The sequence below is a fragment of the Macrosteles quadrilineatus genome, unplaced genomic scaffold (assembly GCF_028750875.1).
Source record: "Macrosteles quadrilineatus isolate MER2022 unplaced genomic scaffold, UCM_ALF_1.0 Scaffold_2__2_contigs__length_208266976, whole genome shotgun sequence".
Classification (NCBI taxonomy): Eukaryota; Metazoa; Arthropoda; class Insecta; order Hemiptera; family Cicadellidae; genus Macrosteles; species Macrosteles quadrilineatus.
In genome coordinates, this window is record NW_026542595.1 from 187,199,266 (window position 1) to 187,270,658 (window position 71,393).

General features: G+C 35.2%; 7 protein-coding genes and 1 long non-coding RNA gene across 9 annotated transcripts; 3 read left to right on the plus strand and 5 right to left on the minus strand.

Moving 5' to 3' along the window:
* Positions 1-1,283: 1,283 nt before the first annotated feature.
* LOC128985402 (uncharacterized) lies at positions 1,284-6,458 on the minus strand. The gene is made up of 3 exons (XR_008490016.1): positions 6,333-6,458; positions 3,335-3,506; positions 1,284-1,382 (listed from the first exon to the last, which is right to left on the minus strand). It is a non-coding gene; the product is annotated as an uncharacterized LOC128985402 (long non-coding RNA).
* A 240-nt stretch (positions 6,459-6,698) lies between these two features.
* Positions 6,699-32,515, plus strand: LOC128985398 (splicing factor U2af 38 kDa subunit-like). The gene is made up of 9 exons (XM_054404857.1): positions 6,699-6,873; positions 10,386-10,473; positions 11,654-11,720; positions 13,866-13,948; positions 26,966-27,037; positions 28,330-28,463; positions 29,571-29,672; positions 30,601-30,713; positions 32,330-32,515. Exons 1-8 carry the CDS (start codon positions 6,830-6,832, stop codon positions 30,710-30,712), a joined length of 702 nt encoding a protein of 233 aa, XP_054260832.1. The 5' UTR covers positions 6,699-6,829; the 3' UTR covers position 30,713; positions 32,330-32,515.
* LOC128985401 (dynein light chain 1, cytoplasmic-like) lies at positions 27,366-28,696 on the minus strand. Its single transcript, XM_054404861.1, has 2 exons — positions 28,632-28,696; positions 27,366-27,759 (listed from the first exon to the last, which is right to left on the minus strand). The coding sequence occupies exon 2, from the start codon at positions 27,709-27,711 to the stop codon at positions 27,436-27,438; it is 276 nt and encodes a 91-aa protein (XP_054260836.1). The 5' UTR covers positions 27,712-27,759; positions 28,632-28,696; the 3' UTR covers positions 27,366-27,435.
* Positions 32,516-32,963: 448 nt separating the features above from the next.
* LOC128985394 (facilitated trehalose transporter Tret1-like) lies at positions 32,964-40,876 on the plus strand. Of its 2 annotated transcripts, XM_054404851.1 has the most exons (3): positions 34,360-34,400; positions 35,225-35,726; positions 39,283-40,876. In XM_054404851.1, exons 2-3 carry the CDS (start codon positions 35,687-35,689, stop codon positions 40,641-40,643), a joined length of 1,401 nt encoding a protein of 466 aa, XP_054260826.1. In that variant the 5' UTR covers positions 34,360-34,400; positions 35,225-35,686; the 3' UTR covers positions 40,644-40,876. The 2 variants fall into 2 exon arrangements, with proteins under 2 accessions (XP_054260827.1, XP_054260826.1); XM_054404852.1 differs by lacking the exons at positions 34,360-34,400; positions 35,225-35,726 and adding an exon at positions 32,964-33,030.
* A 1,304-nt stretch (positions 40,877-42,180) lies between these two features.
* Positions 42,181-45,425, minus strand: LOC128985400 (uncharacterized). Its single transcript, XM_054404860.1, has 3 exons — positions 45,252-45,425; positions 44,710-44,822; positions 42,181-42,363 (listed from the first exon to the last, which is right to left on the minus strand). The coding sequence occupies exons 1-3, from the start codon at positions 45,410-45,412 to the stop codon at positions 42,224-42,226; spliced, it is 414 nt and encodes a 137-aa protein (XP_054260835.1). The 5' UTR covers positions 45,413-45,425; the 3' UTR covers positions 42,181-42,223.
* Positions 45,426-45,443: 18 nt separating this feature from the next.
* On the minus strand, positions 45,444-51,170 carry LOC128985220 (sodium channel protein Nach-like). The gene is made up of 9 exons (XM_054404608.1): positions 50,983-51,170; positions 50,167-50,323; positions 49,571-49,713; positions 48,969-49,104; positions 47,657-47,821; positions 47,238-47,349; positions 46,651-46,704; positions 45,634-45,717; positions 45,444-45,571 (listed from the first exon to the last, which is right to left on the minus strand). The coding sequence occupies exons 1-9, from the start codon at positions 51,168-51,170 to the stop codon at positions 45,444-45,446; spliced, it is 1,167 nt and encodes a 388-aa protein (XP_054260583.1).
* A 1,023-nt stretch (positions 51,171-52,193) lies between these two features.
* On the minus strand, positions 52,194-60,125 carry LOC128985399 (alpha-crystallin A chain-like). Its single transcript, XM_054404859.1, has 2 exons — positions 59,998-60,125; positions 52,194-52,977 (listed from the first exon to the last, which is right to left on the minus strand). Exon 2 carries the CDS (start codon positions 52,975-52,977, stop codon positions 52,411-52,413), a length of 567 nt encoding a protein of 188 aa, XP_054260834.1. The 5' UTR covers positions 59,998-60,125; the 3' UTR covers positions 52,194-52,410.
* LOC128985221 (piggyBac transposable element-derived protein 4-like) lies at positions 54,501-60,080 on the plus strand. Its single transcript, XM_054404609.1, has 3 exons — positions 54,501-56,383; positions 56,695-56,901; positions 60,017-60,080. The coding sequence occupies exons 1-3, from the start codon at positions 54,501-54,503 to the stop codon at positions 60,078-60,080; spliced, it is 2,154 nt and encodes a 717-aa protein (XP_054260584.1).
* Positions 60,126-71,393: the final 11,268 nt, after the last annotated feature.

Here is a 71,393-nt window from a genome sequence, read left to right on the forward strand (position 1 = left end):
GAAAATATAGGAAATAAGGTCAACGATATTTGGTATCAAATTAAACTTACCAAATTCAAAATAAGAGTTTTTGGAATTTTTTACATACTTCAACCTTGTTTGAATAATCTTTATGTTAGTCTGGAATTTTCAGATTTTATTTTAGTTCCTTTATACATTTAAACAGACCAATGCATCTGCAACTACACATGCAACTTAACGATTGCAATACAAAAACACCAATAAATAATAACAATGGTATATAAAAAGCGAGTCATGTGGACCCTCAAGTCGCTTACATAAATCTACAAGCTGCCTTGACTGAACTCCAGTATTGGCTTAAAAAGTGGAGGATAAAAGTCAACGAAAACAAGTCCAAACATATTGTTTTTACTCTGAGAACAGGGTACAATCCTCCAGTAACCATTAATAATGTAGCCTTAACGGAGGCAGACAGTGTAAAATATTTAGGTCTATTTCTTGACAAAAAATTAAATTGGAAATCTCATATCTGGTGCAAGAGACAGAAAATGGAATTAAAACTTCGTAAACTCAATTGGCTACTAGGTACAAATTCAAAATTATCATTGGCTAACAAAATTTTACTGTATAAAGTTATGATCAAACCAATTTGGACATACGGAATTCAACTTTGGGGGACCTCGAGCAAATCCAACATCGAAATTCTTGAACGATTTCAGGCTAAGGCACTGAGAAGAATTATTGGCGCACCCTGGTTCATATCCAACTCTACAATTAGGAATGACTTCAAAATTAAATCAGTGAAAGAAGAAATTACAGACCTTAGCAAAAATTATCAAGAAAAATTAGAACATCATCCGAACAGTCTTGCTGTTAATCTGCTGGACAATAGTCAGTGCATTACCAGGTTAAAAAGTGTTGTGCATGTGCTGGACCTAAGCTACAGATTTCTGTAAATGTTTAAATGACTGACCCAATTTTTGGCAAGACTTGTTGATGAACAGGTGCTTGCTTCCTGACATTGTTTTGATATATGTTTTACTTATTGTTCTCATATTTGAAGTTTGAACAGATTGTAAAATAAATTCTGATAAAAAAATATATAAAAAGCTGTTGTGTTTACTATTTTATATTTTTGAAAGTGCATATTATGCAAATATTGACTACATCAGAACTTATGTTTAGAATCAAAGTAAGAAATAATTAAAAGAAGTATAAAAAAAATTATTACAGCTGGAAATAGTGGCATTGTAAATGATCATTCAATTTTAATAGTTTATGTAGAACATTTATTTTAAAACATATAAAGTAAATCATAAACAGTGGTAATTTATCACAACAGTCCTTACTATCACACCTCACACTAATAACAAAACATTTTTAAGTCTTCAATCAGTTCACCAGCACCTCAATCAATGACTCTGTAACAAAAAAACTCTGTTTTAGGTTTTTTAGGATTTTTTGAGAGGATAGCAGGCTTACCTGAATGGGAAAGAGTCCAAACTGGCACAGGAAACACAAAACAAAACTTTACACTATATACACAAAACATTAGAATATTTCACTGTCACTGACAGCATTTTCAACTAAGGAAGAGATAGTTACATTTAATAAACATGGGCAACACATTCAATGTGAAGCCTACAGCGTAGTTCACACTAGTAAACATATTGTATGTGGTACTATGGGGTTGACATGAAGTTTTAGCTGTTATTTTTTTATTCGTGTCACTATAACATAGTAAAATGTACAGTTCAATAGACTCCCTCTTATCCAGACTCTCGGGACCGAGGTCAGTCCGGATAATGGGTTTTCTCGTTAAACTGACGTCCCACAAACTCATTAAAACTGACCGTTTAAATGCATACTGTATATACAGTATTTGACTAAAATGTAGTAGAGCATAATCACTGTTCTCATATCCTTAACACAAGACTGATAAAAATTGCCCGGTTAAAGGCCTATTTTGCTTGGAGCGATTGCAGCGATAGTCGCGTGGCGATAGTAGCCGGGCACTGCTCTGACGGAGTTTGCGTTGTCCTGTTTTGCTTGGAGCGACTATCGCAAGAGTCGCTAGCTACAGTCGTGGACCACTGCCCCGGGGACCAGTCTGAGCGATAATCGCGCCGCGACTGATGCGCAGAACCTCAAAACAGTGCAGTTCACTCAGTAGGCACATAATAGGGGTTAAATTAACCATAATTTACTTTTTTGTTCACATTAATTTTTCTATTCATGTGCTGTTACGATTCTACTGTTTTGGTTATATTCCATTACACATTAATTTCATTTTCTAAATTAAATTTTAGTAGAAACAGGCGACTTGTTTAAATTTGTTAAGGTAATTTACGTCTATTCAAATTTATTAAATATAAAATGCTTGACTGATCCAAGTTGTTATGTGTTATTTACGTAGTGTGGGCGTTAATACTGTGTCAGTTTTTGTATGAATACTTTTTTTAAAATTTAGACTCCAGGTTTTATTTTCCGACATTCATGTACTCTTATTGATATCACTATTTTTTTATTTATATAAATATATTTTTTCAATGATATCACTACAGTTTTCTATTTATGTCCTATCTAGTGACCTCTAGTGATACGTATCCGTCCCTAATCCTACGTATCACTATGTATTTTCAATCGATCGTCCATTGATACTTCCACTAGGGTCGAGTGGAGCCTCGTCTCCTAAATCCTCACCGAGGAGACGCTTTAATGACTTACAATTCGCACTCATGACTTCACCATTGTGAGTGCTGATATTTAAATATCTATGAAAAATCGCTGTGCGACCGAAAATCAATCGCTCTAAGCAAAACGCCCGCCTTGTCAGCTATAGTAGCTGAGCGAAAATCGCTGTGCGACTATCGCTACAGTCGCTCCAAGCAAAATAGGCCTTAAGAGATGCAATTTCCACCGAGTGTTGTCTGGTTTAACCGATGTCAGGTTAAAAGGTGTCCGAATAAGAGGGAGTCTACTGTACCTTATCATGGCTATTAAACATAGTAATAATGTTCCCTAATATGCAGCAAGGACAATCAATTTTACTTAGCCTAAATACAAAGCGAAGATGACTGATTCTGAAAATTACATTGCACTGCAACAGCAATGTTATGGGGTAAAGTTCTGCAGAGAAACTTTAATGTATTATACTATCCTATCAAATTTTCAGTTTCTATAAATTAATAGGCCTACTGACAATAGCTTCAAATTTATATAAAATATATTGATTAAGGAATAGGCCTGCTTATTAATCTGTTAGCCTATGGGTCTTTTTAAAAAGAGGACCACCCGCCAATCTTTTACAGACCATTGCGGCGTTTAGGTTATGTTAGCTTATAGGCCTACCACATAGAAAAAAACCACGCACCTGTATGAGTCGTGCATGCAGGACAGCAGGAGAGTCAGAGTGGTGGGGAAAGACACCTCGCCCCAACGACTCATCCCCATTACTGCTCCAGGCCCTTCCCCACCATCACCCTTCACCCCTACATGCGCGAGACAGCCATGGTTCTGCGCAGGTTCTTTTGAAAGTGGTAGGCCTATAGTTTATAAACAAACAAGGTATCATCATAGATAAAACATACTCCCTTAGTTGATTTCTCATCCTTATGGAACAGCTGAAGACAATTTTATTGTTAGTTCATGTACGGTTTATGTAGAGGTCGTGTTTTGTTTACAATTTGTTTCCCGTTATTACAGCCATTTAAAACCTCGTTTAACCAAATAATACGATCTAATCATAAACAATAACTTGTCCCCTAGTTATATAACCAAACAGTTAAGCACAAATCAAGAAATTAATCCTAAAATAATTGAAACAAAGTTTCATCGACACTAGCGCCTTTGTGCCACGTACATGAACTAGACACGAAAAACGTGCTTCAAAATTTACAATGGGATGAGAAGTCTACTTGTGTTGGTTAGTCTATGGTATCATTAACAAAACGTTTAGCTTTTTTCTATAAGCTAAGTTACTCATGAAAAGACACGACTAGGTATAATTTGGCGCTTTTGACAATCAGTTTTGATAGAAAACTGTACAACACTAACCCAACCCAATGATGATGCTATTGGAACAATTTGTATTTATTTAGGTGTTACCTGGTTTTTATTAACATAAACTAAACCAAACTGAACTAACCTTGTTTAAATACCCATAAAATATAGAGTAATATAAATAAGTACTTGAATAATATAAAGTACTATTTGTATAACAAACTGATATTTCACCCAATATATATTGAAGGTACTGATATTGCAGGTTCTCAAAAGGACTTTACTGCAGTTCTTAATAGCCTACATTGTTTATAGTAAAACATTCTAGCATAAAATAGAGACTGTAAATGTATTGTTATTTGTTTCATCAAAATTACCCCAACTAAAGAATAAATTGTAGGCCTAGTTATTTTGATCTTTATAATAATATGACCATAACAACCTGTATAATGATTTTTACATCACTAAGTAGAGGACAGATTGTTTATTCCTAAAAGTAGGTAACGGGACAACAGTTTTTGGCCGCTACAAATAACTAGCCTACAATTTAATCGTTTATAAAACTTAACATATATTTTCCTGTCGTTGGAGTTTCAAATAGCATGTTTCTCATGGCCATGTTACTCTAAATAATTTCAAACAAACCGCTATTTAAATTAAACAAACGATGTTTTAATATTCTGACTATTACAACAGCGCGAGGAAATGCCTCTTTCAAAAGGTTACAGCAGTCTTATTAAGTTAGAGACTATATGTGTGTATGAGTAGCAAGTATAATCATAGACAAAAAGAATTATATACAGACTACCAGCCGTGCTGCGGTTGCCATGGTTACCATAGGTTCCGGCGCACACCGCTGTAGTTTAAGTAGCGCGTACGCCGTAACTACCGTGGTGCTCCAAGCGGTGTGCGCCAGAACCTATGGTAACCGCAGCACAGCTGACGGTCTATATTTAATTCTTTTTGTCTATGGTATAATGTAAAGAATGGGTACTTTCCTGTTAAAGGGAACATTTAATTATAGATAGGCTACAGTAATTTCTTTTCGAATATCAAAATTTTATTTTTCTGTCCGTTAAACAGCCACTCCCCATTCCTTTTCTGTTATTAAACGGAATTTTGAAACGGTAACATAGCCTATACAGCAAGTTTGGTTAGTTATGTTATAACTTAGGTTAGATTAGCTTAGTTCGATTTTATAATCCAATAAAGTAGGCTATTAAATGTTTACCTAAACAAGGTTCGACCTACTTCTAAATTAGTAGATAATTTAAATGTGTTTGAAGATAACAGAAGGAATAAGTAATGAATCTTGAAGTAAAACAAAAATATTGATAAGCTTATATCGAAAAGAAATCATCGATAAGTTAATAATGAATGTTCCCTTTAACAGGAAACTGCCAAAGAGTGAGAGACCCAATATAATATAGTAACCTAATAGGGTACTATAGTGTAGGCCTGTCTATCGATAGCGGAACCTAGCCTTGCCCTACGCCAGGGTAATGCAAAGCCTAGCCAAGGCCTAAGTTATTTAAATGTTAGTTAGTTAGCCTACACATTAAATTGGCTTAAGGACCATAGTCTATGTCATAAACTTTTTTCCAAACAGTTAATGGTTTACAGGCTATAGGTTTAAATGTGTCAACCTAAAGATTAGGCCTTTATGCAACTCACCCAAGGGTTTCTAATATGAAAGTTACACCGCTTGGTAACTTATTTTGTAAGTGCCTTTTACCACACAGCCTAGACAGTTCTTATATAATTTTAAGATTCGTCCTTTTGCAATGTTTATGGGAAATGTCGGTAGTCCTAACCATGTCCTAACTGTGTGACCCTACAGGGGTACAACAGTTTCTTAACTGGGCTACGCTAATATCGATTGGAACTATCGAATTGAAATACTGATCAATAATCGATAGGCTGCACTTTACTTGACGTCCTACACTCATTCGATTGGTTTTTTCGATTCGATATTTTCATTCGATTCTTTCATTCGATATATCGTTTGGTTAGTTAGGTTAGGTTAACCTTACCAAACTAACCAAACGATATATCGAATGAAGCAATCGATTAATCGATATATCGATCGATATTTACAATCGAATGAGTGTAGGACGTCAAGTAAAGTGCAGCCAATCGATATTTTAAAATATAATGTCTATTAAAAATTAATCTAAAAAACCTAACCTAACTAACCAAACTTGTTGATGGTGAAAAAATCGCAGTTTACTAATCGATAGTTTCAATCGATATTAGTGTAGCCCAGTTAAGAAACTGTATCCTTGTTTTATTTGGACAACACTTGGAACAAAACACAACAAACACTTTTAAAGATTAGGCCTACAGTATAAAAACTAACTTTAACTTACAAGGGTGCACGGGGATGGCACGGTAGAACGCATAACAATAAACACTCTTTATACACTTAAATCCGACTTAAAAACATACAATACTTCTATAAAACCTCAAATTATAAAAAAAAAAACACACCTTAAAGACTTTGAACACTACAATCGCTGGGGCACGGCAGGGGCAGGGGCAGACAGATAACAGAACGACATAACAGTAAACAACTCTTTTGCTTCAATTGTGTGAGAGTCGTTCATTTGAGATCAGCTCAATTTTACGGTTTGCGCATGCGCAGTAGGCTAGTCCAATTCCTGCCCTGAAACGCTCGCTTCGGATCGACTTCGTGTTTGTGTTTCCAATCCAATTTATACTTCTTCTTTTCGCCGGTCGCCATTTATTTGGGAATAACACCGAAGTGAAGTGTATTAGTGTATCTCAGGACAGACCAATTCAATTTATTTATTTATGCCTGCAGGCTACATTCATCATTGTTGATTGATTTGACTTTATTTGCCAAATGGCTGAGTACTTGGCATCTATTTTCGGAACAGAAAAAGACAAGTAAGTTACCTTATAACCTTCTTTATTTTCATGGTTATGATAACGTTAGGCCTAGGCCTATTGTTTTAGGCTTCTTAACACGTTCACTGCTACCATAGCCTAGACAAAAATAATTAAATATAGACCGTCAGCTGTGCTGCGATTACCATAGGTTCTGGCGCACACCACTTGAAGCGCTCGGCAATGTTTTGTTAGTTCCTGTGATCGGCAAAGTGTTCGAAACCATAATAAAATTGCAATTAATGAAGTTTTTTGAATACCATGGCCTAATATCTGATTGGCAATTTGGGTTTCGAACGGGTAGATGTGCCACGGATGCGGTAAGGCGCTTGGTGCAGCATGTGCTAACTTAAATTCTTATGAAAACGCCTCTCTTACTCAGGCAACTCTAGTTGACCTAAGTAAAGCGTTTGATTGTGTTCCCCTTCCCCATGGTTAACTTTTGAATAAACTTGAGTACCACGGTACCCGTGGCACAGAACTCAATCTTTTTAAGTCTTACTTAGCCTATCAGACCGCAGGCAGCAGGTTGATGTTGCGGGTGTATTGTCAAATGAGATTGAGGTTTTTTGCGGAGTGCCCCAGGGCTCGGTGTTAGGCCCTGTTCTTTTCCTTATAATGATTAATGATTTGGAAAAATGTATGACCTGTAGGCTACCTCTGTGATTTATGCGGATGACTCCACTTTCTTAAATAGTCAAGGTAGGCCTAGTGAACTCATGGTGCTGTCCAAACTTTCCCTCAATGAAGCTAGGAACTGGTTCAGTGTCAATGGGTTTTTTATGAATCCTGAAAAGACTCGAACTATTGTTTTTAGGTTAGGTCGCACACACTGAGGAAGAAAATAATTTTTCGTCAAGTGTAAATTTATTAGGCATAGATTTGAATAGTGACTTAAGCTGGTCAACCCATTTAGCCTATATAACTTAAGTAAGAAATTGTAAAGAGTTTTATTTTTAATTAGATGTCTAAGATATTTTGTTCCTCCTTTGTATGTTAGATCTGCGTATTTTGCTTTTTATAAAAATCTGTTAAAGTATGGTCTGTTACTGTGGGGTAACTCCACCCACATTCTAATAATTTTAAAGCTTCAAAAAAAGGCTGTAAGACTGTTGACCAATTCAGGGTTAAGGGACCATTGTAAACCTCTTTTTAAAGCAACAGGTATCCTGACAACTGTAAATTTGTATATAATATAGTGCGTTCAGACCGCCGTGGCACCTGAGGGATTAGGAGGCCCCAAGGGTTTCCATGGGGTGTCCAAATCCGTCAGGTGCCACGGCTGTTTGAACGGAGTATAGAGTGTGTTATTTTTGTAATCACTTTCAAACAACTTTTTTTCAAACACTTTGTTTAAGTACGGTACGTCACTTTTTGTTTCTGTATATAGTTCTGTGTTTTTCAAAAGATTTTTGTAACATCTGTTATTTAATGACCAATCAAAATTTATCTTAGGCCTACACACGGGCGCTTCCAGTGGTCTGCGCCAGAACCTATGGTTACCATGGTAACCGCATCACGGCTGACTGTCTATATTTAATTATTTTTGTCTATGCTGCTACGTTCCGGAACGTCAAAGGGGCCACGGCGCCAGGAGCTAGGAACGTTCCGGAACGTCGCTATTCATTGTTGTTTAACGTTACCATGGATCAGCCAGCTCGTCACGAGCGTCCTATATTTCTTTGCAGCTCGTGGGGACGTACTTTTCTGACAATAAAAAAATAGTTTCCCAAAATCGCCACCAGGGTCGTTTAGAACAGGGCTTTGTCCCACCTCTTTCCTGCTAGATAGTGACACTACTTTACCGACTGCAACCTGGGTAGTGCTGCTATCTATCAAAATCACTTAGTACTGTAGTATGTCCAAAGCCAGTTTTATTGCAGAACATTGCCATCCAGTATAACTACTGTTGTTTTTACTGTAATTCAGTGTATCGGCTGCAATGTTAAGCAGCGGCAAGCGTTAGTTCAGCTCCTGGCACCCTCCCGGCATTTAGCGGTCAGCAGCAAACGTTTTAAAAAACTAATCACCACTATTCTTGATGATTAGGCTTAGCTGTTCTGGAAGTGAAGCAAATAAGCCTAAAACAACTAAACTAGGCTATAATGGCATAGGTAGCAGAACTTGGAAATGTGCATGACCAGGCTAAGGTTTGGGATTCCTTAATTAATTCAATTAGGAACTCCTTGGATACAGGACACATAACTTATTCCTTGGACAAGAGTACACATTATAGCAACGTATAGGCTACCAACTCCTCAAAGCTAGGCTACATACAAGGGGAAATAAGTTTCAAGGATTAGGCTATTTAGGGAGAAAATCCCTGACGGTTACGCTTTAGTTTCTAGGGCCTACGCCCCACATTTACTATTATACATTAACTACTTACCAGCTGATAAAATGAAACTGTTCTAAACTAACCTAACCTAACCAAACAGCGCTGTATTAGTAAATGTGGGGTGTAAACTGTCCCCTGTCAAAAATTCCCACTCCCAAAGCCACAAGTTAAACTTGCAACTAGCCAGTCTTCTGAGAAACTGCTATCAAGTTAGATAAATTTTATAGGGCCTAAACTATTTCTTTTAAGCGCCGAAAATTACCGATTTTTAGCAATTTAAACCGATTCTTCAGAGTGAAAAAGGCATTTTCCCCCTAAAGTGCCAGAGGAGTGCTTAAAATAGCCCAGGTTTTGTTAATAATGTTGTAGAATAAATGTAATTAAGTAGTACATTATAAGTTCAGTATTAGCAAAAAACTGTTTTTATAACTTAGATTAATACAATTGAATTTCTGCCGAATTTTAGGAACATTTAAAATCAATCCGAGTAATTAGGACTGCAAATCGCAACCCTTAACAAAGTTTAAAAAATCATTCAGGTACGGTATTTATTTAGAATTCAAATCATTGCCATAAGTTATTAATATCACCCACTCCTGCTTTGCTATAACTTCAATGTGAAAATTCTAGCCCATTATACCACCTTCTTTGAAAGACATCTCTTCTAATCAAATCCACATCAGATCCAGGAAGCTTAAAAAGGCACTTGAGGTAATTTCTTGCGGGTAAAGGCTATGTACTAGGCCTACAATGTCCGTGCATTTCTCGCAAACATTTCTTACGATATATTGTACTCAGGTTACGGAACTGTAGGCCTATCCAATTTCTTTTTCCTTTAGGAAGACCTGTGAATGTTTATACAGTATTAAGATTTGCATGCAATGCTGCCTTCAATTTTACCAAGTGTTTTTTCTTATTTTCAGACTTAATTGGTCATTTTACTTCAAGATCGGAGCAAAGGTAAAGGCTAAACTGAACTAGGCCTATAATGTCCGCGCATTTCTCGCAAAAATTTCTTACGATAATAGGCCTATATTGTACTCAGATTGCGGAACTGTAGGCCTATCCAATTTCTTTTTCCTTTAGTAGGAAGACCTGTGAATGTTTATACAGTAGGGAAGATTTGCATGCAATGCTGCCTTCAATTTTACTAAGTGTTTTTTCTTATTTTCAGAGTCAATTGTTCATTTTACTTCAAGATCGGAGCATGTCGCCATGGTGACAGATGCTCTCGGATACACAACAAGCCGACCTTCAGTCAGGTTAGAATTAAGCATTTTTAGTAGGCCTAGGGCTACTCTTATAGTCTTCAATTTGATGCAACCACGATAGTGTTACGTGCCCAGCGTTCAACTTTTATTTTATTTATTTATAAACGGTTGCACCATTTTTACAAGAAAAATACAAAGAAGAAAAACTTAATCTTAATGAAGTATAATTGCTACTTTTTAGAAATGCTCTATCTACTTAAGTTAGTCTACTACCACGTCTTTTCATTAGCTATTCTTTTACTACTGTCAACATTTACTAATGGGTGGCCATTGAGCACCTCAGTGTGCGTAAATGCATTTTTACCTCCTCCCCATAAAAAAAAAAAAAAAAAAAAAAAAACTACTGTCAACATTTAATAATTCTTCTGCAGTCACATTTCTAAGCGTCTTTGTTATTTTTGTTAGTGTTGTTTTTTTTCGTTATTAAGCTATTTTCGGTTAACATTTTTTAAATATAGCCTAATAAATAAGTTAGGTTTGTGTATGAAACCAACTTGGGAATAATTTGCCTTCCTCATTTAACACACTCAAAAGTTCTCAACAATCCTAATCAGAATAGAGCCATTTTGATGTGATTTAGTTAGGTAGTATATTTGGTGATCTTTATGATAAAATATTTATGATATATTTCAAGACTAAGTGAAGGAAAGAATAGCCTGTTCTTGGATGAGATTAGAGATCATTGAAGTTTGGATACAATAGCTATTTTAAATGGGTATTTTTGTCATATTGCTATAGTCCTCGCCACCCTAAGTTGAGGCAGCCAAAGGCCGCACTAGATATACGCCGTGCGGCCTTGGGCTGCCTCAACTTAGGGTGGCGAGGACTATATGCTATTGACTGTCAGCTATTAGTTAGATGCTTTCCGATTTCTGAATTGTATTGCAGTGATACTGTCAAATTTAATTTAGGCTATAACATTGCGGAAGGAAGGATCCAAATAGTTGATTCTTCTCTTTGCAAAACATAAAAATATCTATTGCACAATTCTCTGAATGTGAAACAAATATTTGTTAAAGCTTGAATTTTTCATTTTAGTATTTATCTTCCTCATCTTAGTTTAAAACAACTTTGATTGATGGTGTAGGCTACTCAAAATATCTGATAATAATTAACAATTATTAACAGTTTAGGCTAATAACAAATTATTGTCCTTTGCTTCTTTTTACAGACAGTTTTGCTTCAGAATTTGTATGTGAACCCTCAAAACTCAGCAAAATCTGCAGATGGATCTCATTGTAAGTTGGTTGATGCTCTATTTATTCTTGTTTCAATATGTTTACATTAATTACCATAGTTACAATAGTTTACATACTGCATTATTAGTTTGCGATTAAGCAATTGTCTCGTCCAGTAACCTAATACATCAGACCTTGCGTCAAATCCGGTAGTTCTGATTTCATGCTTCATGATGTTGGCCCAATGAATAATCCAAGTTTGAGACCTTGGGCGCCGAACGCAACCTTGTCAAAAATCAGTGAAATTTCCAACTTTACTTTAGTTTTTGGCAATTGTAACCCTGAAGGACTAATTTTTTTAATGAATACTGGGTTTGAAGTGGGCTAAATTCCCTACACTTTGATACAAAAACCGTATCTGCAGACTTAATATTTACCTGATGCAGTCTTTCAAACATTATTAATACTGGTATTTTCAAACTTTGCAATTTTTAGCAATATTTTATTAATTTTCACCCTGCGTCTTCGGGAAATGCCCTTCTATAATATTCTAGGGGATTTTAAAGAGGTTTGAGGGGCCCAAAGATCACCCCCCTCCTCCTCTAAATATTTTACATTTCTTATTTTCACCTCCGGTTATATTTATCACCTTTGAGACACAAAGAACTCCAGCTATTTGGTCTCCACAGAGAAAACAGTATTCTCTGAAATTTAACTGCTCTGTTACTGATCTTGTAACCCTTGATGCTGCAACATTTGAATCTCCACTGCAAATAGCTGCTTGGATCAACTTCAAATTGTTGCATTTCATCTAATAAGCACTGTGCACATATATCTCACTTCAGTAAATGCTTATTTTCTCGGTTTTTAAGAGAAACGGTGCAATGCAGGTTTTTACACCTATCTTTCCTTTAACAGCACTTCAGCTTCACTTAAAGTTTCCTTACAAATAAAACACAAACCCGCTCTGGGACTGGGACCAGTCTGTAGATATTTATTTAGAAAACAATTATAAAAACATTAATTAATAAACAACGATGAATTAACTAGGCTATATGGTTATTCGACAGCTTTACAGTACCATCGTCAATCTATTTTAAAGTGATACAATCAAATTTTATGCAAATGGTTAAGGCCATTAACCAAATAAAATTATAGGCATATGGCACATCAAAATGAAGCTCAGATTGTGTAGATTTGCCGAAAAGTATTGGTATGAACAAATTCTCTTAGGGCTCTGCCCCACAGGCCGGTTTCCATAGGGGACTAATCTTTCATTTACTTCCTCAGTATATGGGGCCAAAAATGTACATCAAATTACACGCTGAGATTACAAACATTGCCTCATTCTCTAAATTTAAATTATATTAAAAAAAATTCTTTTGGAGATGGCATTTTACTCACTAGAAGAATATCTGGAAGATGTGTATATTTGAAAGATATTACTTCTCCCATCAAGTAGCCTATTGATTGCTTTATTTCTTTTGTAACCTATTTTATTATTTAGATTTATCATTGTAGTATTAGACTTTGTGACAAATCACCTGTCAAAAGAATTTATGTGATGTGACGATGTTAAATAAATGGATAAATAAATATTTCAATAAGTTGTAGTTAATGTTAACATCATCCTTCTAAATTTTAAATCATGAATACAAACATTGTATGATAAGTAATAATTGTGATCTCATTTGTTATATTTTAAGCAACATACAACACGGGATTACACAAATTTGTTTGCATGCTGTCTCAAATTGCAGAAAGTTTTGGGGAAGATTGCACAGTTAAGAATTCACAATGTTATTGTAACTGCGGGTGATGATCGTTATGTCGTACGATCAAGGATAATGATTTAATTATTTTGCCGCCTTAGAGGGAGTTAGATATATTGAAATGAAATATTACCTCGTACTAATTATTTCTAATGTTTTAAGGATATTTGTTGACTGTCTTTTGCACTGATGCTCTTATAGTTTATTTGAATTTATGAATCTCATTAGCATAAGTTACTCATGTACTTAAATATATATTTCAAGAATTTATTTACGCTCATGCTTGGTTGCCAATACCTCAACGGCACCCCAGTACTTTAGGTGCAGTTCTTTGAAAGCTTATTAGCATTTTTGCTTGAAGAAACTTGTCCAGTATTTGATTATGGGCTTCTGCAAGAGTTTTTAAACATAACTTGTTGCCTCTTTGTTTTAGTGATCAGCAATGTATCTGACGAGGAAATGCAAGAGCATTATGACAACTTCTTTGAAGATGTGTTTGTAGAATGTGAGGACAAGGTAAGGTATATCCTTATAAAAAATTTTAATTTGTTATAAAAACTTAATCATAGGCAGACTCAGTATTTAAATGTATTAATAAAATGGGATTGTGTATCCTTCATTTCAATACAGAAAAGTTCTAAACTGCATGGCGTCTCTAAGAATCTATATATATATATTTTTTGTAGTAAAATTGTTATAAATTCGAATATTATAGGTTTTCATTAGCAATTTGACTACAATATTTTACACCTAGCTTGAAAGGTGTATCTTTTAAATACACTTTCTTATGTTTTCACAGATTTTAAAAGAATTCTGGCACTCATTTTTTTTTTTTAATTTCCATTTTCTAAAACCATACAGGTACAAGAGCATACCATACACCAGAGTGAACAAACAGTAACGAATGCGTAATTCACTTTGGTGTGACCGACGCCTCGAGCGGCAACAAACACCAATCGGCCAGGTTTGGCAGTGCTCGGTAGTCGCATGTTTGCGCCTGCTCCATTCATTGTCGGTTTCTTAGCGAATGATCAAAGGAAATTTAGGTTCACTCGAGTTCAGTGCTTGCTTCAGTGTGACCACATTGGAATGAATCCAGTCTGGTACTTACCTGTTTCTACATTACTGCTATCAACAGAGTTGTTTAGGTAGTTTGTTTAGTTGTACTATTTCCATCCCCACTGCACTCGTCCATGATTATGGTCTCCGTGGAGTTCTAATGATGGCCGGAGCTAAGCGAACGACGTTTCAATCTTAGACGATTCATGTGCGTTCACTCTGGTGTGACTACTCAAATTCTCAGGTGTTTGCGAATGCTGGCAAACCACAGCGAATACCAGTGAACGTTCGGTTCCCTTCTGTTTGCTCTGGTGTTACCGTACCTTAAGAAACCATTCAAAGATTTCCTGAATAGTTTATTTCCTTTGAATTTTAGTAGGCCTACATCTTGTTTTTTAACCGACTTCCCCACTACCAACAAAGGAGGAGGTTCTCAATTTGTTTGTGGCGATGTTTTTTTTTTTCTATGTATGTTCACCAATTTCTCTGTGATTCTTTTACCGATCAGTGTGGTTCCACCACCAAAATAACCAGGAGAATTTCTATTTGGTACCTTATATATTATGTTTAAGTATAATATTTGTTTCGGTGAAATATTCTGAAAACCTTAAATATTCAACATTTGTTTTGTTTACATTTGTGCAGATTGTTTACATTTGTGCAGAGAAGGCAATAAATAATAATAACATTCCTACAGCTGTTAGTTGAAACCATTTAAATGAAGCTACAGACAATTCTTCATAAAACAGTTGCTTCATACTGATCAATAAACTATTTCTTGCCATGGAGCCTTTGAATTACATTGAGAAAAATGCATTTTGTTTTGGTTACTATAAAAAATGTATTTTAACGTTTGACCTGATTTGTGTATACAGTAATTCTGTTATTAGTATTGAATATTCTGACTTACAAAAACATATATGTTTCAGTAATGTATCTAGAAAAGACAATTAGTTTTTCATTAGGCCTAATGTAATGGACAACTCTTTCCTTCTTAAGGAATATCTAAAAATGTTTATTTTCATACCCATTGATTATGTAACCTGAACAGGTGACTCAAGCAGTTTTAAAATAATGATTGTTCTGTGGAACTTTTGATTGTGTCAAACAGTTTTGCTTATCAAAAATCCTCAAGTAAATAATATATAAAAAATTATACAGTCACTAAAAATCATGAAATAATTTATTTTTGTAAAAAAATACAACCGACTTCAAACGCTCTAAAAAGAATGAAATAATTTCAATAAAGTAAACTTTTGTATTAGGCAAGCTCACGTATTTAAAGTCGGCGCGGCTCTATGATGATTTTTGATACAAAATTTAAAGAGGGTGTCCATATTGCAGGTGACTATCTATAACTAAAGGTGTTAATCTTGTGATGATGTGGTGTAGTATGAGTGTAAATGAAGATACCTGGGCCCTATATATCTTCCTCTAACCACTGCCAAATCACGCACATTTCCTGTCGAAACCCAACTCTATTGCAAGGAATTAATTTAGCTCGTCAAAGTGCACAATATTACCTTAGCTGCCTATCACAGCCAGCTTTTATGTTCTTAATGTATCTAATTATAATATAATGAACAGAGAAATATATATATGGACTTATTCTAATTCGTGAAAAAGGTTACTAGACTTAGCAAATGTGAATTCTAATTTACGATATTAATTGCCAGACCACGACCCTTCGAGAACCTAATAAACTACATGATTGAATTACTTTTTGCCCCAACCTACACCCTTTCCCCAACCCCTACTTCTATTAGCTAGACATCTTAGGTTACAGTCTACTTATCCGATCAGATGTACAGCTCCAGGCGCTCGACACTACACTGTACTGCTCTTGGTTCGCTGCGCGTGCCTACCCGGGTGACTGCGCGCGCATCGTAGTCATGTGACTTGCGCTATTGTAGCGATCCGCTACATCCTCCCCCCGGTGGGGTTGTTTTTTTTTCTTTTCCTAGTTTTGGGGTGATTTTGGGGTTTGGGAAAGATGAAGGACGAAGAAATTTTTTTTTTTTTTTTTTTTTTTTTTTTATTGTGCTCGCCGTGAGATTGTGTCGTTGTGACATCGATGTCGGTGTGGAAATGTTCCAACAGTTTTCTGCACTCCTTTTGGTTTGACTCATTTGAGGTTATAATGTGTGTCGGTCTTGCTTATAAACTATTAACTATTTTTTTTTTTTTTTTATAAACTAAAGGTAACTATGGTTTTGAATGAATTTCTTATAACTATGTTTGGTGGGATTGCTTAATCTAAACCTGCTCTAAGAAATGTGGGCGGGCGTATATCAGTGATAGATTTAATTAAGTTGGGTTGAGAAGATCTGTTGGCTGATGAAGTTGGATATATGATTGATGATGAATTTGGGAATGTTGTTGAAATACTGAAGGTTGATGAAATTAGATGGATGTATTGAAGTCTGGTTATTGCTGGTAATTGCTGGTAAATATGGAAGGTTGCTGAAGTTTGATGAGTTTCTTGAAGTTGAGTAGTTGGAAGAATGAAGAATGAAGTTGTGTAAACTGATGAATGAAGCTGGAGTAGTGTTCTGAAGTTCTTGAAGGTATACTGTTGTGATGTGATGTGACGTAATTTCGTAATTAGCTCTTGAGCCCTTACTAAATTCGGGGCGCTAATTATATCGCTGGACGCCTCTTAATGATGGATGAAATGCGTTGGGTTTTGAAGTTGATATGAGGTTGATGATACGTTTACTCAGATGTGAATTTGGAGATTGTTTTGATTGATGATTAATTATTTTGATGTTAGTTATCACTGATATATTCCCTGGATATTCGGTAAAAATTGATCGCGACTACTCTACTTAAGTTTACTATTGATACTTATGATCTAAATGAATTTACTAATAATAAGAAATTGTTCTACTTAATTTAAAAAAAAAGAATTTAATTTACTGAGTATAAAAGGGAAAAAATCTAATGTTTATTTACTTAAATGCTATGGATTTGATTGACTGGGAGATATATTACTAAATTTCTGTTGATTTACTAATAATTAATTAATTAACTAGTGTGACACACATTATACACTCTTTCAGCTTGGATGCTATTCATGGTTGAATGGAGTTTCGAAAGTCTGTTGGTTGATGTAAGGAATGATAGTGTTATTGTAAGTGTAAATTCATTCGAAGCTCCTCTAGTGCCAATTATCAAGAATTATGCACAGAGGTATTAAATAATAATTATTTATTCCACCGACGGCTTAGCACAACTTAATTTTTTAAATAAATATTGTTTTTAATATGTTCCTTCAATGTGAAGGATTGATCAGTGCTTGGTTTGATTATTTAAATAGGGCGGAAGTAGAGGTTTGAATGGAACAGATGTTTGTACTGATAACGGCAGTGTTATCTCGTGGCTGGCGCTTGCTATTGTCTGTTTCCTACTAGTCCATTTCTTCTCTGTCGCTCAGCAACATAAATATATTTATATATTTTTGTATTTTATTTTAACGCATGCAAGTGTATAACACATAATAAACATTTAAATTACCCTTTACAAATATATAGTACATAACTCTTCTTCTACGCTCAGAATTCTGCCTTTTATTTACAAACATATGGATTGTATTGTGCGCTGTTATCTACTTTGATAACGATTGTATTACGCCTAAATACCATATATCTTATTTTAATATACGTGGATGACTTTACTTACTTAATACTTTTTATGAAATGTTGTATTTACCTTTGCGATTAAATTGCTTATATTAACACAGAAATACTTAATTTTACTTAATTCTACTTAGCCTAATTGCCATAGTTTAAAGTCTAGCTTGTTCTGTAGTCAGTTGTCTCGTTCATGTGTTGTCATTTTTCAGTCCAGTACTGTTAGTGAGTGTTTGTTGTCATAAGTAAGCTGTCGGCTGCACTATTCATATGACAGTTGCAATCTGTCATAAGAATGTGTTATGGCGAACGATTCCCGTCATAGCCAATTTGAGCAAATTAAAAATAAAAAATTTCTTAAAAAAAATTAGTCTTTTGCTCAGATTGTAGGTTTTAAGGGGATTGAAAAGGTTGTTGATTACTGGGGTATTGAAATGCATATATTAATTACAAACACTATGACGTGTTTCGCTGCCAACTTGCCATGTATTGTTGTTGTTGGTTTCCCGGTTCCGGCCAAGTAGTGCGCCTAGAACTGTAAGCGTGCCCTCGGTAAAGACACGCCTTAGACTCAACTCTCGACACTCTTATCAGCCGGTGCCGGGGTTGTATTGTGTACCGTATTGTTGAGAAGTATTGTTGCTAAGTATTGTTGTAGTCAGTCAAGTTACTCGAGATTTCTTGCTAGATGTTTACTTATAACTAATTAAACTAGGCTAAGGTTCTATTGTGCACTCTGACGACGTTTATTTAATAAATTGGTTGAAAAAATCGTTTCAATTGTGAAATGTGGGCTTTTGTCACAATCTTACCTGTTGAGGGGTTTACCAGCTTTACTGACACTGGTGATGAGAAGCTGTCAATCACGCACGGTTTTGACCAGGCGTATTGGAGTTTATAATTGACGTTGTCTATTGCTTTGGACTGTGGGTGCATTTTATACATTACCCAATCGCCTACTTTGTAAGGATTGGGTTGACGACCGCTGTTATAATATTGTGTGCGTTTTTCTCTTGCCTTCCGTAGGTTATCAAGTGCATGTTGCCAGCGATTGTCTGTGGTTGGTTGAGATTCTTCCCCAATTAATTTATTTAAATCCCAGGCTAATTGTAGTGGGTGGTTAATTTCTCTCCCCAAAAATAAGCTTGCAGGTGTCGAGCCGGTGCTTTCATGTTGAGCGGAGTTAAATGCTATTTGAAACCAATGAATGTTTTGATCCCATGTTTGGTTGTCGGAATTGTGATATATTCTCATAGCAACTTTGAGATTTTTGTTGACTCTCTCTACGTTGTTTGCGCTTGGGTTGTACGGTGATGTAAATATGTGTTTGATTCCGAAGTTTAAACACATTTCCTTCATTTGTTTTGATTTGAAAGATGGTGCGTTGTCTGATACTAAGTATTGCGGGAAACCGTAGTGTGAGAATATGTGTTTTGTGAGAAGTGTAGTTGTGGTGGCAGCTGTCGCGTTCCTAGCTGGTAAAAGAATTACAAACTTTGAAAATGCGTCTACCACAGATAGTAGGTATGAGTTGCCTGATTTTGTCCTAGGAAGTTTGCCTACGTAGTCAATGTACACTTTTTGGAATGGTTTTGTTGCTAGATCGGATGATAATTCGCCTACCCTGGTGTTCGGAGCTTGTTTGGATCTTTGGCAAGAGAGACATGTTCTGACTTTGTCGGCTATTATTTTGTTCAAATTTGGTGACCAAAAAAATTGATTTATTTTATGTATTGTTTTTTTGATTCCTAGGTGTGCTGATGTAGGTGCTAAATGGTAGTATGTAAAAATCATGTCAATTAGTTTCGTGGGGAGTACTATTCGTGGTGTCTTTTGGCCGGGTGCTAAATGCATTAACACTCCGTCCTTTACTGTATATGCCTGGTTTCTATGTGGGTCCCTAATAATTTTGATCAACGCGGGGTCGTCTCTTTGATGTTCGTCGATGTTTTTGAAAGCTTCTGGGATTTTCATCAAAATGTTTACTGAATGTGTATTAGTGTCATCGTTTAGTGTTACTACTGTTGGTTTTGTGTCGGCGTCCTCGTATAACCTAGATAGACAGTCGGCGACTGGATTATCACTGCCTTTTATGTGCTCAGAATGAAATTGGAAAGAGTTAATGAATGTTATCCATCGCGCAATTTTACCTACTTGTCGTGGATGATTTAGAAGCCAAGTTAATGCTGAACAATCTGTTTGAAGTGTAAACTCCCTGTGTTCGAGGTATTGTTGGAATTTTGTCAATCCGAACACGACTGCTAGGCATTCTAATTCAACTGTGGATTTGTTTACTTCGTGTTTGCTTAGTGGTCTCGACGCGTAGGCTACTGGTAATAAACTACCTTCGTGTTCCTGTGCTAATTGCGCTCCTAGTCCTGTGCCTGAACCATCTGTTTGTAGGATGAATTTTTTATTGAAATCTGGGAGTCTTAAAACTGGTTGCGACGTTAGAGCTTTTTTAATACTTTGCAAGGCGGCTTCCTGTTCAGAGCCCCATTCAAATGGTGTATCTTTGCGTTTGAGTTTGTTTAATGGTGCCGAAATGTGTGAAAAATTCGGTATGAACCTCGCGTAATACGCTGTCATCCCGATTAGCCTAGAAATCTGTTTGACATTTTTGGGGGTTGGGAAGTTAAGAATTGGCTGAATTTTTTGTGTGTCAAATGTAACTGTGCCGTTGCGAAAAATGTGGCCTAGGAATTCGATGTGATTAGATGCTACAGTCATTTTTTCTGGGTTGATCGTGAGACCTGCGTTTTGTAATCTAGTTATTACTTCCTTTATTTGATTGAGATGGTCTGAAAATGACCCATTTGAATAAATTACCAAGTCGTCGAAAAAATTGAAAATGTATTTGTATTTTATGTCTCCAAATATTTTATCTATTAACCTTGTCAAAACCTGTGATCCTGTGGCTAATCCAAATGGTACCACGTTGAACTCAAATTCCCCAAATGGGACGACGAATGCTGTGTATTTTTTGCTTTGTTCTGTCAACGGTATTTGCATGTATGCGCTGTTCAAATCCAATAATGTATACCACTTCGCTTGACCTAGATATTGAAATGCTGATTCGACGGTTGGCATTGGCGTAGACTCTAAATTAATCAAGTCGTTGAGCTTTTTGTAATTGACTACAAATCGCGTTTTGTTTCCTTTTTTGGGGACTACAAATCCTGGACTACTGTATTCGGAGGATGATGGTCTTATCACGCCCTTTTGTAATAGGTCGTCGATTTGTTTTCGTAATGCTTCGAGCTTTGGCGGTGCGAATTGGTACGGCCTACTCCTTACAACCTGCTGAGATTTTAATTTTATGTCGTAGTGTATCAATTTTGTTTGCCCTAATCGTTTCGATACTGTGTTTGGAAATGAGTGTAATAATTTGTGTATTTGTTGTATCTGGTTTGGTGTCAAATTATCGCCCAAGGTGTAAGTTTTGTCTTCCTGTAGATTACTATCGTGTTGGTCTGTGTGTGATATGGCCATGACCGGTCTTGTACCGTATGGAAATGTTACATTGTGATTCGCCACGTCGATGATTGCTTTTGTTTTTGTGAGGAAATCTAACCCTAATACAATGTTTATTGGCAGTTTAGGTGCTATTAGGAAACTGAATGTCCAAGAGAAGTGTCTAATTTTAAAGTGTAGCTTTGCCATGTGTGAGAACGTTACCTTGTCGCCTGAGGCTGAAATAGCGAATTGATTGATCGGAGTGATTGATTTTGTAATTAAGTGATTATTTTTGATTCTATCAAAAAAGGATCGTGAGCAAATTGACGTCGTAGACCCTGTATCTATAAGTGCATTTGTTTCAATGTCGCCGAAAAAAATTTGTATTGTACATGTTTTTAATTTAGGAAATTTTGGGGCATTTTTGTTTTTATGGCTATGTGTGTGTGTGTTTTGGTTGATTGTTGTGTGTGAATAGGCGCTATGACGTGTCGGAGGTGCGAGAGCGCCCATTATCGGCCTCCTCTGGAGTTTAACTGTGTATTGTGTGTAGGTGTGTGTTGGTTTGTAGTGTCGGTGGGCGGGCGGTAGTGTCTGGGGTCATTGACCTGCCTCGGTGCGCCGTGATATGCACTGTTATGCACTGGTGTCCTATAGTATGTACTTGGCTGCATGTGTGGTCGATGTGGGAATCTTGGTTGCCCATGTGGCTGTTGCATGTATTGTGGTGTGTATTGCCTATGTTGAGGTGTGAATTGCCTATTTTGAGGTGTGAATTGTCTATTTTGAGGTGTGAATTGCCTATTTTGAGGTGTAAATTGCCTGTTTTGAGGTGTGAATTGCCTATTATTTTCTGTTCTGGTTTCCCATCGGCGTGATTGCGAGTTGTTACCCTCCTCTAACTGTCTCACAACTTCTAATTTTGGGATAAGCGCTATTAAATCATCAAGTTTGGTCGGCGGCGGGAATCCCGCAAGACGTGCCCTATTTGTCGCGTTTATACCTGTCAATATTACCTCCAGTAAGTCGTATTCTGTTGGTATTAGGATTTCTGCTGATTCTTTCACCTGGATAATGAAATCTGAAAGTGACTCGAATTGACCCTGTACCCTATAGACTGTTTGAGTCAGGAGCTGTTGTTTTGCCCTTTCTGGCAGAAAGGTACTAATTATAGTAGGAATTGTTTTACCCTTGACCTCCCAGTTCTCCTGTAATGCCATGGTCCAAATATCCCTTAATTGCCCTGCTGTTTTGTGTAACAATGCTATTGTGATTGATTTGTCGTCGGCTAACTTTAATTTCTCAATTTGAATGGCCGTTTTCAAGAAGGCTAACAATTTGCTTGTGTCAGTGCCGTCGCAGTTGGGAGCTTTCGACGCTAGATCGTCGACTAATCTCGGGTTTGTGTGGGTGTGTGTTGATTGTGTTACTGGTTTGTTTTGAGATAAAGCTTGAGCGATTGAATCGCCTATGGCTTGGGCTGTGATTCTAATCATTTCCGCCGTCTGATCCGCTAAGATGGGTGTGTTTTGTTCCGTGGGTTTTGGTGTGTCTGGTACCGTTGGCACTTGCGCTGTCACCGCGTTCTTTAAAATGACCCTATTTTCTTCCAGTGTCTTGGCTGGGGTTAAGCCCCACTTCTCGCACTGTAGAATTGCGCTTTGCGCATCAAAATCTCGTATCCATGATACCCCTGTGGGTTTTGTTTCCCACTCGTAAATCTTGGACATCTTGCCTTGATCTACTATTATTTGAATAGTAAAAAAATTCAAGACCTAAAAACCTTTTTGATATCAACTATTTTACCAAACAGGTGGGAAGAGTTTGGGCCGGGCAAATTGTAATTTAATAAGACAAAGAGAGAAATTATTTAAAAAAAAGGTGTGAATTTTGCCTAATGATTGTATTTTACTGCAATTGGTGTGTCAAATGTTTGACTAAGATCTGATTCCCTATATTGTTCAAATGTATGTCGTCCCTACGATTTGAATGTCTGTACGTGTGTAAATAATATTTATTTGAATTTAAAACATGTGTTAGAAAAATTGGCTGGGTATTTTGATTTGACAATGTGTGTAAAAATGTGTTGAATTGAGTAATTTTATCTATTGTGTGTGGTGTATATTCTGACCTAGGGAAATATGGTAATCCTAACAGTATCAACCTGCTGCCTAGATAACGTTTCCTGATTACCCTGAGCAATGATACATATTGCTGTGTCACCATTGTTATTGATGTATTGCTGAATATGTCATTGGTTCCTATCCACAACAATAATGGTATTTCACTGTTGAAATATGGATTTGTGATTTTAATTTTTTTCTTTAATTGTCCAATTGTTGCGCCTGAAATCCCCATACTGTATTCTAATTTTAATTTACTACCTTCTCGGTTAACAAAATATTCCAGACGTTTAGTCAGTGAATCGCCGAGTATTTGAATTTGTATCATATTACGGTATCAAGGTGGTCGAAAGAGTGTAGCAGGGTAATGGCATGTCGGTATGTCGGAATTCTTTTGTTTGGTTGTAGTGTCGGGCCTGCATGTTCAAGGTCGCTGCGAGTGAATGAAATTTTGTGGACTGCAAAATATAAAACTGTAATGCATTTTATGTCTGACATCTATTGCTGTACTGATTGTTGTGTTATTGTTGTACGAAATTACATGATATTTTATGTAAGATAATAATATGTTGATGTGAACAATGAATTGACCCTGTGATTTTGGCCTGATTCAGAAGGAATCAACATTGTCAATTAATGGCCTAAATTGACTGAAATGTTATGAAGTGACGATTTACTCAAGCAAATGTTGTACACAGGCTCTTGGCTTTCTTTTGATTATGTAGTACATTATTTTTTTACATTTATTATTATTATATATTTTTTTTTTACGTTTTAAATGTTTTTCTGTTTTTATATTTATTTTATATATTTATTTGTATTTTTGTTTAAGATGAGCCTGTAATAACTGTGTGTAATGTATATTTAAATCGTGTATGTTTGCTTGGAAATAACAAATCTGGCCTTAAATCGTCGCTTTATCTTTGAACTTCTGTTATCTAACATTCCAGTTCTGTTCTAAGTCTGTCTGGCCTACTAATGACATGGACTCTCAACTTTCACTAGCCCACCTCAAATATCAAAACTTTGCTGAACAACTTAAATTCTAAACACAACTTAAATTAAGGTGATGAGCTACAACTAAAATATGTCAGACTACGCTTTAAAATACTATTTTAATCCTTAATTAATTCACTGCAGTACCCTTTCGGCTGTAAAAATTATGAAATAAAAATTTTTGGGGATATTTATGACTTTTTGGGGTTGGGGAGGTGACATACAAATGAATTTAAAATTCCCCCCAATTTTGAATTTTGATTTTTTGGTCGTGGCCTGTAAACTATACCGATGTGCACTTTGACTCCTAATATTTTGCTTTCCTTAATAAAAATATTCATCAAACACTCATTCGGCTTGTCGTCGAGGTATATTTAATTTAATTACTGCCTTTCAGACTTGATGTCGAACTCGTGAGTGATTACATAAATGCATTTAAACATATTTATCAACTTGGTTTGGTAAAATATTAATAAAAAACATCAAGGTTCTCCTAATTCTACTTTGAAATTAAAACATTCTCATCAAAATTGATTTTTAAATTTTCCTTGGAAATAAAATAAATTGAATGATATTGATTCACATTTCATGACGTGCCTAGCTATGCATGCTCGTGCGTTCCAGGTCGCCACGTGGTGCCGACCTGTAGCCTGCCGATTTCCTGTCTGAACAAAGCACTTGGCTGGTCTGAGACACGTTTTAATCTATTCTATTTCTGTTAAAATTGCATTTTTGGCCGGATCTTGACGCTCTGCTACCAATATGTGATGATGTGGAGTAGTATGAGTGTAAATGAAGATACCTGGGCCCTATATATCTTCCTCTAACCACTGCCAAATCACGCACATTTCCTGTCGAAACCCAACTCTATTGCAAGGAATTAATTTAGCTCGTCAAAGTGCACAATATTACCTTAGCTGCCTATCACAGCCAGCTTTTATGTTCTTAATGTATCTAATTATAATATAATGAACAGAGAAATATATATATGGACTTATTCTAATTCGTGAAAAAGGTTACTAGACTTAGCAAATGTGAATTCTAATTTACGATATTAATTGCCAGACCACGACCCTTCGAGAACCTAATAAACTACATGATTGAATTACTTTTTGCCCCAACCTACACCCTTTCCCCAACCCCTACTTCTATTAGCTAGACATCTTAGGTTACAGTCTACTTATCCGATCAGATGTACAGCTCCAGGCGCTCGACACTACACTGTACTGCTCTTGGTTCGCTGCGCGTGCCTACCCGGGTGACTGCGCGCGCATCGTAGTCATGTGACTTGCGCTATTGTAGCGATCCGCTACAATCTGTCTTTTTCATAGTTATGCGGTAGTGTTATTTTATTACCGTAATCAGAGATCGGCATTATAGTGGTATTAACGAGTATCTTTAAAAATATTATAACGCATTTAAATGTTTCTAACTTGGAAAAGTAACGTTTTAATACTAAACTAGCTTCTTTTCCCTATCATAATATCAAACTAAATTATTTTCCTATTCATATAGAACATTTGTGTGTATAATGCATTAATTCTGAAGTAAACATAAAATACAAGAAAATATTTCCTTCAATATATAAACAAAACAGTTCAGTATGTTTTTTATATATTTATGTTATCCAGCTACAATTTATAGATTTTCAAAATATACACACAATATTTAATTTCAATCATATTGCAGTTTGAGCCGCGCCGACTTGAAATACGTGAGCTTGCCTAATACAAAAGTTTACTTTATTGAAATTATTTCATTCTTTTTAGAGCGTTTGAAGTCGGTTGTATTTTTTTACAAAAATAAATTATTTACCTACTCTTTAGCGAGGAATCATAAATCATGGCAATATTCTTTTTTCATCCTGTAATTGGTTATTAACTGAACATAGATGTGTTTGTAGCCTATATGAACATTTAATAATAGAATTATATACTGTGAGATTGCCGTATAATTTAGAAACACCCTGTAATTCCTATGACTCGTTAGGCTTATATATTGGCTTATAGTACTGTTTTACTGCTGTATTACAACTAGCCTACCAATATGGCTTCAATTATTGCAAAAAAAATGGAGGATTTTTTACCTTTATTTTATATTTGCCTGGCCCACTAGACCCAAAAATTTAATTTTATTTTTATGTCTGTTTCAAACCAGGGGAAATGTTTTGCTATCTAATCATCACAATAAAAATAGTTTTTAGTTGTTTTTGTTTTTTAACCTTAACTCTAATCAATTAAATAAATCCTTGTTTGATTATTTTCCAGTATGGTGAGATAGAAGAAATGAACGTGTGTGACAACTTAGGAGATCATCTAGTTGGAAATGTTTACATCAAGGTTTGTATGGTTTACTAAGATCAACTCTTATTATAGGTAGTTTAGCTTACTTAGTTTAGGAGAGGGACTTGAAAGTCTTTGCTTTTAAAGGAAAATACAAGTACATATTCATTATAAGTCTAGTTAATTATTTTTTGTCTCATAAAATTACCATGAACATTTTATTGTTATGTCCTGTTGTTTGGTTTTTCTTTTTCTTTAGTTCTGACTTTCAGTTAAATTTTACTAATCTTACAATGGGAAAACTTATTCTGTTGCCTATTGTATGTATGACATAAACACCCATAGTCTTCTTCTACTTGGATGATGTAACCAAACATTAAAACACAATTATTAGCCTTCTTTAGTTTGTAAAAATGTATTCTCAAATACTAGTGTTGAGCTGTGGCTAACTTTGCTCAACCACTCTTAAACAGTAGAACAGCCACCTGACCGAAGTAGAAGTATATGAAGTTCCGAACCTCATGAGTGACGTAACTGCCGAAGCTTCTACCCACGACACAGTGCCAAGTCGGGCTGTACTTTCTGTCAAACTCCTTCTTTATATAGGACGCTATGTCTTTTTCCACTGTGTATTTCTGTATAGCCTGACTGGCCAAGTCTACAGCGTCACGCTGCATATCGTCTGTCATATCCACACTCTTTATTGTCACTCTCTCATCAGTAATTGACATTGTGCAAGTTCTTCTACTTGTTCAGATATTTTAACTTGAAATTTAGACCTGGAAATAATTGTCAAGTAAAGGGTTAGGTACCTGGGATTTATGTTCCCTCTATTTATTGTAACAGCCTATGTTACTAACTATTTTTGTTAATTTAGTTTAACATTAATCTTACTTTAGTTCCATCAGACATTTAATTTAGACTAGCTAGTTTCTGTTACCATCCCATTGAGCATGTATTTACCTACTTTGTATGGTCTCCATTTCAATGATAAGTATTATATCATAAATAAAATACACATTTATTGACCTTAAACAATTTTAGAATTTTCTATTTATTGCTAAAATTGTTTATGTAAGATGAAGCTGTCTGAGTAGTTGAGTGGTTATTGTGCTCTGAAAGTCTTTGGTTTGTTACTAAGATAGATCAATACTGAGCCCAATGCGTTTGGTTTTCAGGTTCTTAATTAAGCTTTCTAACAGAAGATCAGCGTTATATATTATTAGCGAGAATAGGGTTTGGACCTTTCTCTCAAAAAATGTCAATGGCATAGGTAAATATAAAAATATGAAAAGATGGATTTTTGCTTGATATGATTATTAATGTACTGCAATTCAATGTATGCACAGTTTCGAAGAGAAGAGGATGCTGAGAAAGCTGTCAATGACCTCAACAACCGTTGGTTCGGTGGACGGCCAGTTTATGCCGAGTTGAGCCCAGTCACCGACTTTCGTGAAGCATGTTGCCGACAGTATGAAATGGGGTTAGTGTTAGCTTTTTTAACTGTAGTGATTGGAATTAATCAGTTAGTAACATTTTAATTTTTCAACCATTATAATCATTGACCATTCCCTACATTACTTACATTTAATTTATTCTCTGTGCACCTAAGACTATTCCATTAAAATAACTGAAAAATTTATGCGCTTACCTGATCTTGTTTGATAAAAATGTCCTAATTTTAAGTGGGATGCTGATTGTGTTTAAATTGTTACCATGGTAATGCCGTGAATTATTTTTAACTAGGAAGTCATCTAAGTATTTTACAAGCTCTCTTAGCAATCCAGAAATCTTCTTTTCGTGCAAAAGCTGTTGATTATACCCTTAGCAAATTTAGAATTCTTTTGGTCAGCATCAAAAGTGAATGCAATCTTAAAGAAGCTAGCTGCTGGCCTGGTGTTTATGGTGTATTGGACAGTGACAGCAAACTTTAGCTGAGCAAACAAGGATAAAAACATGTTTATGTTAATGCAAACTTAACAACCTAGACCCAGAGTGTTGCCAGTCTAGAATGCAGCACTGCTAGCCTAGGCCTGGGTTCAAATCTAGCCAATCACCAATGGTTTTTTTAGCTAAGTTATGTTATGGTGATTGTAGGCTACTTTAGGCTCTACATTTCCTCTTCCTGGAAATAATAAGGATAGGTGATTTAAAGAATTAGATGTTATTTATTAACAATTTCGTCAAAATTGTGTTTTTTTTTTGTTGTAGAAATTGGAAATTGTGAAAATTGATCTAAAATTTTGTCAAAATTGTGTATTTTTTTAAGTAGAAATTTGATCAACTTGATAGGTGAAAACAATTTTTTTATGAGAAGAACCTCATACGTAAATTTAAGTTTCCCTTTTTGTTCTTAGAAAATAAAAACTATACAAAAAAGTAGTGTAAACGATTCTAACACATGTGTTTACTTATATGTAGTTCAAATGTATGTTGTATAAGATTATTGGAAACAAGATGGTCCAGTGCTAGGACCAAGCGTTAGTGTTTATACCTTTTTTCTCATTCCCTCTCCTTACACTAACCATCTCTATATAGGCTACTTACTGCCTTTAGATATGTTTTGTTTGACTGTTTTCAATGTTTGCAGAGAATGCACTAGAAGTGGTTTCTGCAACTTCATGCACTTGAAGCCGATCTCTCGTGAACTGAGGCGTTACTTGTACAGTCGCAAGAAGAAGAGCGGCAGGAGGTGAGCGTTTTGTGAATCAATTTAATTTCAGTTTCAATTTTATGTAAGTATTACACATTGTTGTAAATTGGAAAGACTGCAATTAGTTTACACTATTTACAAACAAAGGTTTGAGATGTAAGATTCACAGTGGGCTTAAAACTAGACATTTTGCAAAGCTAAATTATTATTCTACATTTATGCTATATACCTACTACTAAGGTATCTTAGTTCTAACCTACAAAAAATATTTTTTTCCGGTTTCTGGATTTTATGTTACTGTGAGTAATTTTATCTAAAAATAGTTTTAGAAATCATAGTCTTAAGTAAGATGAATGGTGTGGAACATTTTTTATGTCGTGCTCCTTTGTTACTTAACTGTGTGAGCAAGATGAGATATATTACTTACCAGCAGGTCTATAATAAATGCTTTGTGGTTGGCTGACCAGGATTTGCTTTTAAATATTATAATATACAAGACTTACCGTCTTGAAGCATTCCAGTATTGTACTTAGTGTACATCTATTCGAAGAAGTGCTGAAGATGGCCTTATAAAGCCGAAACATCTGTACACCAAGTACAATACTGGATTGCTTCAAGACAGTAAGTCTTATATATTATAACTATAATGGATGGTTTACATTTAGAGATGTTTGGAGTTCTGTTTAAAAACAATCGTGTCATCATAAACACGTGTTGATGTGAAGTTCAGTCGAGGCTTTCATCAATGATCATATGTGATGTCAATAGTATCATATGTTTTGTTTTTTTGAACTTCACATTGAAAGCTGATAAAGGGTTTTGTTCGGTGTTTAACTAATTTTACATTACCCACAGCTCATGGTCTAAAGGAACCAGTTTAATACAAATACGTGCATGTCTAGTTATTATCTTTATTTTTGTCTTTTTTATTGTTTATTATGTAATGATCATTGTTTGGTTATGCCAGGTCTCGCAGTCGCAGCAGGGACCATGTTGGTTCTCGCAGGTCCCGCTCTCCACGTCCGAGAAAGGATCGCGACCGTCGTCGAGACAGAGAGGGACGTTCTGGTCGCTACTGAGGTAATTCAACCTACAGCCAAAAATGCCATTACAACATTGTGAATGGGTGTTAAACATTTAGAAATTAATGCTTATTATGGTGATGTAAAAATATTTAACTTATAATTTAGAGCAGCACCCTCAAAAACAAGCTTAATATATTTTGAAAATCAAATTTTGATGAATTTACTCTTTCTCTCTTTTTATGTCATACAAAGTTCTCCAGGGGACGAAATATTGCATATTTTCTGTGTCTTGTGTGTACTAAGGCATACCTGGATTATCTCAAAGTTGAGATAGCTGATATCCATTTATTCTAATTAACAATTTTGGCCTAGAACCTTTTCTTAACCAAACTTTTCTGATCGAATAAAAAAGTGTTTATTTTGTAATTATTGTATATCAACACTATTACTAAAACTTAACCTATGTAAACAATTACACAGACTTACTGTCGGTATAGGAATTTTTAAATACCCACGCCGCAGCAAACCTGCCGACTAAGCGAATTTCCATTTGTCTGAATTGATTTTCAGTGAAATATATTTTAATAACATTAGGTTTAACGAGTACCTAGGTTTGCTGCTACAAGGAAACTAATAAAGTGTGTTTATGAGTAAAATATGGATAGCTTAGTACAAAATAGGGCCTAAATAAATTTGCCAAGTTTGATCAAAATATATTCATAAACAAGCAAACTACAACATTTGACAATATTCTCCATAAGAATAACATGGGAATTTTAAATTTACAATTTTTTTAATTTTCTCCGTTACTAATAATTGAACAAAAATACTTTTATATACTAAATTATTTGTTTTTTAAGCTCTTTAAAAAGGTCTAAAGAGAAATTGGGAAATTTTGTGTTTTGAGGGTCAAAAGTGAGAAAAACCAATTTTTACCCCATAAAACCCCCCGTAGAGCCCCGTTCCCATGGTCCGATCGTGCTGGTTCGCGAACTCATTCAAGTGTATCCCGCTTTACACCTTTAAACCAAATTTCATCAAAATCGGACAAAAATTACTCAAGTTATCGCGTTCACGGACGTATATATATATATATATATATATATATGTCTATATATATATATATACATATATAAAAATTTGAACGAATAGTGTTTTTGGCCTCTGGGGACATCAAAATGAAAAAGTAAATCGGTCCCGGGTCTAGGTCTTACCGTGCCACCTACGGTAATAGCTACTTCCCTATAGGGAAATTCGCTAAAAGGAATAGAGTTGAGCTAACTTATCTGAGTAAATTGAGTCCAGGGGATAATATACAATAAAAGAACACAAAACATAACACTGATATTTCGTCCTGAGGAAGGACTTCTAAGAATATGTTGAAGATATAATAAACCTTCTAGCAGTTTTAGTTATTATATGAACAAACCATACCCCATACCCCTTCAATACCATACCCCTTGGTAATTTTATTTATTATAAAATTGAATGTATTAATAACCATTTTTTAAGGTTGGCTGTGACTAAAAAAATTCGATGAAGTTGTGTTGTATATCCGGACAAATCAGTATACAGTAGTCGTTAAATCACTTTATGACAGCTGTGTTGTTTAAATGTCAAAAGGTGCTGTTTTGACAATTTTTTTTTTTATATTTACACACTTTGTTTCAGGAGCTAGAAGACATGGGAGAAATCCTTGAGATCATACTATTTTACCAGAACTTTTGATTTTGTGAGTGTTAAAATATGTTTTATTGTATTGTCATTGTCTCAAACATAAAGAACTGTATAATGCCACTTGACATTCAGTGAATGATTTCTGGTTAGAATTTGAAATACATTTTCATTTCATACATATTTGTGTTGTGAACTATATTCTCCCCAATTTGTTTTCCCCGGTAAGAATTTTGAAATCAGCTTTTATCCTTTTCATATTCAAAAGTTTTTAAGTAGATGTATGATTGAATCTCATGGGTTTTCAATTTTCACATGTGAACAAAAATCTTACAATATTAATATTTTAAACTTTTAAAATATCTATGTACATACCTATCAATTACTGTATATGTTTATAAATATTTTTTTTAAATTGTAATACATTAGTGTGAGAATAACTTCAAAATAATGAAACTTTTTAATACTCTTTCCATTAATCTTTAAAACTCTTAATTGTGTCAAGTATCAGGAGGCCTCTAGCCCTGTCTTTATCTTTGTTGAGCCAGGCCTATATCAACATTTTTAATACCCTTGTATATTTTGGGTCTTTGATGAGCAAACAAACTTTAGTGATAACACATATATACCAGTTGAGGCCTCTTCTTTGACTTGCAAAATGGGAGGATTTCAGCGACAAGGTTTAGCAGCTGTTGCGGGTAATCTTTTATGAAATATATACCTAACAATATTTTTATTTTAAAACAATTTTCAGTCTAAATGTAAGCCAAAACATACTTGTTAGCAAGTATTGGTAATTTATTTTTTATTTTATAATATTATTTTACTATGAAATTGCCTGCAGTTGAAATGTACAATCTTATTGAGACCTGCAAACAATATTAAATAATTTTTATTTCCTAATTTTATTATTATATGTACTGCGGATTTAATTAATACTAATAAATTCAGATTTTAGCTCAAGTAATTAACTGTTTTCTGTGTGCTGTGTCTTTTAGAAATCTGGGTGACTAAACAATGTAATTGGTTGTTGGCAGTTATCAGAGATCTGATAAAAATGGACTAATAAAAACATTTAACATTTCCTTTCAAATTCATGTTGGATTACTTACTTGATATTTGATACCTGATGATGTCCCACTAGCATCGCTCCTGCGACGTGGTTGTCAAAATGGGTAGAAACACAATAATAGGCCTAATTGAACAGATCTTCTACTTTAAAATAGGCCACTTCACATAAATATTCCTTTAACATCTTCTTGAATTTATTGATATTCTGCTTTTGAATAATGTTCCTTGGTAGCAAGTTGTAGATCTTGACACTACTAAAATATGGGCTCTTGCAAGCCAAAGTTGAGTTAACTTGGGGTACATGTACTTGATTAGCTCTTCTCGTGTTGTACTGGTGGACCAGATTGTTTGTGAAAAAGATGTCCGGATTATTTCTCACCAATATGGCAGATTCTAAAATAAATAGTGATGGGAGGGTTAAAATTCCAAGGTCCTTGAACAGGGGCCTACTGTGAGCAAGACGTTGAGCACCACACATTCTCCTAATAATTCGTTTCTGGAGGAGAAAGATCCTATTGGCCATGGTACTACCTCCCCAGAACACTATTCCATAAGATATTATACTGTGAAAACATCCATAATAAACAAAATGTCAGTCTGGACCAATTTCTGGAGCCTAGTAATTAAATTGATTACAGATCTTAATCTTGAAGCTATTGAATTAATATGTACATCCCAAGTGGTGGGCTTAGTTTTTTGATTGGTTGCATGTATTTTGCAATGGTCAACAGTCAGAAGTATACAAATTATACTGGAATGGTGTCATTATTTACAAGTTGGCTCTTCAACTGATACTGTCCATGGTTTCTTCATTGCATCTTGAATTAGATTAAGTAGGCATAATCTAGTGATATCATCATATAATATTAAAATTGACTGATAAAGATTTTGTCAATTATGTCAAGGCTATTGTTATTTGTCAACATGAACAGATTGTTTTCTTTTTTTTCTTCGTGGCTAAATTAGTTTGTGACATGAAATGTTCAAAGGTTTACAGGTGAAGTAATGGTGTTTTAATTATTGACAGAATGGAAGTAAATTTCACAACAACTACACTAACTTTGATACTATTAGTGATTTATAAGAGAACACAGTTTATTTATACTTTAATACTTTTCATTGAAATGGCGACCATACAAAGTAGGTATTTTAAGCCAAGTATAATTTTGAAAAGTTTGATAACTGGGACTATACTCCGCGCGCGATAACTTTTCACTTGGGACTTGCACAACTTGGCAACGCTGCAGGGCTCGCTACCCCATCCTATACCTGTCACATATCGAGGCAAAGCGACAAGAAGCGGGCGCTCGCCTCGGCGGTGCGACGTTGCCGATACAAAATTCACACGGAACACCAAAAATCCCAAGTGCAAAGTTATCGCGCGCGGACTATAACTTCTACTTTTGAACAGTGTTTTCTTTACTAATCACTGGCAAATACTTAAATAATACAACCTTAGTTTGGGAATTCACTAATTAATTAAAAAAAATATTTAGGCTTTTAAAATACATTACTAGGGTGATTTAAATGCCAAATGTAGGATGTTTTGGCGTTTTAAAACTACGCCAGAGGTGTTGTCTAAAGAGAGAAACAGTTTGAACAAATCCATTACTCATTATTGACTAAAGTCTTTACTTTTTAAAACTATTCAGGTAAAACTGAATGAACACCGTTGGTTGGAAATTAAATAATATTTAAGTTTTCCACCTAGAAGGAGTACATTGCTACAACCAAGTGAGGTAGTCCTCTACTACAACACTTATGAGATATGATTGTTTGATTTGATTTGATAGTTGCAAGTGTTATGGCTCAATTGTTTAGGAGGGGCATTGAAGACAGTGTTAGACATGACAAGTTCAGTTAATTTAAACACAGCTTGTGAGTGAAAAATAAATGGAACATCTTAAAATTTGAGTGAGCACCATATGCTTAACGGCAGGTTCTAAACTTAAACACATACTATTAAACTACATTAACTAAAGGGTTTTTAATATAAACTGTTGAACTGCCGATTATAAATATTTATGGTTTCGTTTAGTAATGTGACCTGTTATTGGTAACCAATAAAACTATGCAAAAAACAATTTATGTACCTTAAGACTCACCATCGGCAGCATAAGAGAAAACACTTGATGTCACAGCAAAATAACTAATAGAGTGTAGGGAACAGTAGAGAGATTAATCAATAAACATGATATAGAATTAAACAATACAAGAGGTGTATTAGAGATAAGATTAGTAACTGTCATCACAAATCTATTGAGGACCTCAACCTACATTATAATGGGAGGATACGGAAGGCAATGTGCAGCAGCGCTCGCAGGTAGGTGTACAATGAGAATATTTTTTATCTGTGCAAACAATATTTTAATGATATGGATACAGGGTGTCCACATTCTGGAAAGTCAGGGATAGTCATGGAAAGTCATGGAAAAAAATTTTGGTCATTGAAAGTCAGGGAAATACGCAAGAAGTCATGGAAATTTCCAATTATGGATGGATTTGAGGGGACCATTCAATGCTCTAGTTGGCCGTAACCCCGACTGTTGTAGCATTTTTCACAAATGTTCGACAATTCAATTTATTACAGTTGTATTATTTTATGAGTTTTCGGTTTGTTTTAGTTCATTGTTGTACCTGTTGTACTCCATTGTTATCTGTTATTACATATTTTAGTATTGTCTGCAAAATAACATGTCCAGGCAGTATTATTTGTGTGTGTATGTTATATTATAATTTGCATGTAAAGTTCGTGAGTCATGGAAATCAATGGTAAATGGTCATGGATAGTCATGGAAAGTCATGAAAATTAATGACAATTTTTTTGTGGACACCCTGGGATACTGAATTTGTTTTTTTTAATAATATTTTTTGTGTGAAGGGGTACCCCCAAGGCAAATTTTCAAAATTTAAGTGTGAACTGACACATTTTTAGGCCGTTTTTAACTCTCTATTAATCACAGTTTAGAGGCAAAAAACTATGGTTTGACTTAAAAATATCGACAAACAAATATAAGAATTTTGAAGCCATTAAAATGTTTTTGTATTAACATAAAGATTCTTTGACCATAAAAATGTGAACGTAAAGATGTAACCAGCGTAAATCTTCTTGGTTTTTCAATTGATCTAAAACTTGCTTGGCATCCAATCAGTTTGTAAAAGAGTGTCCTGGGTGGTCCATCTCCTTCGGAAGTTGACTAGGATTGTCAGTGTATTTGCTTGTAGTATATCACCCTCTTTTCCATAGTATTTTAAGCTATGGTCTCCTACTCTGGGACCATGCACCAAAATGCCAAGAAACTCTCAATTACAGAAAAAACAGTACGTATTTTAATTTTTAGTAAAAGATTTGACCATTGTAAACCTCTGTTTGTCAGCACCGGAATTTTAACAATCTACAGTCAATACATTTTTATGTCAGCTGCCCATGTGAAGGCAAATAATCTTACTGTACATAGCCATAGTACAAGACATTGCTCTGACCTGAACATACCCTTCTGCAGGCTGTCAAAAACCAAAAACTCATTCCCAATGCTTGCCCTGAAGATTTACAACCAAAACCAAGAAGAAACAGCCTTTAGTTGTGTCTTGAAGAATTTGTTGAGACAAGTCATACTACAAGCCTACATGATTATCTAAATGAGAAACTTTAGTAAGCCTACGGCAAAATCATTCACTCCCTAAGTACTTATTTAAAAGTTTTCTAATTTCAATCTATGGAAGTTTTAGTGTACATATACTGTAAATATACTAAATTGATGCAACCTATCCGGCTCTGCTGGTCTCGGTCAAGGAGGAGGTAATAAGGGGGTTTGAATTAAATTATACAGGACCATTGAGTTTTTTACATAATGGCTGCAATGTAAGTTGTGCATTTTTCAAAAAGTCCATGATAATGAAGGCTTGGACCCGCCTTGACAGGGCTTTAGATTTGAAATTGACAGGGGAAGTTGAGCCATGATTCCATTGATGGTTTTTGGATTCAGGGGTGATATGAGATCTCCATGTTTCCTATTCAATTTGGACTCACACATTTCATGACCTTCTTCCTCGTAACACATAAAAACATTCAAAACACTCCCCAGCCATTTTCCTGTGTGGTCTTCTTTTTCACAGCCATTTTTAAACTCCCTTTAACCCAGTGCTTCCAAACCTAACCCACTAGTGGGTCGCGGACGGATTTTTGGTGGGTCGTGGGTTGACTCTTGAATCATAACATCGAGCTCAGACACCGTGCGTTACAGTAGCCGTACTTGATTTGGCAATGCGGCCTCCCCCCCACCCACACGACCGGTTTTCTCCCACTAGGTCTTGCTCTCTCACTCGCACACAGTTTCAGACTCGGCTCTTATTGGCATTGTCAGTCCAGTCTGGCAACTGCATTTCCTTGCGGTAGGAGTAATAACGGATGATAGTGGCTTGATACTTTTTCTTGAGTTGTTTTGTTTTCAAAGTAGTGAAGTAGTGTTTTGACTATTTACAACGATGGAGAATTGACTGAAAACTGGGTCTGTTAAGAGGAAACCGGAATCAACTGACGAAGGTGAGCTTAGTCGTCCTTCTACTAGCAATGACGTTAAAGAGCCACGAGTATCGTTAAATGTTAAGAAAGGGAAAAAATATTTCGAAAACATTGTCCTGAATACCTCCAATACGTTGAGGTACGTTTATTTACGTTTATAGGTACCGATGATGAACCTACGCCCCAATCCGTAATTTGTTTTGAAACCCTGGCTAATGAAAGTATGAAGCCTTCAGAACTTCAGGGGCACATTTCAACAAAAAATCCAGAATGCTTGAATAAACCTTTGACATTTTTTCAAAGTAAGAAAAAAGAACTGTTTTCAACTCGGTCGAATATGGAGAATGTGTGATCGTCTGATCGGGGAAAGATACCTAATAAACAAATTATCACGGCTTCATACCAGTTGCCTTTGCTAACCGCTAAAAATGGTGCTCCGCACACAGCAGGTGAGAACCTTATTTTGCCTGGGGCAAAAATAATTTTGTCCCTTCTGTTTGACGAAAAAGCTGGTCAACAGATAAGTCAAATACTACTGTCCAACACTACAGTGAAACGTAGAATTGACTAAATGTCTGGTAATGTAATGGAGAGTTTGCGCCTCAAAATTTCTAACTTTAATCCAGACATAGACTAGTTCAGTAAAAACAATGCCAAAAGTCACACTAGCCTTAGAGATGAAATATTTGTAATATCGAATAATCAATGAACTCCTTTCCTTTTTATCTATGCTGCATTTTTATTTCATATGATTGACCACACGTTTATTAATATAAATAAATAAATCATAAAATATATGTAATAAAAACATATGTAAATAGCGACTGGTGGGGGATGGGTCGTGGGAATAGATAAATATCCGAAGGTAGGCCGCCAAAAATAAAAGTTTGGGAACCGCTGTAGTGGCATAAACGTCAGTCATCTCTCGATGAATGACTGCAGTCAATATGTTTCTTTCAGTCAAAAAAGCATCCTTAACCATATCTCAACTGCGGTGTGAGATATAATTGAAATAAATTTAAGACATGGCTAAGCGTACACATCAGCTACCTAACTAAAAATAGCTTGACTCTGTTCACAAATGATCCCAGTAGCAGCGAGCCGCCTGGTTGTGGGGTACATGCGAACCATGGAGCTATCCACACAAATGGTCCTTATTACTTAAAAAATGTCCCTCATATTTAATTGTAAATGTAAAAACAGTAGGCTTAAATATATACCTAAACATAAAATTCAGATTAAAAATACCCTCCTTCTTCACCCTGTATTAAATCGCAATTTAAGCGAGCTAGCAAGCATTTTACCTACTAATAGTTTTTTATCAATAATAATTTTAATAACCTTAACATTTTTTCAGGGTCAATTGCAATATTCAGTACTGGTATGGCTTACGGATGGGTCTCGCCAGTACTAAACACAATCACCGATGAAAATGGAGAAATACGAGCTTCAAAAGAACAATATTCCTGGATCGCTGCTGATGTCGAGATCGGGTTTTTTTCCACTCCGTTCCTCGCAAGTTATCTAATGGACACGTTCGGAAGAAAAAGACCAATGTTGATTACTGTTTTGCTGTCACTTGTTTCGTGGACTCTGACAATCACCACAAGATCGGTAAATATTCTTTATTTGAAGAGGATCCTGGACGGCATGGTGGGAGGCGTGATGTTGACAGTTACTCCAGTTTACTTGGCAGAGATAGCAGAGGCCAGCATCCGTGGATCAGTGTTGCTATCAATCACTGTCACTTGGTTTGCCGGGACACTCGCACAGTTTTGTATTGGAACTTATCTGTCGTACAACGTCAGTGCAGCAGTCAACCTCATTCCTCCTCTAGCTTACTGTGTTTTGTTTTCCTTTCTCCCAGAATCACCTTATTACCTAATGATGAAGAAGGAAGATAAAAAGGCGGCCAAATCACTTTCTTGGTTTCGTGACATCCAAATAGATCAAGCGGCTAAAGAATTGACAGAGATCTCAGATTATCTAAAGCGAGATGCAGAAAACAAAAAGTCGTGGTACGATGTCATGGTGAACCCTATCTATAGAAGGTGCTTGTTTGTGGTGCTAGTAATAAGTTTAGCAGTGAATCTGACTGGTGTAACAGCTGTATTCGCATATGCTACAAAGATTTTTGCTGGCACGTCAAATGGCTTTTTAAATCCTGACATATGTTCAGTCGTAATCGCGTCTTTGTTTTTCGTAATTTCTATTCCTGTATGTTTATTAATTGATAAAATCGGAAGACGCCCTTTACTATTAATATCCACTACTGGATGTTGCCTTTCAAGTTTGTTATCTGCCGGTTACTTTTACTATAAAGATCAAATAGTTTATACTTGGATCCCACTGGTAACAGTAGGTTTGTATAGTGTTTTTGTGTCAGTAGGACTGAACCCTGTCACCATAGCTTTTCAAGGGGAATTATTTCCGTCCAGTGTGAAAAGTGTCGCATCCGGTATGGTGCAAGTGTTTCTCACCATCACATCATTCGTTGGTATTAAAATGTTTTATTTAGTAGAAAGTTATTTTGGACTGTACGTCAATTATATTATTTACGCTGTTGTAGGATTTGTAGCATCAATATTGCTATACATTTACGCCCCAGAGACTAAAAACAAAACTTTCAACCAACTGTTGGTAGAGTTGCAGGGAGTTAAAGTAAAAGATGAACTGCAAGAAATGGAGGAATTAAAGAGTTTGAATCAAGTAACTTAGAGATATGGTAAGGTATAACCCATAACCATACCTATAATACAGGGCCAAGATGAGACAAAAGTGGTAACACACCACTGTCCCAGCAAACCAAAACAACAGTTGCACTAATTTTAATTTACAATACAGTAGAGCATATACACAGTGTTTTTGTTATTGTATACTGCTATTACCAAACCTTTGCTGTTGCTAAAGACCAACACTGTGCCTTGTATTAGAGGAGGCTATGCCTTTAGGCTTGGATTTTTTTACAGTGATGTAAATTAAAATTATTTGTCAATAAAATAGTTTCTTACTTTTTTGTACTTCTTGTAGTTCTTACTAGAGCCTAACAAACAACCTAATGTTAGTTTAAATACCCCCGCTGCAAAAACCTGCAGACTAAGCAAATTTCCATTTGACCGATTGGATTTCCAATGAAATCTATTTAAATAACATTACATTTAACAAATTACCTAGGTTTGCTGCTACAGTGGTAATAAAGTCAAGATTTTTAGTAAAATATCAATAGCTTAGTGCAAAATTATTTACTTTTCAAAATTAAGTTTTATCAAAATATACCTGTAAACAAAAAAAAACACTACAGTTTACTTATTCTTCATAATAGCAAGGTAAATTGATAGAACTAGATGGCTCATCTCTGTGTTAATGTTGTCATTATTTTAAATACCGGCACTTAATACTTTTACTTTGAAATGGCGACCATATGAATGTAGGTATTGTAAGCCAATTATGAATGGAGATGAATGTAGTACTGTAGTAAGAGTGACGCAATCTTGTAGGCGACATATTCCTTAGACACAGCTGTTAATTACTAGCTCATACAGCCAATGGCAACCAAAGGGACCTACCAGCTTATAGTGGAATCTGAACCACATTTTTGCTTTGTAATTAACGAATTGGTCTAATTATCAGGATAGTACTGCGGATAGTCACTCACTAGTGTGAACATTAATCCACACCAGGGAGTATCGCATAAACAGTGCATGCCTATAAATATCCACAATTCCCTCAGTAGCTGGATTACAGGACGATACCACTTTCCCAGTCATATAAAATATAAAAAATACGTAGTTAGTGAGCCACCGACATGTTACGCTGATTTAAATGACTACCTTCTGTCGAATAAGGTGACTTTTTAACCGAGTTATACTAATAGGACGAGACGACTTACTGTAAATTATGTCTTCCCTTACTCAAATCTTGTCACAATCTCTACAAAAGTGTATAAAGTCACTTTCATTAAAACTTTGCAGTCAAAACATAGTATGACTTAGTGTGCTGCTAGTCATGGAAATAGTCATTCTTTTATTAATCTGAATAAATTTAACCACAATTAGCATATTTTAGTGTCAAGCAACACTATAAGGCATGTAAATTTAGCCTAAAACCTGATAAATCTGCTACAATTTGATTAATGCAGGTTTCATCTCTAAGAAGCCCTATTATTTTGTTAATAAATGAAGATGTGATGTGAAAACTGTTCAAACTTTCATTTTATTAACATTATACTCAAATTATGACTTTTTATGATGGGAGACAACTTCCTTTGGATCACTTTTTTTCAAACAAGTGCATTAAATTTATTTGAAAAGATATTGGTAAATGATGTAGCGATCATGGTATATGTGTAAGCATGGTTTGATCAGCAGAAAGTAGAAGAGCTCAAGTAGACTCACGACACTGAAGCCAAGAAAGAACGACAATAGAGACCCAAAAGACCCTGAAATAAAGAAATGTAGCTTAAAAATTGTGCAATGACAATCATGATTGGATTATCATTTGAGAAATAAAACTGTTACATATTTCAATTGTTATGTTATATAGTAGATGAAATATGAATGTAAACATGCCTATCAGTTATCAATTGGTGCAGTATTCCATAACGAGTGGAAACTTTGATACAGTACCGACCCAGAATTTGAGAATAGATTAACAACTATTATATTAAAAATATTTATATGGCCAAAGAAGAATTGTAAAATTAATTATTGCTTTTTATTTGAGTTTATATTGTCTTATAAAATCCACCATGCTGTAAGGACAAATGAAGAAAACATAATTGTTTCTTGTTTTAAAATAAAACTAAATCTTTAGATGAAGAATTCCGTTTAATGAGCTACAAGTAAGTTTGTTTACTAAAACATTGTTTACAAAAAACAACATAATAAGGTACTTTCCTGTTAAAGGGAACATTCATTATTATCGATGATTTTTTCGATATATCGATATTTTTGTTTACCGATCCATTACATATTGACAACGGATCAAGTTTAGGCTCAAATAGTCTATTATATGGATTAAGAAATTAAACTGTTCTAAGCTAACCTAACATAACCAACCAAACTTGCTGTACTATTTAAAAATTCCTTTTGATAACAGAAAAGGCAAGTTAAACATGGAATGTTACACAGCAACTTTAGTTATGTTAGGTTATTTTTTTAGAACAGTTTCATTTCATTATGGTTTGTTGATACTGAACAATATTTATCGTAGTTGTCAGCTGATATGTTTCAATTTGTTAATATCGATATATCGAGAAAAAATCATCGATAATAATGAATGTTCCCTTTAACAGGAAAGTACCCATAATAATAATCAAGAACCATATGACTTTATAGTCAGTCATATGTCAATAATCTTTTTTGCAATAACCTCATCATTTTTACTTTCTCCCCCTATACCATAGTATATGGAGAAAGTATTGTTTTCGTCAAAATTTTCGAGTTTGAGTTTTGAGTGGATATATTCGTTTTGGGTCCCCTTGGGCCCAAAAAAGTGGTTTTCGAAGTGATGTCTGTGTGTGTGTGTGTGTGTGTGTGTGTGTGTGTGTGTGTGTGTGTGTCTGTGTGTCTGGATGTGTACAGAGCTAGGGACTACACCTGTGGCCCGATTTCGATGAAATTTGGTATGTAGGTTCTAATCCATGGTATCTCCAGGCGTTTTTTTCATTTTTTTGAAATTTTGATTTTTTATGGGGATTTTTCCATAAAAACCCATAAAAAAACGGAAAAATCGAATTTTCTCAAAAATGGCCTGAACGATTTCGATAAAAATTTAGTATGTTGTAGCCCTTTAAATTCTGAACAAAATGGTACAAATCCCATTTCTCTAAAAATTATGGTTCAAAAGTTATGGTAAATTATGTTATTTTCCCATAAAAACCCCATAAAATAACAAAAAATTGGATTTTAGAAAAAAATCCAGTTTTTATTTAACATAGTATGTTATGGTCCTTACAACTTTCATAGTTTTTTTTCAATTTTTTAGAAATTTTGATTTTTAATGGGGATTTTCCCATAAAACCCTATAAAATAACGGAAAAATTGGATTTTCCCAAAAACGGCCCGAACGATTTTGATAAACATTTAGTATGTCATAGTCCTTTATATTCTGAACAAAATGGTACAAATCCCATTTCTGTAAAAATTACCGCTCAAAAGTTATTGTAGATTATGTTATTTTCCCATAAAACCCCCATAAAATAACGGGAAAATCGGATTTTAACAAAAATGGCCCGAACGATTTTGATAAAAATTTGTATGTTATAATCCTTTAAATTATGATCAAAATTATACTAATCCCATTTCCGTATATTTACTCTCACCTTACACATGATAAAGGTTGTTGACAAACTTATGGGAGAAAGTATGTGTCAGAATGCTGATACCGTTTATTATAAATTTGTGTAGTATTCCCAGGTAATTGCACCTTGTACTACAAACCTCTTAATCCTAAACCTCAAATAACGATATAGGTTTACCTTATGGTTGCCAGGTTCTTGAAGTTTTGTCTGATGAATTTTTGATGAATGAATTATTGTTTTAGCCTGGTGAATATGTATCTACTTTAGTGACATCATCAGAAGCAAATTACACTACACTATTTATTTTCAATCTTTACGGCCAAAACTATATAGAGGTAGTTGAAGGGCGACGGACAATGAGGGGGATAAAAGCCCGGGTGAAAAAGTGTGTCTGTGGACTTATGATATAAATCACATTTTTATAACTTCTAAAAAAGATTCATAATAGTAAGTAGCTTATATAATAACATTCTATTTATTTACCAAGGAGTGAAGTAAAGGATGTGTACACATCCCTTCTCAGACGAGTAGCGATCAGATTCCGAGGGAATACGTACATCAAACTGTACTCTCCATTGGACAGGTTGAGGCCTCGACTGTCAACAAAATTGTGCCTCACATTTTAACAGGGTTAAGTTTTTAAGCACCCAAAAATGTTACTATTCTAATTTTGTTTGAAAACTTGAGGTAGCCATAAATATTAAACCAGGTATAGATATAATGTTATCAATTATCATCACCATTAATATTTTAAAATTACAAATCAAAGGTAAAAGGTACTAAGTAAAATAATTAAGTACAACTTTCGGCTAAATGCTTGGTTTGAAGTTAATTTTTGGTGACGGTGAGTTTATGTTATCTAGTAGATTATTGCTGACATTTTACATTGCTATTTGTAAAAAAAAGCCTTAGGACTTGAGGAGGGGTGTCCTGAGAACAGGATCGGGTTCCAGATCCCGAAACTTTTTAAAATGGTTTTTCACTAATCCTAATGGAAAATGTCTGCAGTAATGTGTTAGACTTACTAAAAGTAAGTGGAGGTGTCGTAATGAGTGAAGTTGAGTTGGCTGCGGCTAGTGTCAGCTGAGTACTGGGTGTAGTAGCACCTCGGCTTGCAACCACACGGTGTCGGCCACTTGGTCCTTAGCTGCTGAACGTCAACATGTGTGAACTCATCACTCAGCATGTACGAGTTGATCAGGGCTGTCAAACAACAGTTACTGTAGACTGTACTGAGTGTAGTAGCACCTCGGCTTGCAACCACACGGTGTCGGCCACTTGGTCCTTAGCTGCTGAACGTCAACATGTGTGAACTCATCACTCAGCATGTACGAGTTGATCAGGGCTGTCAAACAAACAGCAGTTACTGTAGACTGTACTGAGTGTAGTAGCACCTCGGTTTGCAACCACACGGTGTCGGCCACTTGGTCCTTAGCTGCTGAACGTCAACATGTGTGAACTCATCACTCAGCATGTACGAGTTGATCAGGGCTGTCAAACAAACAGCAGTTACTGTAGACTGTACTGATTGACGTTTTGTTTGAAACTATTTTTGGTACTTTCCTGTTAAAGGGAACATTCATTATTATCGATGATTTTCTCGAAATATCGATATTAACAAATTGAAACATATCAGCTGACAACTACGATACATATTGTCCAGTATCAACAAACAATAATGAAATGAAACTGTTCCTAAAAAAATAACCTAACATAACTAACCAAACTTGCTGTGTAACATTCCATGTTTAACTTGCCTTTTCTGTTATCAAAAGGAATTTTTAAATAGTACAGCAAGTTTGGTTGGTTATGTTAGTTTAGCTTAGAACAGTTTCATTTCTAAAAATTATATAATATACTATTTTAGCCTAAACAACATCAGTTGTCAATATGTAATGGATCGGTAAACAAAAATATCGATATATCGAACAAATAATCGATAATAATGAATGTTCTCTTTAACAGGAAAGTACCCTATTTTTTTCAATTTGGTATTCAAATTTCTTAATGAACAAAAAATGAAGTAGTTACTTTTGGAGACTTAATATTTAAAGACAAACAAAAATATTATAAGCCATTCATCTGTTATTTGCTTGGCGAGTTTTGTCGTTGCAAACGGTTTTTTAACTCATTACGAACATATATCTGTCTAACATATCCCATCATTTGTTATTTTAGCAAGCGAAATTCCAAAATTGTTGATCTAGGACTCTTTTAAATACAGTAAGATGTATCTCATATTTTTGTGTAGTTACAATAACTCGGAATACCAGGGGAAGGTGACAACTGTTTGTATAATTTTACTACCGAAATACAATTTTTTTTAAGGGATTGTAAAGGAAACATAACGCAAAAAAGTATTGAACTGATTATGTTTCTAATGACTTATTGATAGATAAAATAAGTAATTCACTTTTTAATTACCTTGATGAGAAGCTAAGCACGGCAAGTCATTTAAGTCACACACCCTATCCATATCTGGAAAATTAACAAATCATTGTAGATGAGACGATAAATTTTAAAAGTTTAATGAATACAGAATGTGAAACTTCTTCTAAGCAAACCTGTTCATAAAAATAGGTGTTTTCTCAATAGGACAGGCCTACATCCGAATGGTTATTGCAGTATTATGATATAGTTTTTTTTTTTTTTTTTTTTTTTTTTTTTTTTTTTTTTTTTTTTTACTCTATTCCTTTATTCGTGTTTATGTTAACTGTTATTGTACGTGTCATTTTAAAATTCTATGACGACATTTTGATCAAATGTATCTCAGATCTATATCTAAAATAGTTGGTGAATCAGCCCAATCTGGTAAGGGAAGTGGGAGTTTGTACCTCTATAAATATTTATTTTTTGACCTTTTTGTTCAAATAAATTTAAGATAAAAAAATACTTATACCAATGTCCAAACGAGACAGACATTTCTACTCCCAGTTGGTGTTCTACTGTATTGACTTTAGACTGCTGCAATATGTTAAATTGTTGTAATACATGATGCAAACGACACTAACTGGTTGTGTAGTATGTAGTGAGAACACATCCGCAGTATCTCTCCGTGATGTTGATCTTGCATTCCTCCAGACAGTTGTGATAGGTGTACAACTTGAAGTAGGCCAAACTCACCTGTAATTGAACAAACCAACAGATCAGGAATCATATGAAGATGAATCATAAAAGATGGTATGTGGCGATCGATTTTGGTTGGAAACTCCAATCATCATCAGATCCAATAGGCGAATAACAACCTCGATGGTACCCCTACTATTTTATACTATTGGTTACTGAAAGTTCCAATAACAATACAAGTAAACTAAAGAAACTAATGAACAAGTAAATTTTGACTCCAGTTGTACTTTTAGAAACTTCTTACGTGGAAGTTCTAGTGGGGAAATTTGCTAACAGGTAAATTTTAGAAGAAAATGTGTCTCACCTCGTTTTCAATGACACAATCTCTCAAGCTGGTGTCGAGAGCCTTCACCTCTGCACTGGTGGTGGTGAGCGCAGGAGTGTATGACACCATGATGAGGGTAGAAGGAGCGACCACGACTAGACGAGCTGTCTCTGAGATGTAGCTGCGAGGGCGACTGATCAGTAACTGTCAACACAGACCACAAGCATAATGATAACAGCAGTGTAATCATTATGCTTCAGATTAATGGACTTGGCAAAAGTATAAAGTGAATTTATTTTCTTTAACTAGGTTTTAGCCCAGGATGTTTTTTTTTTATATTACTTCAGATTAAGGCGGCTAAGAGGTAGTTACTTAGAGATTATTACTTATTACTAGAAAAAATACATCAGTTATGAGGGATTTCAGTCGGGACCAAAGTCCCACGCTCTAACACTAGATCAGCTCGCTCCACTAAGTACTAAGTGGGGAGCGAGCTGGCGTAGTGGTTAGAGCGCGGGACTTCAGTCCCTGAGGTCCCGGGTTCGATCCCCGCCAAGTCACCAATGGATTCATCTAAGTGATAATGCCGCAACCCCTAGGTCTAGCCTGAAGTAATGTGAAAAACAATCCCAGGCTCGTGCCTAGCGTCCTAGGACAAAAAAAAAAAAAAAAAAAAAAAACTAAGTACTAAGTGATACTAGGTTAGGTACTCAAAATACTGAAGACGGACAAGGTATGTTAACCTTTATATTCCAATTTAACAGTCTTGGTGACTTGTACAGGAATCTCAGCCATCTTAAATCTTTATTTGGATCATATTTGGATTAAAATAACCCTTAAAGAGGTTATTATGCCCCATTGGCTTTTAAAGTTCCCATGTTATACTTATAACATATACATATTTGTACATATTTATACATATTTGTTTAAATTATGATCAGTTGGATAATTTAATGGGTGTTAATATTTTAGTTGCAGTTTAAGGAAACGTGTGCTACAAACATTTACTGACTTGGGCAAACGTTTTGTCATGACGTCGTGACAAAACGTTTGTCCGTGCCGCGTCGTGTGTGGAACTAGTTCCCGAATTTTATGTTAAATCGTATTCGTCCGTCAATGTCTTGTGTTTTATTTATTTAAATGTCATTGTTTTGTGTGTTTGTAAAACTCGACGACCTCGCAAGAGTGACAAGAGCCTGATGATGAGGTTATAACCTCGAAACCGGTGGCTCATTACTACAAATTTTAGGATCATAGACGGAAAACAGATAATCTTATACCATATTAATTTTCAAGAAGCGTCCTGGACCAAATAACATCATTATGAAGCAAGCATTGACTTTTAACTTACTTTGGTACCATAGGAGGAGAACATCGTGGCGTGATAGTCGTTCTTGTCAGTTCTCACGAGGATTACAAGTCCGTCATCACTGCCTGTTGTTGCGACACTTTTTTCTAAAGGATGTGGACCATTCTCTGTCTCCTCACTGTTCATATCAGTTACGAAATTGCGTAATTGAAACCAAGAACTTCATTAAACTTATTGTGTGTTAACTTACTTGTTACATAACATTGCAGTGGGCATCTATCAATATATGCATATATGCAGTATCAGTAAAAAAACTAAGAAAACTTGACACATGTGTGCTATGGTTTAGTATGAGTGGTGAAAATTAATATTTATTGATAATTCACAATGCATGTTTAAGAGGTATGATGAGTAACTAGTCTCATACTATTTCTTATACTACTTAGTCTTATACTAATTAACGTCGTTCCCAATCTACTTTTCCATAAATTCTAAATGTTTTTCAGACCCATAGTGATTGTTCCCACACTGGAAAATTGACAACTCACCGAGTTTGAGTAATAAAATATAAGTATTGCGGTTGAATATAACACTATTATAAATAAAAGTTTTAAAAGAGATTTCAAACGAGTGTTCCAACTTACAATGAGCTGTTGTGATCTCCAATGTAGTTGAAGGCGCAACAGTAGCCCTCGAATGTCTTGACCATACGGAACATTTTGCGACAATCTTGAGTCTTATCTTGCCAAGCACATCTTACAATCAGCTCATCACAAGGTACTGCAAGCTGACAAGGTCAGTTATCTACTTATTGCTGTCTACGTAAATTCTGATGTATCTCCTATTTCCCTTGAGAAAATATGAGGGCAACCTGTGAATTAGTCTCCATCGAGTTCCTGACACAGCAAAGTGAGCTAGTTAAAATCTGAGAGACCAAAGCCACATTCTTTACTTCATCACGTACTCTTTTAGCTGGCTCCCATCCCTGGGGACAATTTGTCTCATTGTAGTATTCTAAAACATTTAAGAGAAAATTGATGCTTCCGTCATGTATAAAGGTTTCCGTTTATGATAAGGTTCTTGTAGAAAGGACTAGCCCTAGGGTTGATTACTATTGCTAGTTGACAGATACATGCAGAAAATTGTTTTGGTGTATGAATATTGTTTCACTATACTTGCAATCAAAAGACTAAACTAGGGACCGTTTTAAGTACTGGAAGCAAACAAATTGGGTACTTACTTCCTTCATCAGCGTTTCAATTGACACTTTATTCAGAAAGAGGGTGGTTTTCAAAGCGTTTGGTGCTAAAAATGCACTTCTGCCTCGAAACATGGCAATAGGTAATAATCGCATCTCTTCAAAGACTTGGTCCTTGCTTATGTTTCGAGGAAATGTCCTAGTAATGATAAAAAACATTTAAATTAAAATTTAAACCCCAGTTCATGTAAAAATCAAATTTCGGCATGATTTTAAGCTCAGAGAATAGATTTGAGATTAATAATAATAGTGCCCCAAATGAGGAAGGTATATTTTTGTGGCTGAAGCAGTTGGTCTATGAGCCTTTACAAATTGTTTGCATGATGGAAAGTAGTCATTACAGTTACATACAAAAATAAATCACAGGGTTCTTTATTGGTCTAAATTAAGTAAAGTTTTAGATTAAAACATTGACTATTAGGTTAATTTAAACATAGACACATATTTAAGACTTAATAATAATACCTATGATAAGTATACTTTCAGTATCCCCAAAGCCAATGCTACATTCATTTTAGAAACAATTAAAGTTAAGAATATAAAATGTCAATAAAGGCTATATTACAAGCTCCTAGCTGGCTTTGAAACAGAGCTCGTAAACGTACACTACTACAATTGCTCACTCAATAGTCAATAAAAGAGTTTGAGAAAAAATATGTCTCTGTCGGTGACTTTACACACAGTCTTTACTCAAAGACTTTTAAGCACACTAGATAGTAAAATATACGGTAACCAAACAAATTACAGTAATGTTGAATAGTGTCCTCACTATAGACTTGGTAAGGTTTTTGATCTTACCAGTTACCAAGAAGTCTAAGTGCGGCTCTCCGGCTAACCAGGTTGAAACTGCAGGCGGTCACCGCAGGGAAATGTACTTGTCCTATAGGGAATTGCATTGTGTCAATGTTGGCAACGGTTTTATTGTTGACGGTGAAGTCCAAAGCTTGCCATAGCCAGTAGGCTGTCAGACCCACTGCCACAGTCATTGTAACCACCCATATGAATCTGATAAAAGATCATACACAAGAACTACTTCAATTTATTATTAAACCTAGCCCAAGTCTAACTATAAATGTAGGTTGTAGACATTCACAATTGGAATATTTTTAAATTAAGAACAAGAATTCAAAATGGAGAAATTACTACCTACAAGGATTCCATTGTTTGTTGCTGAGTGAAATTCAATTATGGATATGCCTAGTTTACTCTCAGATAATTCCCATAACTGCTTTTGTTAGCATCTAAATAAAATGTGTCATGTTTATCTTCTAGGGGAATATCATACCTTACATATAAAAAAAACCTGAATCCTAACTAATAAAATAAAATAAAAACAATACATTAAAAAATTACATATTTAACTTCACTCGTGTGATTTGTTTTGGTTAGCCCAGTTAAATTCAGTACCATAGTTCAATGTTAATAAATGTTGTTACTTTGAAGCAGAGATAATACCTTCTATGGATAAAAACTTATCTTTTGGAGGGATATCAAAATTTTTGATTAAAAAATAGAATATCTGAAAAACACCTTTGCTTGGAAGTTATTTTCTTGCTAACAGCATATTTGAATCCATGAAGAGAAGTGTTCTCTGAGAATTTTTTCACCTGAAAAACGAATAATTTATAAGGAGGCTCTAATGGTTTGATAAATAAGTTTGGACTATCTAGATATTTGACAATTTTTCCCAAAGAAGATAATGTTAGCACTAGTTAGTTAGTACTTTTTGTCCATGGTACTTTTTGCTTCAAGATATTAACCAAATAATTTATCAGACCACAACCATAAAAGACTAATTTTAGGCTACCGGTCACTTGGTTTTTGTGCACAGTCACCTTTCAGCAACATTCACAACAGAATGTTGAATGTAATGTTGTCCTAACATTTAGAATACACATTTTTAAAATCTGCCATAACAATTTAAGAATATTGCCCAAAATAGCATCAAATGACTGTAACTAAAATTTTTTGCAACTAAGAACTCAGGTAATAATTGAAATTCACACAGATATTTGAGCACTAATTTATTAAGCTAAAAAAACTTTCTAAACTAAATACAAAAATTAAGTCTTACATTCAGTCTTACAAACATCGAGTGAAAAAGTGACATAGCACATCAGGACTTAACACACTAAAAATACAAAGGAGGAACATAAACGTGAAAGTTAGAGAACAGTAAAGTTCAAAACATTATTGAATTCATTGCTTGAGTAGTTTTCTTCAAGTTTAACTCTCCATCTTTTCGCCATTCTGTTCAGCAGTTGGAGTCTTGGGAGCCTGTTTCACAGCTGGCTTGTTGGTCTGGGTGATAGGAATGGAGATTCCTTTGGCAGTGTCCTTCTGCACCTTAGGAGCCTCGAGTTGCAGCACTCCGTCAGAGGACAAGTGTGACTTGAGAGCCTCCCTGTTGACATCAGCTGGGAGCTTGTATCGGCGGGTGAACTGGCGTGATACGAAACCGTGTTCGTCGCTACGTTCCTCATGTTTACCTTCGATGACAATGAAATCATCGACTATCTTCACACTCAGCTCTTCAGGACGGAACTGCTGCACGTCCAAGTTGATCCTGAACGTGTCCTTGTCGCTGGCAATGCAGGATGTGCCGCTGTTGAGAGCTCCGCTAGCAGTGCGCCAGGGCCGCATGTAGCCGGATCGCAGTGGCATGGACAACACAGACACCTCGGGCTGGATTAGGTCACTCGGCAGCAATCCGAGACCGAAGTGCTGGTCGTGGAGCGAGGGCCTCTGTGCCTCCTGGAGCAGGTCATTCAGCAAGTATGGCAGGATCGACATCTGAAACATTTTCATTCTATTTTAGAAATACTTACAACTTTTTTGTTCAGTGGCACAACACTTAAACACTACCGATTACTTGGATGGCAACCGCAACTTATATGATTCTTGCCTAACTGATAGTTAAAATAGCGTACTTAGTTAGAGACGTAATAGATTATAATAGATATAGTTAAGACGTAATAAGATTCCTATTTACCAAACAAATCTCCATCAATGTTTGTTATAGGCCTACTAGTCGATTAAAATTGACACTCGTTTTATTGGGTTACCTTGTGCCCCAAGTCAACAATATTGACTGAGTGTGATTGTGTAAAGATGTGAATTTAACTTTCTCATGGGTTGAGAATATTAATTACCGTACCATAGTTCCTGTACCATGTTTTTCTTCTATATAGTAGATAGTAGTTAGTTGTGACCCAAGAGAACTATTAAGTTAATACAGTGCAGTCTCTAATAAGTTCTAGTGGGCTGAAAACCTTCTGAGGTGTTTTTAGGACTGATTTAAGCCTATGTTAGGTCTTATTAATTTTGTACTGCTAATGTGTAAATCACCTCAAGCAAAAAACACATTTCTCTATATTTTATTTAGTTAACTTAAATAATTTATTATTCAATGATCAAGCACAAAGCAATTTTTTTGGGTTTAACACTAGATCAGCACTTGAATTGGGATAAACATGTCCACAAAATTTTAAGTAAAATTAATTCCGGAATTCATGCTTTATCAAGTATGTCTTTTTACTGTGACTTAAAAACTTAAAAAAATATATATTTTGCACATGTACATTCACATATCACGTTTGGCATAGCACTCTACGGCTCAACAAAAATATGTAATCTAGATAGCATTTTAAAGGAGCAAAAAAGAGCGGTTAGAATCATGCTTAACCCTTTGCGATCGGAATGAATATTTGCCGTCATTCCTCAGCGGTCGCGCGGCCAGCTCTACTGGCCGCCGCCATTAGCGCACAGAAGTCGGATTTATTTCCACAGCAGTTGTCCTTTGCGATCGGACGGCCAGCGGTGCTGGCCAACATGAAATCCAACGAACACTCGGGCGTCCAGGAGGACTGGCCAACAACATTGTTTTCGTTTGTAATATTCCAAACTGTGTTATGATGCCTGTATAGTGCTGCAACCTAGTGAGGAATTAATAAACTAACCGATCAGCAGGTTTGCAACATTATATAGCAAAATTTGTGGTGGCAACAACAAAAATAAACACCTGTTGTTTTGGCAAAAGTGCTGTCATAACAACCGTTGTTTTGGTTCAGTTTTACAATTGAGTTTTTGGTTATTTCCTCGACAGATTTATGTTTATTTGTAGTTTTAATCTAGTTTAAAGTTTTAATGTAAATATAAGTTGATTAAAAGAACATTTGTACATATACTACGTATACGCGCTACACTTTTATAATAGTTAGGCCTACAATACAACTGTTTTATCTCTTATAAACATTTAGACGTGTGAATTGGGTTATGTTTGTTATTATTCCAAGCCTATATTTAAGTAAGTAATTATGGACGACCGTTTAAGATCAGACGAATTGAGAGATTTATTGTTTGCCGACGAAGAAGATGCTGATGATCCCGATATTTATTATGGATCCGACCACGAAAGTGACGTAAATTCAACTGATTTAGCTGCAGAGTATGAGGACTTGGTTTTTGAAGAAGTTGATGATGGATATGAAGCTCAAGAAAATTTTGAAGAGGACTATGGAAGTGATGGAGGTCAAGTAGCCTATGTGGAATTTAATGGACATTTAACCACGGAAGCAGTACACGAAAGTGGAAATAATGATGGCATGGAAGTTGAAGAGATTAATGGTGAAGGTGCCCAAGGGACAAATAATGAAGAAGGTATGGGTGTGTCGGGACAGTGGAAGGTATGGTCTGAAGGGGATAATAATTTTAATAAGTTTTCGTGGAAACATGATAGTGGTTATAAGCCACCAAATGACCAAACGCCAACAACACCTTTGGACTTTTTCCAGCTTTTTTTCACAAATGATTTAATGTTGGAGATAGTGAAAGAAACAAACCGGTATGCTGCAGAAAAGATACAGAAGAATACACCACTCCAGAAGAAATCCATCTGGCTTTCGTGGAAAGACCTTACGCTGGAAGAGTTGAAAGCTTTTTTTGGACTCATAATTAACATGGGGATGAATGAGAAACCAGAGATAGGTGACTACTTTTCAAACAATTGGGTTGACTACCAACCATTCTTCAAAGATGTGTTCAGTAAGGAAAGATTTTTACAAATCTTCTGGAATCTTCATGTCTCCCCACCTCCATCTGGCCGCGTAGCTGGGACATTAACTCGATCAGGAAAGGTAAGAAATGTTGCTGCATACCTCGATAAGAAATTTAGAGAGTATTTTGTCCCACAGCATGAAGTAAGTGTAGACGAAAGTATGATTGGGTTCAAAGGAAGGATCCTATTTAAATCCTACAACAAGGACAAACCCATTAAATGGGGAATCAAGGTTTTCGTCTTGTCAGATTCAACTACGGGCTATATTTGTGCCATTGAACCATATTTTGGTAAAACAACCACAGATCGCTTGATTAGGCCTGATTTAGGAGCTACAAGTCGTGTTGTTTTACACCTAGTGGACAAACTTAAGCAAACACTGGGAGATGTTGAAGGGCTTCACGTTTTCACTGACAGATTTTACTCCAATCTTGATTTGGCAGAGGCACTATTAGCATGGAAAGCCCATACAACCGGCACTATCATGCTACACAGAAAAGGATTGCCGGAAGAAGTGAGACCAGCTAGGCCTAAAAAGGACAAAGCGAAAAAACAAACAAACAAGAACCTGCCTAAACCTAAGTTGAAATTAAAAACTGGGGAAACAAAAATCTACAGAAAAAATGATGAAGTGTCTCTTCTGTTGTGGAAAGACAAAAACTTGGTGGCTATTTTAAGTACACTGTTCGGTGATAACTCTACCCAAACGGTTAGGCGCTACAAAAAAGGGGGAGTAGGGGAGTTAGTAAAAAAACCTACTGCAGTTTGTGAGTATAATAAACATATGGGTGGTGTGGACATCGCAGACCAGTACATTTCCTCGTACTCATTTACAAGGAAATCCCTGAAATGGTGGAGGAAAATGTTCTTTTGGCTTTTGGAAACAGCAATTGTAAATTCCTTCATTCTATACAATACCAATCAAGAAAGGAAAAATGTAGTTCGCCAAAGACGTTACAGAAAAATGTTGATTAAAGAACTGGTCGGAGAAGTAAGAAATGTCCGAAAACGAGGAAGACCATCATCTTTAGTCGAGGACGAGCGACTGAATGGAAAACTTCATCTGCCCTATCCGCTTGAGGGAGGTAAAACAAAGGACTGTGCGGTGTGTAGCGATAGAAGACCAGGAAAAGAAAGAAAAAGGTCAAAGTTTTTTTGTAAAACTTGTTCTAACAATCCCGGACTTCACATGGGTGAATGTTTCGAAAAATATCATTCAGTGAAAAAAATCCGAGACGATTAAAGAGAACTTTCAACTCATTGTTTGTATGAGTAGCCTATATACGTTCATTTTACACCTTTAGTAAATACGTAATATCAAAGAATTTTCATTTTCAAACAAATGTATGTATATATTCAATATCTCTTCTGTTTTTTTTACTTAATAAATCAGTTGTCAGTATAACATTACGATTGTTTTATTACAATTTATATCCCCTATGCTAACATTGCAGGTTTTCAGTAAAAACAATTCCGAGCTGCTGGGAGCGAGCCGCCATGATGAATGCCGAGGGGGCGTGTACTAGGACTTGGCCAGTACAGCTGGCCGCCCGACCGTTGGAACCAAGTCAGTACGGATTGAATTCCGACTGGCTGCAGACTGCGTTGTGGCCACTCCTGCTGGCCTTCCGATCGCAAAGGGTTAAGCTGCAGCATGATGAGTCAGCTAAAGAGCATTTTAAGGACCTAAAAATCTTTACTGTTTACGGGCAGTATATATATGAATCAATAATGATTGCAAAAAAACAAGAAGAATATTCGGAACCAAAAGAAAAATCCCATTCTTATAATTTAAGAAATAAGAACGAAAATGTACAACCACATAGGACCAAATTTTTTGAAAAGAAACCATCCTATGCAGGTAATAGATTTTTTAAATTTATTCCAAAAAATAATAAAAAAGAAACAGATCCAAACAAATTTAAAAAAATATTGAGAAAGAGTTTTTAATAAATTTAGCAATTTATTCATTTGACGATTTTTTCACCTCCTTTAGTCGCTATGATAAATTATCTTACTAGATTTGTAAAATGTATTTGTTGTTTTTATAACCATTCCTCATGTTTTGCTGTTTTTTATCCTGTTGAACTATTTTGACACTATTTTTATTGTAATTATTTTGACACTACCTATTTATTGTACAATGTACATAAAAATGAATAAAGATATTTGAATTGAATTGAAAATTAACAATAATTTTAAGGTTGGCTATCACTTTAGGCAAAACATACCAAGAAGTAGTAAAATGAAGCGAAGAGGGACACCAGGGTATAAAATAACATGTTACCTGGTGTCAAATCACAAGTGTTGCCCAGTGCTGAGAATTTGTCGCCCAGAGGCTATGGGTGGCTCCGGCATAATTTTTAATGATTATCATTTTTAATTTATCTGAATTTAAAAAGTAGGCTACTGTGATTTTGGCCCTAAAGGTTGGGAAGAGAGCCTTGGCCTGTTACAAGGTTCTAGAATACAAATTAAGAGTGATGTTTATTATATGGACTAGTCAATAGTTATTAACAAGAAAATATAGGTAATTGGAAAGTTGATTAAAAGATAGCCTACATATGACCCCCCCTTTAGATGGGGGGTATACCCAAGTTTCCCTGATAAGTCTGACACCACTGTCGCCCAGTGGAAATCCCTTAAAATATGCTCCGAGGGACACACTGACACGGGTAGCACGGCAGATATATAAATGTGGCCTTCTAAAACAAAGTTAACCCATTGGTACCGACTTGCGAGCATTACTCATACGGCCACTGCAGGCACGACGGCTGAAGAGTGGCTGGTTGTGTCACCGCTACGCAGCACCACTTAGTTATTTTATTATTATTTTGTTCCCTCTTAATGTTTCTTCTTACTTTTATGATGTTTATAAATATCTTGCTTTGAGTAGGCATACCAAACTTAAGCCTATTTACTTATTTATTTTTGCGAATAACTTAACAATTACCACTTAGGCCTACTTAACAAACCTACTTACTAAAGTAAACAACTTGTGATTTTTCTACGTAGGTAGTGAATCAATTGAACTTTATAATAGTAATAGTGTCATTTGGTATAGTACATCTGGATTACCGGTAATCTTAGAATTTGTAAATCAAGTTTATTTTTCAAAAATTGTTTTGAAAAGTTTTATTTTTATAGGCTAACTTTTTTTAGACTTTTACCTATAGGCCTACTCCGCCCATACACATGCCAATGTTGTAAATATATGGCCCGGCCCGGAACGCCATTAACTTACCACAACGATACAATGTACAGCCATCGGTGTTCGTGGTATAAGTTAGTGGATACAGTGCTCGGCTGATATGGTTCGAATCCCATCGGAAACTTTAACTTTTTGTCAAAGATTTTGCTTTAAATGCCATTGCCCTACTTCTTAACTGTAGGCTACATATTTTGTTAGAATTGGGTACAGTTTCTTAACTGGGCTAACTTACGCTAACTTAATATTGATTGAAACTATCGATTCAAATAGTAACTTAAACCTTCATGAGATTTTTTCACCATCAGCAAGGTTGGTTGGAGGGTGCTGCAGGCAGCGCATTAATTCCTTCCCCAATGGGTTAACTTGTTGCATCAGGTAATTTGCAAAAATCAGCAGGTGTAAGCCTAAAATATCACTCCAATCCACACACGCCCCACATTCTTACATATTTATTTTAATGTTAAATAATTAGGCCTATTAAATAATGCAACAGTCTAGATTAACCCTCCCAGTGTTACTTGACGAAAATTCGACAAGCAGCACACTTTGTGTAGTGTTACTTGTCGATTTTTCGACACGCAGACATCGTTTACGGCGAAGGCTCTATGACTGACTGAATCGGATTGAACTGGATCGAGTTAGGTATCGTTCTTTCCGTAATATTCTAAGCTTTCTCCAGAGGTCTGTCTCTAAGCGCTATTCATTTTAGTTCCGAAAATATTGTAGCAGACAGCTGACGTGCGTGTATTTGTAAACAGCTAGGTTCCCCCGGACCGTTGACTGATGTGTTTTATTACATTTATCATTGTTTTAGTGTTAAAAATCAAAAGTAGTGATATACGTGGTGCATTATAAGAAGATTTAAGTGGTTTTGAAGTGCTGGTTGATGATCCTGAAGAAGTAGGTAGTGATATTGATGTAAATTATCAGCCAGATTCCTAGCTATGGTTAGGCTATGCATTCTTAGCTAAACGCTATGTACTGAAATCAGTTTTTTGCCCATAACTTATTTATTTGCAAATCTACTTCCTTATATTATTATATATTTGTAATCCTCATAAAATTTAGAACAAAGTGGCTATTTTCAAATATTTATAGGCCTATAATTTATACAATTTCATTGAGCGCGAACTTATTTTTTTTTTTTAAATTTTCGAAATTATATTTTTTTTACCTAAAAAATTTTTTTTGAAAAAATGTTCCTTATGTTTTATATATAATATTGAAGCCCATGATTTTCCAAACAAAATGGTATATAGAACATTAGAATTAACATTGTTTTAAGCTTCTCAGATCCGTTTTAATAAAACCTTGCAAATGCGCCAAAAATAGGTGGACATTAAGGCCTAAACTATGGACACTTGGAGGGTTAAACGTTTGTTGGGTCGGGGCTAGGTTTAAATTGTAGTAAAAAGAGGACAGGCTAACTTAACTTGTTCAAGAGCATGGTCAAAAAGAGTGGCAACAAACTTTCAACATGAAATAAGTTTGATACCGAATTCTGTAGGCAAGTGGTACGAATGATTGAATAACTTATTAAACTTACCTCGTCAACTGTATTGTAGTTATCAGAAGAACTTGCAGAACGCTGAAGTACAAGTCGAAAATGTAAACCGGCAACAACACTGACAGTCAAGACGTGACAACGCTTGAAACACTTCAAATTCAATGGCGGTTAGCAGCCGATCGTCGTATTTATGTGTTCAAGCGTAGCCTTCTGGATCGTTCAAGAGTGTTCTGTTCTGGAAGGCTCCACAATGAAAAACAGGAACACAGAGGAACAATCTAGAAGAATCTTGTAATTTTACGCCTCTGGATTGGAAAAGCCAGAATGTCAGCATAGCCGCATAGCACAAACAAATATATATATAGTCAGTGGTCTTACCTTCCACCATGGGTCTTACGTGTAATAATGACAAGTTTATTTATTTTTTAATCAACAATATTGAACTCACTGTCTTTATTGAAAACTATCACCATTAGCCTCCTCTCTAGCACTGTATTGTTCGACGATATTCCTGGGTAAACCAATTTAGAACGATTAAAACAGGATTATTGAGTATAGGCTATACATATTAAACAAATCAAATTAAAATCAAAATTTTATTGGGCAATTCGCCATCCAACATTAAAGTAATATAGGCTAAGTCAGAAATTAACAAAACAACAATCCTCTTTTGGGTCCTCTTGATGTAACGGTTTGTATACATAAAGAGATCATCAATTCTATTACCTTAGATTTATGGGAAGTGGTAAATTTTTAAATAATTACCATTGCTTACGGCTGTGTCCAGTTTTATTTAGATAAAAATGTCCCCAGGTTAGGTAGGGACGGGGTTTAAATTAGAAAAATGGTAGATTTTTATTAAATATTCCAAAAACCATGTACTTAGTTAAGCAAAAACTACGAAAAATCTCAAACGAGAATGGTAGTTTTCATATTGCTCAAGTGAACGGAGAGTGCAAAAGGTAAAGAAATTGACATATTTCGAACATTTTTATCACTTTAAAAGTTCCGGGATTGAAGTATCTTCTCTCTTCCATACTGCCCACATGTTCACATACTTTTAGTCAGCGCCACTCTAGGAGGATTAAACGTTTAGTTTAATCTTCAAAGGTGCCACTATACAGGGTGAATAAAAAGTCAAGACCCGCCTTTAATATTTTTCCCATTAAATATACAGAGATATCCTTTTGGTGGTCGTGCAATCTTAGCAGGAAGTTTCATTTTATGATTTTGACATTTTTGAGTGTCCCCCCAAAAGGGGGGGTTTGGGGGGGGGGGTAACTCAAATATTTTAAATGTAAACCCCCTTTAAGTGACACCTCATTTTGAAGTGTTTACAAAAACTTAAAGAATGGTGAAAACTAGAGGTCGCTATCTCTTCTCTATCCAAAATGGTAGCCCGTCAAATGTTGTAGAAAATCATTGGTAAAATTGGTTCGTAATGGTAATATTGGCTACCATTTTGGTTAGAGAAGAGATAGCGACCTCTAGTTTTCACTATTCTTTAAGTTTTTGTAAACACTTCAAAATGAGGTGTCACTTGAAGGGGGTTTACATTTAAAATATTTGAGTTACCCCCCAAATCCCCCCTTTTAGGGGGATACTCAAAAATTTCAAAATCATAAAATGAAACTTCCTGCTAAGATTGCACGACCACCAACAGGATATCTCTGTATATTTACTTGGAAAAATATTAGAGGGGGTGTCTTAACTTTTTATTCACCCTGTAGATGGGGTGTTCATGTATTTTCCTTAGCTACTGTATCTCTGTTCTTTGGATCCTCCCATGGTGGAATGAGTTAAAGTGGTAAAGTTAAACAAATAAAGTTATTAACAAAAAAATTAGGTTTCTGATTAGGTTATTCAACATTATTTACATCTAATATTTTGTTATAACAACAAGTAAAATGGGTAAAATTTGTGCTATTTAGTGTTGCGGAATAAAACTCTGCATGCCCCGCTCCTGTTTTACTGGTGAAGAGCCTCCTCTAAGCCTCCTCGAGGGTTAACATGCTATTTTATGCCCTGCTTTAGAGAAAGTTTTAATTTTCTTCAACCAACATTTTATATCAACAGACAGAGATTTAAACATAAAGAAAAGTGACTATCAACATGTAAGCCACTTATAACGTGTACAATTTACAACGGTAGTTAACAAATCCCTATTTCAAATTATTTTCAAACCGTTAACTTATTCATACAAATTGAATTTATCATAAAACCTAATTAGATGAAAATTTTGGGATAATATTGTTCAAAATTACACAATTCCTGCAAAAGGCAATAAATCATCCTTTACGGTATGAAAATAACTACCGTATACATTTTGTATGATTGAAAAAATATAACAGTGATAAATATTTTGTAAACAAATTGAAACATAAACATTTCAGTGACAGTTTTCAGAAAGAAAACTAGCTGTTCAAAACTATATATTGCATTGAACAAACTTAAAATGTAAGGGATCGGCTCTGCTAGACTTTTCAAAATTTAAAATTCAAAGAAGAATAAAGGTACAAGGTTCTTTCACATTACACGGTTTCTGACTTTGATAAAGATGTTAAGATGAATGTATCTGCAAAAATCATAGTGTGCATAAACAAACAGTCCAATTGACAGTGCAGATTGTAAAGATATAACCATCTATGCCATTATGCAACAGCAGCTGACCAAATTACAGCTTGTACAACTTATAATTTCCAAACTTTGTACAACTTGTACAAACAATTGAGTCGATTGCAGGACTAGTGTGTGAGTGGGGGAGGAACATCATCACAAAGGACAAAATTAGAACCGGATTCTCTGCCTGCCAGCTGTCAGAATCCTGGCAAACCTTGAACTGCCAAACCTCCCACAATGCATTACAAGACCTTAAAATTATGACCGTTGTATCTCTATGTACATTCAAGAAAGAGTATTCTGCATGTGGACAAAATTCAACCACCAAGAAACAGAGACTTCCACTCATACAACAACACGGTTCAGGTTCAACTTGCGAGTTCACCATACCATACTCTTGCTGAGAAAAAAATTAGCATCATATAACACGTTAATACTAATGTTGTTCAATGAAATGGTGACCATACAAAGTAGGTATTTTAAGCCAAGTATGAATGGAGATAAGTGTAGGATGAGTGGCGCGATCTTGTAGTCTTGTTAGTGACTAAGGTCGACATTCATTAGACACAGCTAGCGTCTAATAATAATTGTAGGTATGGGTTATTATTAGCCCATACAGCTAATGGCAACTAAGGGACCTACAGTTTATAGTGGAATCCGAACCACATTTTTGCATCAGGATAGTACTGCGGATAGTCGTAGTACTCACTCGTGCGGACGTTAATCCACACCAGGGAGTATCGCATCCACAGTGCATGACTATAAATATTCACAATTCAAGAGTCCACGTTGTTATCAAGTTAAGTGGTACTGTACGCTGGATTTCATTTATAAATTAAATGGAGGATGAAATACAACCCTTATAAGACATTTTTAAGGAACCAAAAAAGTCTCTTCTGCCTGCATTTTGAGCCAGTTGCAAGACACGGTTATATATGCAGCTATAGTAGTTTATAAGTTTTACAAGCTGATGAGCTAAATCATCTTGCAAGTATTCGAAAATAGATCTATAATTTATGACAAAAGTAACACATAATCTTAATTTTACTTACGTAAGGGCAGAAAAAATATAAAATCCCTTTATCCTTTGGTGCACCCCTGTAGTATTCTTGAGTCATTTTATGTTTGTAAAAATACGTATATTTAGTAAACAGCTAAAGTAAACAGTTTTTTTTTCAAATGAAATACTTTACATATTCGTTTAATTGAGTTAAGTTACTTAATTGTAGTGGATATACAAGCCCCAAAAGTCCAACTGAGGGAAACCTTGGGTGTGTAGTGTTTAACCACTTCCAATATTTGAAAGGATGGTAGGTAAACAAAATTGATTTGATGACCCAAATATACTCTGTTGTTTTATCTTTAAATCATTGCAAGTTAGACCAAATGCACCTTCACATGCTGCAAAATTACGAATTGACCTTGGATATTTTCAAAATCCAAAATATGTAGCCCACTATATTTATAACTTTGGTTTTAATATACAGAAAACATCCTCCTTATATTAATGCAAAGTAGGCCCAGAACACTATAATAAACATTAGGCCTTATACTGTTTTAAAAATATTGTTGAGTTCAATTTTTTACAATAATTTAACTTGTATGGACAGTAACACATGTAAAGGGCTGTTTTTACTGCAGTTTAACAAAAAATGTATAAGAGGCCTAATTGACTAATTTTTTGTGCAAAATACAATTTGTAAAAAATACAAAACTTTGTTTTTCAACACTTATACTTTCAAACATTTTCCTGGGAAAGACCCCTGAGACCAAGATGTATCTTAGACTTCCCTCTTATTCCTTGACCCCCAGACCGATGGCTTGCATCCCCTCTACAATTTGTTGGCTTTCCCTTTGGTCAATAATTATTTATCAAATGAATGCAATGATCTTGATACAGTATAGGGATTACAGGATGCCCTATGCCCATATTGAGATAAGATATAAGTTCAAATGATTATTCTGAGAGTTGTATCAGAGTAAATATAAACCTTTGTTGGTTAAAAGTTATTGCTTGTTCCGAGAAATGAAATGTTCAACACATAAAAATCTATTAGAGAACGAAAACTTCTCTACCTGCTGAAAAATAAGTTTTTAACCATTCTGGAATGAGGTGTGTATATGTGAAGCTAACATGTGATTCACTTTTAGCTTATCAAATGTTTGCTTTGCCAAACATCAAATGTTTGCTTATAAAATGTTTGAGTAGCTGTCAGGACTACTAACTGGACCCTCCCTCCTGAATCAATAATATTACAGTAGAAGGAGTATGGAAATAATTTTCTGTCCAACTCCAACATCACTACAGGCCCTCCTAGGTAAAGGAAAACCAAATACGGTATTTAAAATTAGAAAATGCATAATGAAATGAGTGTGAGTGAACAATCAAAGAGCAGAGTGTCCATTGCTTTGTCGAGAGTTACTAGGGAGTTTTGTAACAAAACATCAATACACGGTCTAAAGTACATCACTGAGCCAAACCGCACCTTTGGTGAAAGGTAAGTTTGTTATTTAAATAAAAGCAATGCAGTTTGAAATAAACATATATTCTCTAAGATCACTTTTAGCAGTTTTTGTTTTTGGAAAATAAAGATTTAACTACCAAAACGTTTAGTAAGCATCTGTAATGTGGTATGAGTTACAGGAACTCACATGACATTTTTTTAAATTTCCGAGCTTTGGGATGCATTTCTAAGATTATGAAAAAAAATGCAATGGAATCGTCAAATCATTTTATAACCTTAGATATTTTTGTGATAAATTAAATACCAACACAACTAATTAATTGCGTTTATCAGGACCTACTGGATAGTAGCGACCATGCTGGTGCTTGTGTTTGCCTTACTCTTGATGATCAGTTTCTTTGGTGACATCATCAACACTCCCACCAGGGAGAGTATTCTACCTCACCAGTACCCAACATGGCTTCTGCCGTTCCCTGCGATAACATTCTGTAACTCCAACCTCATCTTCCTTTCCAAAGCCATGGACTTCATAAAATCCATGTAAGTTGCGGCTAAAGTCCTGTGAAACACATTAAGTTAGTTGATTTAAAGGTAAAGTAGGTATCACAAGTCAACAAAAAACATCCTATAACTCAACGTCCAAATTCTTAGGTCTGAATTAAATTAGATGTGTATGTCGCTTAAACACGCCATGGTACATGGCGAAGATAAGTGAATAATGGTTGAATAAATGAGATGACAGCTTTGTTACTGACTAAGATCAGCAGGTTTCTAGGCCAGTATTGTTTATTAAAAGACCGATCGTCATCAAGAACAGCTGCGTATAGTTTTGAACCATTGAAAACATTCTGACTTTTCTCAAGAAAGAAAAACCATCTTGATCACTAGAAGAATGTTATCATTGTATTGTATTGCCAGCTGTCACCAATTTATTGTTATGAAAAGTCCACTCACAAAACTGTTCTAAGATCAAATTTCTATTTTATCCCTTATTAGTTATTCGTTCTATGACAGGTTATAGACTATCAACTATTTAAGGCTGTAATAAACCCTTTCTGAAGGCTGGGTGGAGTGCCTGAAGATGTAAACTTTGATGACTTAGTACAAGACACCAAGATGTTTCTCTATGTGATGGGCTACAACAAGGATTCTCCCATGAATATCTCAACTCAGAGACTTTTCCGTCTGCAACATCTTCTAGACATCCACAACAAGTCTTTTGAGGAAGCTATGTATCAGGTGAGAGTTCAGCAAGGTACAAATAGTATTACGCTACAAGGTTGGTAATTAGGTGTTTAGGGTAAATGACAGTTCCCTACGAGGATTTCCGATAAGATAAGATAAGATCTTTATTTCCATTAGATATTCTTTTGAATACATTGGATATGTCAGGTTACAATATATAAAACTTTTAAATTTACAATTATCTTTGAAAATTGCACATAGTCTCTCATGAATTTACTAAGAAATCAGTTGATGGTTTGCTTGCAGTTGAGTCAGCCTTGCTCTGAAATGCTGGTTTCTTGTACGATCAGAGGCCAGTTTGCAGATTGCCTGCAGATCTTTGAAACATCAAAGAGTCATTTTGGCTTCTGTTGTTCCTTCAATTATCAGATGTCGTCACAGGACAACTCCCCTTTCATGTAAGTAGACTAAAACACTGACAGAAAAATTAACCAATAAAATCTTGGAGTTTTAGTTGGTTAGCAGTTTGACTAAATTATGTCCAACTAAAATTAAAATATTGTTTTAAAAAGTCTAGGCGGTTTAAAAGTAGACAATAGTTATTTGTGTAACAATGTGCACTTTGCGCTCACATTACACATTATATTTTTCCTACAGTTACAAGAAAGCATATAAAAAATTAGTCTTTCAAACAAAAACAACATGTTTTAGGTTAAATCCGAGCGTTGAACAAAAATAGAATGTTAACACAAAACAACAGGTTAAGCCGTGTAGTAGTTTCAAAATTCAAAAAGCTGTGAAATACTGCACCAACTGATTGTAATCGTAGTATCTTTAAAAGTTGCCAACTTATTTTCAAGCGTACACGTATTACGTGCTATCTAATGTTTGCTTGGAATACTGGAATGCGGTAAAGTATGTAAATACAGCAGTTTGCTATAATCAGTACAAGAGAGCTGTATTTGTCAGGTAACTTTAAGGAAAATGTATTTGTGTTGCTTAAACAGTTTAAGTATCCTGGAACTTTTAAAGATAAATTTTAAAATTAAAATTAGCTATATCTGCAATATAAAACTCCTTTTACAGCCTTAAGGTATTCAATTCACCTTATTTATTTAGGTTTTTAAGCTTGTATGTATGTGAACTACGTTTTCGCTACTTTCATGCAAAGGAAGGTGAACTGGTGTCCATCGATGTATATAACCTTAGAGTTCACCCAAATTTTTTTTATTCATATGATCTACTTTTGTAAAATTCAACCACATAAATATCCCATGGTTGTATTGTTCAATGAACATAAATATAATGTAAGTAAAAAATAAAGTAAGTATGTAAATAAAGTATAGTGTTTAAATGTACAAAGTGGATCAAGATACAAACACTTTATTGTTAGTCAAATACATATTAATGTGGTACATTAGTATCTCTAAACTCGGCAATTACTCCTAAACCTAAACATAATTTAACTTCTTCACCTTAAATGACAAATGACCCAGCCTGACAATGCAGTAATTTTTAAGAATAATTGTATCCAACCTCTACTACTACTGTTTTAGCAGATTATGTAATTTTTTTATTTATATAAACTTGGTCATAATCATGACTGTACAGACATGTGCGAGCCAGTCGCGCTCGCCGAAACGCTTTCAATCAGCTAGATGCATTCTCAGCTGGTCCAGAGAGAGGAGTTAGTGTTACAATGCAACCAGCTGTTAATGACTACTTTGCATCCACAGACCACAGCGCAGGGATCAAGGTACTTCACTTTATATTGTCTGGTTTATAACATTTTAATGAGGTGATTTTTAAAATTGTCTAGACGTGAGTGCCAATGCCAGTTTTGTGTGAAAAAACACTCAAACACTTTAGGGGACGAGTCCAAGCCCCTTTCCCAAATTTTAATTTTTTAGGGATTTAAAAAAGGACTACATATTATTGACTTTGGAAATCATACCTGAAAAGTATTAATTAGATACTCTAAGTTGTGTGCTAGCTTAACTTATAGTAGAGAAAAAATTACAGAGGATGATAGCTTTCACAAATCTTCCTTTTAAACATCATTGTTTGAGCTGACAAGTAATACCTAACTCGACCTTTTAAAACCTGTAATATGATGTGTAAATTTAGCACTTTTTAAACACCTATTTCTGTTGTAATATACTTAATAATTTACCACAGTTTATTCAACCACCAACAAAATAGCATCCTTGATTCAACATAAAATAGATAGGAGAGAATATTCCGTTTTTGTAAATTTAAATTTAATTTAAAAGCTGTAATGGTGTAAATTTGGAAATAATTCCAGTTAAAAGTTATATACTTAATTAAGTAATTAAGCGTGTAAAATTACTAAGACGCAAATTTTAACTAATTTTAATCAACATTAGTGTGATGATGAAGTCAGTAAACTCAGATTTTAATAAAGAAAAATAAAATAAAATTGAAAAATTAATTAGCACTCTAGTAGGGTATAGTTTTTCACAATTAATTGTTAGTTATACTGTAATATTTTGTGGTGTTGCAAGGTCTTGGTTCACAACTACATAGACTACCCCAGTGGACTGGAGGTTCGTAGTACGCTGGACGTTGGTCGAGAGACTTTTGTCAGTATCACACCAAAATCTCGATTCGGCTTTGAGGAATTACGAGAGCTGTCGCCTACATTACGCAAATGCTTCTTCCATGACGAGATCAAACTCAAGTACTTTGCCTACTACAGCTTCAAGAACTGTCTGATAGAAGCTCGCATGGACTCCGTTATTGAGACTTGCAACTGTTTGCCTTTCAACTATCCAAAACTGAGTAAAACCAATGTTTGAATCTTTTATACGTTTCATTTGTTATGAACTAAGAATGACTAGATTTTTTTTTTTAATGTTTTAAGAGGGTTCTACCCAGGAAATTCAAGATGGCGGCTAAACATGCCTCTTCTGTATTTTATGGTACAAGCACTCAAAACTCTAAAACTAATTTGTTTCCAATGATTGTGTGCTTTTTGTGCTCTTAACATATCAGAGCTTGCAATGGATGGGAATAAATTGATGCTTAACCCTTAAAAGCTAAAATCACATGTGAAAAAGGCTAATTTACGGATGTTCAAAATGATTCAGTAAACACTTAAAGAAACAATTACGAAGTTTCAGTTCATCGAGGCCATGGTTTGGATCTTTGTGAATATTTTACCGTTTATTTCAACTTGATAAACACTTAAATAATGCCACGAGGTTCTTTTTTGTAGGACCATGTTTAAGTGGTAACCAGCCAGGTGGAACCCTCTTAATTAACTCTTTTTGGTAGGTATTTACAAACATGCTATTTATCTCAATGCTAATGCTACGTTTAGTCTTGGCTCTATATGTGTTAGTAATATCTTGTATCTTTGACTTAAATTAGACCTTCACAACAGGGTATATAATTTAGGCCAAAGAAAATGCTAACCTGCTTCATGACTTTTTCAGGATTAAACCAACAACTTTCTGATTAATAGACAAACACTAGATCCTCTCCAGTATCTATCTTGGCAAGCTGTGATGATTATTTTGATTACAGAAGTTAAATAAAGTAATATTAAAACATGTCAAACATTTCATACAATTCTGTATTCTTTCTTTCAGATAATGTAAAAACGTGTTCACTTGGAGACCACATCTGCTTGAAGAAATTCACGAGTAAGTATAACATATGTAGTCAAATTCATGAACATATGTTCTGGTATATTTGTCACATCACAAAACATAACCCACCAACACTTTGTTAGGGTTTTATCTATTGGAATAGAAACATAATGGGATGTAAAAAATATACCAGAGTTAATGTAGATATTTTACGGATATATCAATGCTTCTATTTTACCATTGACTATTAAAACACTAGTGTTTATATTGACACTAGTGTCAATGATTTTACTGACCCAAGTGGATTAGACAGGTGCCTAATATATGGCATTCGCAGAGCAAGAGTATTTGACAAGTGGTCTACTACCGCTGCCGCTACTTAAATAGTTTCATTATATTGAATTTTAGCCTCCTGATCGCATTTAAATACTATAAATTGGTGTAAAATACCTGCATTTATGCGATCTTGTGTTGTAGCTGAGTTGCTACCGGTTTCAACTCACATTGGAGTCATCTTCAGGCAGTTATAAGATGTCATATCGCTACACGACACAACGTGATCGGGCGAAAGTTATGTCTAGACATAACTTTCGCCCGATCACGTCGTGTCGTGTACCGTAGGCCTACCGTTCTCAGTATTTTACAGCTTTAAATGTTCTTTTTTATGTCCGTGTACGTGTTTGTGTTTTGTTTATGTATTTATTATCCACTGACGACCTTCGAATGAAGCGATATGACATCTTATAACTGCCTGAAGATGACTCCAATGTGAGTTGAAACCGGTAGCAACTCAGCTACAACACAAGATCGCATAAATGCAGGTATTTTACACCAATTTAAATAGTTTCCGAGCAGAGATGCCCACACATTGGTCACTAACTGAGCAGTCTGTTGTTGCTTTGGTGTGTGCAAAAGACCGACATGGAGCAAGAAACAAGCATTGACGTTCGCCGAATAACAAGTAAAACACCCATTGACCCTAGTTGTATTTCGGCAAGTAACTGCTCGGCTCCCTGTGGATACCACATGAGCGGACCCGTATACAGTTTAGGTTGGAGACTAAGAAAAGTAATAACAAATCATCTTTTTATCAGATGACTGGGACAATAAGTCGGATAGTACCATAACAGTGATGATACAAGGCTCTCACATAGACTGCCTGGAGGAATGTACCTACTTCAGTTACGATATCTCATCAACTACGGGAGATCTAGAGGCACCTCAGTTCAACGGAATCACCAGGTTTGTTTTGATAACATAGCATTGAACACTTTAATACTGTTAAAACTAATTAAGTAGTTAATTGGAACTCACCTCAATTCATGGGCGTCCATCTAACTGTTTCATTGGGGGATGGGGGTACTTGAGGCACAACCCCTGATAAAAGGGGGTTTTAGGGTCCTTTTTTGGAATATTTAAAAAATGTGTATGTATACAAAATGGTTAATTTAACAAATTTTGCTTTCTACTGTATATTTATAGATGTTTTTGCATAATATTTTTAATTTGTAATAAAAATTGTTTGGATCTCATAGAGAGGGCCTTTCCCCCC

Bases quoted from the DNA above. Each gene is read 5' to 3' on its own strand.
- LOC128985400 (XM_054404860.1), bottom strand. From the start codon at position 45,412: ATGCTGAGTGATGAGTTCACACATGTTGACGTTCAGCAGCTAAGGACC. The intron at 44,823-45,251 runs GTAAGTCTAACA...TTTTGTTGACAG, and splicing joins GACACCTCCACTTACTTTTA to TCGAGGCCTCAACCTGTCCA. The intron at 42,364-44,709 runs GTAAATAAATAG...TCTTTATTTCAG, and splicing joins ATCCTTTACTTCACTCCTTG to GGTCTTTTGGGTCTCTATTG.
- LOC128985401 (XM_054404861.1), bottom strand. From the start codon at position 27,711: ATGTCAATTACTGATGAGAGAGTGACAATAAAGAGTGTGGATATGACA.
- LOC128985221 (XM_054404609.1), top strand. From the start codon at position 54,501: ATGGACGACCGTTTAAGATCAGACGAATTGAGAGATTTATTGTTTGCC. The intron at 56,384-56,694 runs GTCAAAGTTTTT...CTAACATTGCAG, and splicing joins CCAGGAAAAGAAAGAAAAAG to GTTTTCAGTAAAAACAATTC. The intron at 56,902-60,016 runs GTCAGCTAAAGA...ACTGTATTGTAG, and splicing joins GTTAAGCTGCAGCATGATGA to TTATCAGAAGAACTTGCAGA.
- LOC128985399 (XM_054404859.1), bottom strand. From the start codon at position 52,977: ATGTCGATCCTGCCATACTTGCTGAATGACCTGCTCCAGGAGGCACAG.
- LOC128985394 (XM_054404852.1), top strand. From the start codon at position 32,991: ATGGGAGGATTTCAGCGACAAGGTTTAGCAGCTGTTGCGG. The intron at 33,031-39,282 runs GTAATCTTTTAT...ACATTTTTTCAG, and splicing joins AGGTTTAGCAGCTGTTGCGG to GGTCAATTGCAATATTCAGT.
- LOC128985398 (XM_054404857.1), top strand. From the start codon at position 6,830: ATGGCTGAGTACTTGGCATCTATTTTCGGAACAGAAAAAGACAA. The intron at 6,874-10,385 runs GTAAGTTACCTT...TCTTATTTTCAG, and splicing joins TTCGGAACAGAAAAAGACAA to AGTCAATTGTTCATTTTACT. The intron at 28,464-29,570 runs GTTAGTGTTAGC...CAATGTTTGCAG, and splicing joins TGCCGACAGTATGAAATGGG to AGAATGCACTAGAAGTGGTT.
- LOC128985220 (XM_054404608.1), bottom strand. From the start codon at position 51,170: ATGACTGTGGCAGTGGGTCTGACAGCCTACTGGCTATGGCAAGCTTTG. The intron at 46,705-47,237 runs GTTAGTGTCGTT...TTAATTTTCCAG, and splicing joins CACTACATACTACACAACCA to ATATGGATAGGGTGTGTGAC. The intron at 45,572-45,633 runs GTTGCAAACCGA...TTTGTTTGACAG, and splicing joins CAAGTGGCCGACACCGTGTG to CCCTGATCAACTCGTACATG.